We start from the raw sequence: 72,089 nt of genomic DNA, 5'->3' as shown, positions 1-72,089 counted from the left end.
AACATGACAGTCGTGGTCTTATCACAGCCTGCATCAGATAAAAATAGACAAAGTTGAGTTTGATTTTATATTCAAATGACCAAGAATGAAACGTGATATGTTTTCGAAGCCGTTTTGTTGAGTTTTCTTGAACGATGAAGACATTTTAACAATAAAAACATTTTACAGCCACACCATAAAGTTTTAGCTCAGGGCTATACAGTTATCATTAAACAGCATGATTCAACTGTGGACCGCTTTAACCAACAAATAACACATCATTCATTATTTGATCTCTTCTAAGGCAGGTTCTGATTTATTATAGATGCAGCGTTTAAAGTGAAATGTTTGATTTATGCATCCTAAAATTAAAAATTTCCTAACACCCTTTGATTTTCCAAAGTATGTGTACCTTGTTTCTTCATTCCTCAACGTCAACGTCATTGTTGGCAGAAGAGCTTGCTGTTTGGACCCTGATTGGCCCTCGCTCTCAAGGCATTGCTGTAATGATAGTTATTAAGCAGCCCCTGTCTTAAATAATCAACATTCTGACAAAGACTCCTGCACAAGTCAGGCATAACCACCTGCTATTAAGTGCGAGCTTGTCATGCTGAAAGACCTTTATTGAAAATATAAATATAAATTCTGGGTTACAGCTCTGAGAATCTCTGAGGAACCTAAGACGAGGAGCTCCAGGAACAGCTACCGAATGGAGGCAGGGGCAGAATGACAACCAGTTTAGAAAGGCAGTCATAAATCTCAGACGATCATAGTGCAGGTGTTCACAGGTGCACTGCACACAGCAAGACTGGCACCGGCAGACATAGACCCCTTTAACAAGCACAGGCATTAAATACCTGGAACCGTGGCAGTGACGTAACACTGTTTATAGGAACAACACCATGAAACAGTTCGTTAATGCTCCAGTGATCTGTGAGCTGCTCTTGGCTTGTAAAGGTTGAAACGGGCCGTCGTGCATTTTCTCTTTGAATATGCATCGTTTGATTTAAGGTTAGTTTCGAGATTATGTCACGTAAAGTGAAAACTGAAGCCAATAAACAGCATGAAATCATTTTTTATTGTGCATTTTGCTAATACACGCCATCTGCTATAGGTAAAAATCCCAAAATCCCATTATCCTGGCTGCAAAAAAGTTTGAAGCAAAAATAATAGAAAGGCAACACCTAACAGTTTGTAAATACTGCCATATGTAAGTATGGGCATATTTACAAGAGACAGTAGCATGCTATGCTATCAGCTGAGGCTAACAAGCTCAGTTAAAAAGTACATCCATAAACAGTAAGGCTACAGTGCACAGAGTTAATTAGAGCTAGCTGATAGAATGGACTAATAGAAAACTAGGAGAGATGACGGCTGCTAGACAGCTGCCAGTGTCAGCATCGTTGTCAATCAACACACTGCTAACTTTCAGCCTGCAGATGAAATTAATATGAGACTGTAGTCGGAACTGACTCACTCTTCAGGTGGTCACTTGAGGAACTTGGCTTCATGTTTGAACCCCAGAGATGCTACTTGGTTAAAATGTTTCCCAAAAATGTGAAAAACGGAGCTCAATGATGTGGACGTATTCTGCTTTTGTTTGATCATTTTTCACAAGCAAATCAGTTTAGAAATGATGTTAGTAATGACTAATAAGCAGTGTTTGTCAATAAACTTGAAAATAGTAATTAATTACTAATTACTGATTACTTCCTTAAGACAGTAATCATGTTACTTTACTGATTACATATTTTCAAAGGTAATTAGTTACTTAGTTACTTAGTTACTTTCTAAAAACTTGATACACAAACTGAATAAGTAATAAAGCAGCAGATCTTTCAGCCCAATTCTATTTTTTCTGCATAATCCATCATATAAAACTGAATCAAATGAAAAAGTCTGTTTTTAAAACTTGTTTTATTAGTTTTAATCTTTTAACTTCATGCACATTGCATCAAGCAAAAATTTAATTATATGCAGCAGTCTCTGACTGGAAGAAATGTGTTTAACATTTAAACCGTTTCTGCAGATTCCAGCTTATAAAATAAAATAAAGTTCTGTGTTTACACTCTTTCAAATAGATGCAAGTAAAACAGCAAAAAATAAATAAAAGATTCAGCAGCACTGAGTCCTGTCTCTTAAATCTGTTGTCACCTGTTTAGCAGGAGTGGGGCGGGTGGAGGTTTGCCCGGTGCCACAGTGGTCATGTCAGTGGGAGGATCCGGGGGTTTCTCAGTGAATGTCACATTCCCGTGGCAGCGTGCTCGGTGCTCGCTCAGATTTGAAGTTTAAGTTTTCACGGTAGAAAGATATTTTCTTCCCACACAGAGTGAACAGCAGACGCTAATGTTTTTGTAATTTTTTACAAAATCAAACTCAAAGTAATGTGAGTACTTCCAAGCTTTAAACGCTGCACGGTCGTACTCTCTCCCGCTCTCCATATTATTCATCGTTGATCTGCACACGTCTGTTGCTGCCACGGACGTCACACGCTCGTACGTCATTGTCATGAGACACTCTTGCAAACAAAATCACGGTTTAGTAATGTAGCGTGCTTATGGGAAAGTAACAGTAATCGAATTACTTTTTTGCAATAGACATTACTCGTTGCTTGAAAAAAGTAATGTGATCACAGCCCATCTCTGCTAATGAGTAATAACAAGTAGCTTTCAATAGTCTGTTGAGGAGGTGATTGTAAAATGCTTTGTGGGAATCTTCAATTCAAGCACGATACGGCTCAAAACTTCCAGTAGTAGCTCTTTATCTTCCATTTAGAGCTGAATTTGTTCATTTGCCACATAGTAAAGAGTAAAATCATCTCAACACCCAAAAGCTGTGCTGTGCTAGAAAAGCTGGCATTGCAACAGCTGACCTTAAAAACAAGTTCATGTTTTTGAAGTTGTAGATTTTTCTGTGATTTTTTTTCACAGAAAACTTACCTAACATACCATACAGCCACACGCAAACAATGCAGTCTGCTGAGCCTTTAAGCAAATTTTCTAGTTATAGAAGTTAATAAGTCCTCATATTTAACATTTTTCTCATTAGTTGACACCTCAAACCAGTAAAACTTTTATGCAGCACATTCAGCATGGGCATCTAGATGAGAGAAATGATGAGAAATTGTCATGTTGACGTGGATATTACAGAATGTGTGGTGTTGGAAACTCTAAATGGTCCATATTCCCTGTGATTTGAAGATCAAACCTTTTATAGTTTGCCCGTTTTGGCTTGGTGCTATTTATAGTAGAGTGACAATAAAAGTGTAGTTACTGGCTTCTTGCTAGTTGGTCAGGATACTACACGTTACCACAATAGTTAGCACAGTTCCTCATTTAAGACGTACCATGTCCTGAGACAAAGTATAAGTGGCATTAACAGAAGTGGAAACAAATATTTAAGGGATACACATAAAATCTGAAGGAAAGGGAGGAATAGTCAAACTCCTTCACAGATGCAAACACAATAACTATACTTAGGTTTCAGTTCCTCAACTCCTCTTTTGTGTCTGCTGTATGTTCACAGAATTAGATGGAAGTCATATTATTATCAAAACTGAAATTTGAACAAGGCTGTGCTGTGTGAGACACTTGGACAGTGTTGTTGAGCTCTTAGTGACAGAGCCTCTGTGTTACTCTAACCAAGGCTGTTTGGCCAGCTGCCTTTTGAAAGCGTCACACTATTGAGGCAATGTTTAGCTGAGGAATGTTTTGTGCCAATTATTCACGGAGTTAAGATCTTTTCTGTTGCTCAGATTGAAATCCTTCTTGACATCATCCTCTTGCCAATTGTAAAGCCCCCTCCCCACTTTCTTCCCCTTTTGCCATTTCCAGAAAATAAACAGCATGCAGATTTTATCTGGGATTTTCATGGTTACCATTTTGTTAATGGCAGCCTGGCCTCTCGATGAGAGGAGGAACATTTTTGTGGGGCACGGTTTGGTTGTTGTAGCAACGTTGTTGAGGGCTGAATGAAGCAGATGTCAGAGTGATCTATCAGCCAGCAGCTCCACACTCCCACTGCTCACTGAGGAACAACGCTGCTGTGACACCCTCTGCACGGCACCACGGCTGTCAGTAACACCCACTTTGCTCCAAACTATCCTCACAGTAACCGCAAAGCTTGAAATATGTGCATTAAACATAAAATGAATTCCTGCTGATAATTCTGAGACATTAATTTACCCAAATAAACCATGACAAGAGCTGAGAAGCACGGTTTTACATGAAGTCACCCATGAACTCTGATACAGATCATTTTAATAACATGCGATTTTTGTAACTGAATCAAATCTCATGTGATGAAACTTGAACAAATCTAATTACACAATTTCCAGAAGCCAAATTTTATTTTAAATTGTTTTGCAAGTGAAATGTAGTTTCTCATAAAAAGATGGGAGTATGACATATTGAGCTCAAGAGTGATTTTCCTCAAGTAAAAATTGATTATGGTTGCGTGTTGTAATTATGTTGTTACCATCCAAAGTAAACTTAATACAAGCTGTGACATTGTGAAACAATCGTATACGCAGAAGCCTTGTTTTAACAAAGACTTGTTTTATTGGCGATGCTTTGGAAAAGAACCATTTTATCTATAATCGTATATTCTAAACTCAATGTCTCTGATTGGTGGAGTTACTATTACCATAGATGTTTAAACTTGTCGCAATCTGGTTCAGAAACCGTGTACAGCCATGAGTGTAGCACTGCACTATACCAGTACATAGACTGCACTTCACTCTACACACATCACAAACTATAAATATTTAAAACTTATTAGTATAAAATATTGTTCTGCAACACTATAGTAGCTAAAAAAATTAAATTCAAGAAGGCTGATTTAGGAAGGCTGGAAGCTGTGGAATTTGGGACTGGCAGTAGTTGTAATTTCTTTACTTTGAAAAGGTTTTTTACCTTTGACCTTTTTCTTTTTCTTTTTCTTTTTGATGCAGATCAAAATTCTTTTTATGGTCATGATTCACCTGATAGTTGGCTGGATACGTTCAAAACGGATTTTACACGGAGTTTCTGAAACTTCAATGGAGAAAATGAATAGGAATTTATAATATAACTTATAATGAAGCTGAACGATAACACAAAACTAGAATCTGTGCCACAGGCATTTCATAGTTGATTGATGTTGCATGCTAACAAAATCTGTGTTTGATTTATTTAGCTAAAGGGTTAGCTAAACAAGCTACCTAGCTAGGTAACTAAGGCATCAGTCACACAGGTCTTGGGGCCAGTAACCCCCTGACAACTTCTAGCTGCAAGTGGAAAAAGTCTAAGTAACCAACTGAGTGGTGAATGGTTGCCCGAGGTTGCTTGATATCACCATGTGAAATTGGTTGCAAAGAAAGTGCTGCACCAAAAACTTCCTTGTGATTGCTTTGGTCACTAGTAGACTGCCATGGTCTCCCATAGTTTGCATGATTTGTCTGCAAGCACTTACAAAACTTTAAACAATTGAGAAGGTATAGCTAAAACTAGAAGTGGAAAAGGTTATGCTAATACAAAAACGTCGAGAGCTTTTACTTTTAAGGTGAATAGTCTCCATTGGAGGTCTGTGTCACACTTTTTCTAGAGTAAATGATGAGTGTTTGAAGACAACTTAGTCTTCCATGTGACTACTAGTGACCATAGCAACCTGCTAGCGACCAAAGCAATGGTGAGGAGGCTTTCAGTGCAACACTGTATACGTCTTTTTGATCACGTTCGCCTTAGTGACTGCCAGCAACCTCTAGCATCCATTCACAACTGGTTGCAGTGTACGCATTTTCCCCTAACGACCAGCCAGGGAATCAGCGACCCTTATCTAGGCCTGCTTAATTAAGGAATAAAGAAGCTTGTAAAGTTCAGATAAGATGAAACTGTAATGGTATTTTTTTTAATAATACAGACAAAAGAAACATTCATGGAACACCTATCCTGAAGGTAATATTAGCATTTTCCTGAACACACATTTCAGTGTAAAAGAATTATATTGTGCTAACAAGGATAAAGGCACATCTTTAAAACAGTGTTTCAGTGAATGATTTCATAGTTCAAAAAACCTCTGTACATTTGAATGGTTAACAGGTGCATCGAGGGAAAATTGCCACAACAATTTAAAGATAACTCATTCAACAACGATTAGCCATTGTACCATTTCCATCTGTGCGGATGTTTCTGTAGAGGAGAGTAGTTGTATATGTGTTATGATTAGCTTTGAAACATGTCAGACTAATGGTTTTTTATCTGAATAATGGCATATACACATGGGAAGTGTCATCCATTAAGTGATTATTATATGCAGTGGGGTGAAAAAAGTATTTGCCTCTTTCTTGACTTCTTAGTTTTCTGCATATTTGTCACATTTAAATGTTTCATACATTAAACAATATTAGACAAACAATTTTTAAGTTGTGTTTTAATTTATTGAGGGAAAGAAAAGGTTATCTAAACCTACCTTGCCTTGTGTGACAAGGTAATTGCCCCCTAAACCTAATAACTGGTTGTGCCACCCTTGGCTGTAAGAACTGCAATCAAGCATTTGCGATAACTGCCAATGAGTCTTTCGCATTACTGGGGAGGAATTTTGGCCCACTCTTTGTCATTGTCCTGCTTCATAACTCAAATGTGCTTGCAGTTCAGGGCATGAACTGATGGCCGGACATTATCCTTCAGGATTTTCTGGTAGAGAGCAGAATTCACACTGTTCCAGACCATCACACTACCACCACCCTGTCTGTCTGCTGGTATGATGCTACATTTATTTTTACACAAAAAGTAACAGAGCTCAAACAGAGTAATATTCCACAGGATATTTTCCCTACCCTAACCCAAGTCTTGGAGATCATCAGGGCATTTTTGGCAAATCTGAGACGTGCCTTGCCCAGTCTCTTTCTTATTGTTAAATCATTAACACTGACTTTACACACAGACTCAGATTTTTTTTTACCTATAATAAATCAAATCATAATTTTTCTTTGTTAGCTGACCCGAAACAAAATCTGAAAGTGGACAAATACTTTTTCACAGCAGTGTGTGTGTGTACCTGTTTAGATGTCTTTGTGGGGACCAAAAGTCGGAAGTTTACTTTACTTGTATACTTGGGGACCAAAATGCCCATCCCCAGAGGATTGAAGACTCAAAATGTGGTTTTAGTGTCAGGGTTACAGTATGGTTAGGTTTAGGGTAAAGGTTAGGGTTAGGCATTCATTTTTCATGGTTAGGGTAAGTGGTCAGGGAAAGCATTACGTCAATGAGATGTCCCCGCAAGGATATGTGTGTGTGTGTGTGTGTGTGTGAATATACAGACATACAATGTACCTCCTGAAGGTCAGTCAGACCAAAATGTTGTGACTAAATAAACGTGTTAGCAAGTGTGCAGGACTTATATTTAAATTGTAGTGGGTCATTTCCTGAAATCAGTAACACACACAGTTACTAACATAAAGGGAAAACACATCTTAAACAAAGATGGGAAATAAATAAAGAAATATTTATATAAAAATAAACTCTTACAAAATATTTTCTATTAACCAGCAACATGGGGATTTAGATCTGGAAGCTTGCATTTGCTCCTGGGGTTAACTACAAATGTGGCTGCTCGACCACACCTTTCCAGACAACTAGCAGCAAAGTGAAGAGGAAATGGGACAGAGAACAAGTAGAAAACAATACTATCATACTTGACCCATAATCAGTAGTTTAATGTTCTGCTGTAGTTTCCCAAATATTCACTATTGGTTAGTTCAGACTGTTTGAGTTTTTATATCCAGTGTTTAAGTCTTCAAAAAAAAGTAACAAAGAAAAACCTTAAGTGCCCGTTTCTTTTTTCTTTTCTAAAAACCGGAATCTACACCACCAAACCTTTACTAGATTTAGTTGCAGTGAATCTTCGAAATGATCAGTAGTTTTCTCATCAAATAAATTATTAGTCGATTAACAAAAGAAAAATAAAATAAAATAAAAACCTGTTAGGCCTACTGTTTAAGGTGAGTCATGCCAGTAGACCAGTACGGCCTGTGAAAACGTTAAGCATGCAGCACAAAATGTCAATCAATTTAAAACACAAAAAGAACATTTGTGAAGCTGATAGCTCAAGTCCAGTGTCGTGGCAGATGTCCATTGGCATCATTATAATCGACAAAGTTGAATGAAAAAGCTGTGATTGCTGTAACACAAGGGCAGCAAGGCAGTCTCTCCACAGATACTGAAACCCACGAACAACACAAAGGAATGTCCAGTAAACATATCTATTTACAGGTATACACTTCTGTCCTCTCACTGCACGTGTTGCACTTGACATAGCAGCACCACAGGAACTTGCAGTTGCACTGCCAAACACGCGAGTACTGATGTGTGTTGTATCCCCGACCACAGCACATCAGGTCACAGCTGTTGGGCTGCTGAGCTGTTTTGTTACACAGACGGCCCTGCGTCCCCATGCTTCCGGTCAGAGGGTCAGCCTCGCAGTAGTTGGGAGACCTCTCGATGTAGACTAGCTCCATGTCCTTGGGCTTGCGGTAGGAGTGTGGTTTCTTGATCTTCAGGAAGGCGGGGCGCTTGTTCCGCCTGGCGCGCACAGGCTCCACGTGAACAGCGTGGTTGTACTTGTCTTTGAGCATGTATCCCAGCTGACGGAATTTGGGGAGTGTCGTCCAACATGTCTTCGTGGTGCAGGATCCAGAAACCCCATGACACTTGCACTCTAGGTGCATGCTCTTCTCCAGGACCTATAGAGGAAAAGCTCAGATGAAGCAATCTTTTCAAACTTAAGCCATTGAAAAATTGTTATTTTATAACTAATGCATGCCTCCTGATAAAAGAAGTGTGCATAATTTTTGTCATCTTATACAATTTCGGTAGACTGTTTGTTGCTGTATTTCCATAATGAGTCGGTGGGGCGGGGGAGTCTAACGCTTCAACAGGTTGAGACAAACATTTTCTAGCATTCCAAATGAATACAAGCATTCCAGGGATCTCAGAGCTGCTACAGTATGTCAGTCTATAGCTACCAGCAATACATGTGCCATTTTTACGAGTCAGGATGAGCTTCAAAAGACAATCTTGAGTATCCGTAGTCGTTGAAATGAATTGAATTACAGTTTAGGAGTGGAACCTTTCAGTGTATTTGTTACTACAGCCAGGGGACTCTGTCTGTGCTTCTGGCTGAATGACATCAACTTACCCTTCTTCCTCCTCACTGAGTGGGAACCCTTGCATGCATTAGAGAAGCCTCACCCTGCTTTTTAATTATTCTACTCTGATGTGGCCTCAGACTTTCTGGAGTCTCGTGGGGTAATTGTCAAAAGCCTTGGATGCATACAGCTTAGTGTGGTCATGCCCCCGAGACCCGGCAAACATTTAATTCATGGAGTTCAGTGAAGTGAAATCCCAGTGAAGATGCCATTGTTTGTCTAACAGAAGCCCCGTAAGCCTCCTGTGGCACCTTTTACACTCTTGTTTATTCTTCTCAAGAAATTGGAAGGTTGGCACTCAAGTCACACAGACTGACATTATCTCCAATTAAACATGAAAGCTTTCCTACAATAATTACAGAGGTATCAGTTTAGTAAGTGTATATTAAGAGATCCACGCACTGTATCACATTGTGACTGATGTCAGGCCTAAAATATGAAGCCTCATCCCGAGAGACTTCGCACAGCCTTCTGCAAACAACATTTTAGATGCATTCCTCTAAAGTAAAGCTGTGCACACAGAGAAATTTTGACAAAGATTTGCTTAGATTTTTCATTTGATGCATGTAAGGTAAGGGTCTGCAGGAACTGCTATTTCTGTCTTTAATACATAGAAATTAGGTTTTCATCAACTCTATACACATCCTAAAATAATCTCATCTCATGGTCAGTTACATGATCTGATGCATGTCATTGAACAGAAACGAATATTTGATTCAGTTGAACTGCATAAAAGACTGAGCAGGATTTCCTTTTTATTTTTGTTTGACTACAATTAACTTTCTTCATATCTCTTCATCTATTAGCTTTTAATACTATTCTAGTACCAAAATGCCATTAAACTGCAAGAAAAAAAAATTGAAGCTAAATAGGTCCTGATACATTTTTAATTTGCCTGTGTGTCCAACCACAGGTCTAAAATCAACTACACTAGAGAAATCTCAAGAGCATCCTCCATAATGATGCATTTGCACAATGTTGTGGTCATTATAAAACCTTAGCTTGTTGAAAATGCAAATATTTCCTAAACATCTTGGAGTTCGTATTACCGGTTTCAGAAAAGTTAGAGATTAAATAAAGGAGCATATATTTTATCTTGACAAAATTTCAATGACCATCCATGTGTGGACATAGTCAGGGCATAACAAAATTCAGTAGGATTTATTCTGGCTGAACCATCAGCATTTATATAAAAAATTAATGCAGGCTATTCAACAGTTGAGATACCAGAGCAAGCAGCAACCTCTCAGGCTGAATAGTAAGGCCAGCGTTGAACTAATGTTCCTTGAAATTCTTCAAAGGTCAATCAGTCTCCAAAGACTTGAAATGCCCAAATTTTCAACAGAATAATTACATCCGCCAAACCATCAACCTGTCTATTAGATCCCATTACTACTGTTCAAAGAAGCTCTACCATTTATTAATGCTTCAGTCTTTATCTGTCTTAATGGACTATGTAGTGCAGGCTTTAATTAAACCACTACGTAAAAAGTCATCACTTTAAACAGCTGTCTTAGTTAATAGTATACTAATATCCACTCATTTCTATGGTTGACGTGTCAGCCTTCAATAACACTGACCACAATATTGTATTAGAGAGATTAGAGCATAAACATAGGTATCAAAAGTACTGTGATGCAGTGGTTTGAATAATGTCTAATAGACTACAATTTCTTCATATAAATATGGAGTCTTCTTCATACATTAACTTAATTATGGAGTTCCACAGGGTTCTGTGCTAGGACTCATTCAGTTTACATTATACATGCTTCCCTTAGGCAGTGTTATTAGAACAGCATAGCTACTTTTTCATTGTTATGCAGATGATGCCCAGCTTTATCTACCCATCTACAGACATGTCTTAAAAACATAAAGACCTGGATGACCTCTGATTTCTTGCATCTAAATATAAACGGAAGTTATTGTGCTTTGCATTAAAAATCTCAGAAACATATTGTCTAAACAGAGACATATTCTGATGGCATTACCCTGGGCTCCAGTAACACTGTGAGGAATCTCTGAGTCATTTTTGACCAGACTATGTCCTCCATTGTGCAACAAACAAATATTTAGGACTGCTTACAGCATGCTGTAGTGAGAATACTGACACTGATATTTCTCCAATATTAGGATCTGTTCACTAGCAAAACTGAATTTAAAATCGCCTTCCTCAAAAGAAAGGTCTTGAATAATCTGGCACTACCTATTCTATCAATAGAGCTCCTTGCTTCAGATCGCTGGTTTAATTGTGGTTTCTAGAGTTTTCCTAAATAGAGTGGGAGGCAGAGCCTCCAGCTTTCAGGCCCTTCTGTGAAACCAGCTCCCAATTTGCATTTTGGAGACAGGCACCCCCTCTACTTTTAAGATTAGGCTAAAACGTTCCTTTTGAATAAAGCTTATAGTTAGGGCTAGACCCTGAATCACCCCTTAGTTGCTGTTGCTTAGCTGTATAAACACTCTCAATGTGCTTCTACGCAACTATTGTGTTTAATCATTAGTTATCTGGCTCTCTTCCACAGTGTGTCTTTTGTCCTATCTTCTCCCCCAACACACCAGAAGGCTCGCCTCCCTTAGCCTGGTTCTACAGGAGATTTCTTTGTGTTGAAAGGAGTTTTTCTTTCCCGCTGTCTCCAAGTGCAGTGTCATAGGAGGTCATCTGAATGTGTAATCAATACAGTAAAATTGAATTAAATTGAAATAAGCATGCTCACAGCCTTAAACAAAAACATTTATCTTACTCTATAACTATTATTTACTAATTTACTTCATAAGCGCTGTACTGGAGACAATTTTAAGTATAAGTTTAATTCAAACAGGCACTCAGCAGGCACTGCCCTAATTTGTTCATCATTTATGGTGCTATAGAACAGTGCTTTTGATGCAGATGAACACAATTCATGGTATAGCGTCTAGCAAGTGCTACTGAATAGGTGTGAGCATAAAAGGAGAAACATTAACATCAAATACAATGTTTCCATCACCTCAACGAACACACTAAATGTTGTGTGCAGGTTGTCCCACAGTGCATCTGCTAGCTAAAAGTATGGCTGCTTTATTTCCAAGGAAAAGAATACAGTGCAAGATAACTTCACTCAGAGATGGAGGAAGAAACTAAGCTTATGTTTAAAGGTAAGGATTCTTCAGTGGCATTTGATAAAAATGGAAATATTAAGCTTACAAGTTCTCTTTTTTAAAATCAGATTTCAGGTCTGACATGATGTAATGGTTTTCTATATTTGTCTGGCCCAACAAGAAATAATCAAAGACCCTGATCTATAAAGTGTTCAACAAAGCCCAGCAGGATTCTCCCATTTCAGTGCAGCTAGCCAACAGTGAAGAAGCTTACTTACTTACTTTCCAATTAATAATTGTTTCTGTCACTAGTTAGCTAACATAAACTGGTGTAGCAGTATTAGTAGTAACCAACCAACCTACTGACAGCAATTTCTTGTTTTCTAGATACTTGTTGTTAAACTCTGTCTCTCTTCCACAGCATGTCTTTTATCCTGTCTTCCTTCTCTCTCCCTAACCGGTCGCAGCAGATGACTCTGCCCCTCCCTGAGCCTGGTTCTGCTGGAGGTTTCTTCCTGTTAAAGGGGGTTTTTCCTTCCCACTGTCGCCAAAGTGCTTGCTCATAGGGGGTCATATGATTGTTGGGTTTTCTCTGTATGGATTATTGTAGGGTCTACCTTACAATATAAAGCACCTTGAAGTGACTGTCGTTGTTATTTGCACTGTATAAATATTGAAAATTGAATTGAATTGTCCGTACTTGACAAGATGGCACTACACATGCTCTAAACACCATAAAAATTTTTAAATCTAGCTTCATGGACAGTGTTAAATCTGTGACATTGTTTTTAGAGTTGGACACCGTGGTGTAAATTAAGGTTAAAGCATGCAGACTTTCATGTCCACTTTAATAGTAGGAGCAGGATGTGCCTTTGATGCCTTCCAGTGCTTTTTCAATGGACTGTTTTCTTGTGGTTCAGTTTTGAGGACAGTCTTTTCTATTGATCAGTCGGTCGTCTGGCTCCTTACTGCTGTCTGCTGCTAATGATATCAGCATCGGGGTAATGCTCTTCCATATCAAAAAAGCAGTTCGAATCATCCACAGAGCAGGTTATAGGAACATACAAACTCACAATTTTGCAGTCTGAAATATTGAAAATTGCCGAACTAGTGAAATTCCAAACAGCACAAATTCTATTCAAAGCAAAAACTAAAGAACTGCCAGGTAATATTCAGAGTATGTTTTTTTTGAAAGAAGGAAGTTACAATTTAAGGGGTTTTTGTAACTTCAAAACAGGGAAGGTACGTACTACAAGAAAAAGCTTTTGTGTTTCTGTGCATGGAGTGAAACTGTGGAACAGTTTGAATACGGAATTAAAGCAACGTCCAAACATAAAACAGTTCAAAAAGAGTTAAAAAATATGATCTTCTCGAACTATAAAGAAAGGGAAAATATTGAAATTAAGTGAATGTCTCTATTTAAAAAATTTCATGATGTGATTTTATATCAGAAATCTGTTCACTGTTTTATTACAGATTATATCAGTAAGAAAGATGACAAAATATTAACTGCTAACTTCTGGCAAAGGGGTGGGATTAAATAAGTGTGTAATTCTTCCCACTCCCTTTCAACATGTAAATGAATCAGGACGGTAGCTATGTTGAAATGTATTGACTTTTGTATAGTATTTTTTTCTCTCTCTCTTATTTTCTTTACTAAATGTACCTGTATATTGTTTACATGTTTGAAATAAATTAACAATAATAATAATAATAATAATAATATGGTCGTCTTGGGTTTACCCTAATTTGTTTCTTTGAAAACACTATTACTTCATGAGTTCGTGTTCTCAAAATGATATTTGCACTAGTTTTGCAATGACCACACGATGCCCTCAGTGGCTCCTGATAATGAAATTTCTATGTAAAAAAAACAACCGTTTTTTACCTTCATGTTGATATGAGCCATTAAGATTTTAACAAAGACTAAACAGTAGGAACCAGTACTATATTTTACAGTGGGGCAGGTTGTCCATTCATTGAAATGTTGTGTTGTTATCCTCCACTTTGCATGTTAAAGTGTCCAAGATAGAAATAACCCTCGATGCAGATGTGTGTGACAGATAAATTTGTGTATGCATGGAAGGAAAGTACTGTATGGGTAAATAAGGGGATGAGGTTCACCATTTTTAATGCCAAACCGTTAATTCTATTTCTAAGATGAATGTGTTTGTAGAGCTCACTGAAGCTTACGACAGAAAACCAATAAAGATTAAAGAAATAATCATTAAAACCCTTGTTTCCATGAGAACATTCTGGTGTTTTGGACACAGTGTTAAAAACACAATAGATAACAACAGATTTCAGTTTTAAGCAGATGTCAAACTGCTTTCACAGTTTTGGGAGACCTCTGTGCGCCGCTTGCAGGTAACACAAATGAAGGTAATAGAACTCAAAATGTGGGCAAAACAGCATTTTCTCCATAGACATTATATTGGAAAAGACACATGAAGAATGTAGAACATGCAAAAAGAAGACAGGTATGTGCCTTGTTGAGCAATCATTATTAAACTGAGTGGGTGCTATCTTTGACTCAAGTATACTCAAACAACTAAAACTTGCTGCTCTCGCTGCTGTGGGTATAACAAATTCTAACATTTACCTCATCCACCACTCTGTGTGCAACTGTTGTTTGAGTTTCATCACTTTCAGATACTTTCTCTGATTTTTTTTCTCCAGTTTAATCAGAGAAAAAAGTCAAAAAAGTCTCGTTTACAGTTTCCCTAATAAAGCCCACATTGTTGTTTCTTCTTGCTATTCTTCTTGTTTAATTGGCAAAGTTACATTTTCTCTGTACACACTACAACACCATGTTAGCATTTTCAGATTTTTGTCTTTTTAACAAAGAACTACAAACTCTGAACTGCCTGTAGGTGCGGATATGGAAGCGTTTGCCTAATTACATGTGTTGGTTGTAAAGAGTGCTGGATCTGATATCAGTTATAGTGTGAGCAATCCACATTACAACTGTTAGTAGTTACATTACAATCAAGCCATGCTGCTGAATCAGGTTTCAGTGCTGCTGTCAACACTGATCTCAGGTTGCTTCGCTTAAAAGCTGAACCCCATGAGATCCATGCAGGGAGTGACACAAACTTTAAACTTAACATCAGTTGGCCTGAGGTATTAGGGGAGCAAATGTGGGCTGTTTGAAATCGGATTGCCTGCAGACTGCTGTCATGTCCAGGCTGTACCCCATTAACAGCATGTGAGACGGTGTGTATGTCATTTCTGATTTGCCTACATTGTCTTGCACATTGTGATATACCGTTTGCATGGCTTTATTACAACCGTGCATGAAGCTCTGTCAGAACGCTTGCCGTCAGGTGGTGACGATGTATAAACCTACCTTGCGTCCCACTTCATTGTTGTGTAAATTCATGAGTGTCCTGGCGCTCTGCTTGATCTCCCGCGCATCCACAAACACCTTGGAGAAACTCAGTCCATAGTGGATGTCCGCAGAACAGCCACCCCACTTCCAGCCCTCCTGCTGGTTGTAGAAACCCTGTTTCTCCTTGTCACAACCGCAGCCACTCAGGCTCCCCTGGGTGCAGGCCGCTGTGACTGCATGGGCGACCCCTGCGGCTATGATAGCGTAGGTGAAAGCAGCCTCCTTACTGCCTGCGATAAAGAGGAAAGACATTTCTAATCACTATCACAGACAACAGGATTCACTATTTCAGGCACTGTCAAACCTCCTTACATACCTTTCATAGTTGCCTCAAACCAAATCATGAAATACACAAGCCGAGCCAAGTCCCCTTCATTAATCAAGCTCTCTTTAAGCAGATAAACTTCAGCAGGAAGCGTACCTCTAACAGCTCTAATAGTGAACACCTTTAATAAAGGAAGGTATTTTCAAGCAACTTGTATTGAATGTGTAATGAAGTATGGTTAGGTGGGATACTACTGTAAGTGCAGGAGTAATTACACTAATTCACTGATCAGATGAGCATAATGAAACAGTAGAGGCAGATCAGAGATTAAAAGCTCGGGCATCGGCTTTGGCCCTTGTCCCAGCCGCCATCTCTCCAGGATCCACCCTGCGGAGGGGAATCTGAGAGGCATGCACAACCTCCCTACGTGGATGGATTTCCACTCCATAAATCCAAGTTCTTCAGCTGTAGTTTTTTAATTAAAGGCGGAGATCATTTCTGAGCACATGGGAAAGCATCCAGAAATGGCCAATAAAGTCATCATATTCAACTACTAACTTCTTAACCTCTGCCAGGTGACCCGTCCCAGGTTAGGGGTATTATTTAGAGGCATTTTGACCTATATGGGACAAGCAGATGAGATACCTTTAAAAGAAAATCACTATATGTAGTGATGTAATGTATGAGACTTTATTTGAAAGGTAACATTTTGTCCCAGAACAACCCAACAACCCAACTCTCATCAGGAGCTGGGTTTTGCTTCTGTCATATTGTAACACTTGTCTAACTGTAACCACTTCTCCTTCTGCGATACCTTTCTGCAGTTCTAATGCTTAATTCTAGCTCTAACAAGTCAGTTTCAGTGCCTCACCCTAACATGTAGTTTAACTTAAAGCTGATCCTCGTCGCCCTAACCCTAGTCACTTGTTTTATGTAAATAAAACTGTGTAGTAGATCTTGTCTGCCTCGTTCTGATGTTCATTTCAGGGTTCCTGTTTTGTTTTCTTTCCACTGAAGCCCTGAGTGACATTTGCCAGCACATTCGTTGTCATTGACTCTACTCCAGGTTTAACTTGGTTTATTTTCCTAACCACATACTTGTCCCCCTGGACCTGTCCCAAATGAGCTAGTGGATGTTAAGAGATTGAACTGCCACAGAGACTTTTCCGACATTGCACAGCTTGTCTTTATATGCACACACACACACACACACACTTCTGTGCAGCTGTTGAAGCTTGCTGGAGCACATGCACAATGAGTCCTGATTCTCACTATCAGTCTAGGACCATCTCAAAGTAGATGGGACATCACAGAAAGCAACATCCTGGCTTTACATTTGTGATCTAGAGATATTTTCTTCTGTCCAATCGCTTGCCCGTGCAGCCAAGAAAGGAGAAGCCCGTACTCACTCTCTACATCAAGCAGCCAACTTGGTGGGTGGGGAGGATGCTTGAATCTAATGCCAAACTACTGTACCCTCCTGCATTGCTGCCAACAATGATCCCAAATTGGTGTATTCTGTCAGTTATCAGCATTCCAGCTCACTGAAACAAAACAATAGATTCACATAGACAAGGTGTTGGGGAGCCGGACCCAAGCAGCCTTTTGCAGTTGTGCTTTTCTGAAAAGATCTGCACTCATCTTTACTCGCTGACTTTAATCTGATGATAAAGAGTGCTGCTCTGCCCTGAAGCACTGAACTAAAAATCATTCTACATACAGCGTCTTTTGCCAAAGCTGCAGAACCGGGAGGTAAATTTGTAAACCTAGAAGTAAGTACTTGTCTGAACTTGAAGCTTTGGGAGGTGTGGGTGGGGGAGAGGGGTGTATTTTATGAACATACATGAAGGCAGTCGCACTGACAGTGGATAAAAAAAGAAGAAGAGAGCATGTAGGTATGTGTATCTTGCAGCCGTCAAATGCATCACATTAAATAAGTGGTCAAAGAAAATGGGTTGGTGCACTCATTCAAACCAGTATGTCATGCACAACGCAGCAACCACAGCTCAGCGTGAGCTATAATTCACACAACATGAAAAACGACACCCTCAGCTCTCCGTCTGAGATGACAGGCTGAACTTAAAGGACAGGACAGCAGAATACCGGCCTTTAAAAACTCATTTATCCACAGTGCTGTCTCTGGAGCGAGCATCGCCTCCAGCTTTGTTCCACACACAGGATCAAATCAGGGGCTTATTTTCCCACTGAGAGCAGACGCAGTGCGCCTGGGCTTCAAACTTACAGACATCTGTCCAAGTGTCAGAGTTCGAGTTCCTCGGAGGAATGTCTCCTCCAAATGTTTTTGGAGAATTAAAAGCAATTTTGAACAATCAGTATCCAGCTTACTTCCCCTGTATCTGCTAGAATGATACTGGAAATGTACTAAAGATAACACACAAGCTAAAGAAAATATTGTGTAATAATTATTTTATTAGTTGACATTTATTCACATATCTGTTTTAAAGGGTTCTCACTATGTAAATGGACTGGTTCTTATATTGTGCCTTTCTACTTGAGCACTCTATAAATGACATTCGCACTCAGATGGAGACATCAGGAGCAACTTGTGGATACTTTAACACACAGACAGGAGGAGCCAGGGATCGAACCACCAACCTTCCAAACAGCAGATGACCTGCTCTACCTCCGGCGCTAAAGCCGACCACAAAAGAACAAAGCTTACAGACATGTAAACTTGTTGTTTAATTATCATGCTAAAATCTCTGGTGCAAGTTCACAACAGCAACAGCCTCCAGGCACTTTAAATGTTCAGGTAAGTCTCTACAATAATAGAGAGAGAACCTCAACATTCAAGCAATTCCCTGTGAGGAAGAACTCCAGTAGAACCAGGCTCACAATAGAACCAGGCTCACAATAGAACCAGGCTCACAATAGAACCAGGCTCACAGAGGGGGAGTCATCTGCCACCAGCAATTTTTTTTTTTTTTTTGGGGGGGGGGGGGATGAATAGAAAGAGAGAAAACCCCAACTTGATCGCCCTGTGAGAAGCACTTGGTGACAGGTGGGAGGAAGAACTCCCTTTTGACAGAAAGACACTTCTGGGCGAGAGGCAGCCACCTGTCTTGATCGACAGAGGGGAAAGAGAAGACAAAAGTGGGGCTCAGAGACACAAACATTTATTTCAATATCTGCAGAAAATCTTAACATTAATGTGATGTTAATAATAATAATAGTGACAAACTATTTCTACTAAAAGTCCACCTGAACCAGGTGACAAGAGAGATGGAACCCTTTAAAGCAGGCAAAGATCAATTATTTTTACAGAAGTGCTTTAGGAAATTAGAATATGAGTATTACTCAGATATAGATACAACATTCAGTAGTGTTATGATGGCATTATAATTATATTTAGTATTATTCTATTTATATGCCACTGAAAGACAAAAGCCAACCGCCCCCCTGAATCAGCCTCTACTCCTAAACTGAGCGCGTCACTGAGGTACAGCGTGTACAACTACATACCCACTCTGAGTTCTTTCCCGAACACGGTCCTCTCCCCCAGGGCTGAGCAGTTCCAGCGGCCGTGCCTGAACTGAAACTGACACTCATTGATTCCCATCTGAACTCCTTCCCCGATCACTATGATCGCGTCGGGTCGACTCTGACAGATAGTCCTCTGACGCGGGGCCAAGCCGGGGATCTTGTTACAGATGATGCTCGCTCCCAGCGCCACCACCGACGACAGCCCCCTGCGATGAAGGTGACAGGTTAGAAATGTGGCGTTTCCCTTCTGCGGCTCTTTCTGAGAACACCACGTGTGAGTGGATGCAGGGGGGGCAGGTGCGTGGGATTCTGTAACAACACATGTACAAACTGAAACCATAAAAGACCCCAGCACCCAGCAGACCCCGGTGTGTGTGTGTGTCTGGAGAATCTCCCTTTTGATCTGAGACACGAACAACAGAACAAATATACCTGAGCACTCACCCGATTTTCAGATACACTATCCCGAGGCACAGGAAAAAATGGAAAATCCAGCGCCGCGTATTCCTGTTCATGGTACTCAGCCCTGCCGGTGGATGAACGCTCCGCTGTTGCAACAACACCCAGCTTTACTCCTCCTGCTGAGTCCCGCAGGCTCTCCAGGTGTTCAGAGCCCCGCGCGTAAATATACGATAAGTCCAGAGTGTGTGGAAGTAAACGCGCCCTGCTCTCATCTGGTGACAGTGCGCTGGAGGTGGCAGCCTGCAGGGGAGCATTGGGGCTGTTGTGTACAGGTAAGGCAGCTCGGCTCCTCGGTGATCAGGCTCAGTGTGAGTGTGTTTGTGTGCGTCTCTCTCTCGCCGTGGGTGTGTGTGTCTACCTTTTCTACTAGGGCGTGTTCTGTGGAAGATCTGCCTCCGAGCCGCTCACACACGCTCTCACACAGCCTGCAGGTACACGCTGCGGCTCCCGCAGACCCGTGTGGTAAACACGCGGAGCCGTCACGTCCTTACACTCACACGCGGCGGCTCATCCTAAACCACAGGTCACCCGCGACACCGCAGACTGGCAGCCGGCCGGGCACCGTTACTTTTTATTTAGCAGTAAAGTAAAAGCCCCTCCCACCGACACACACACACACACACACACACACACACACACACACCTCAGCCCAAATGAACGGATTACGGGGCTCACTCTGTCAGACTTATATATATATATATATATATATATATATATATATATATATATATTCCTTTGTCATCTTTAGCTGTGCGTAATATGTGTGCGTGTCTTTGCGGTCATTTTGTGTTTTTGTAGTTGATTGTGTGTCTTGGTAGTCATTTTTTTGCACCTGCAGTTATTTAGTGTCACTGTGGACATTTTGAGTCTCTTTAAAGGTTTTTGTCTCTTGGCAGTAGTGTTTTTATTATTATTATTATTATTACGTTAGGGTTTTTGTTTATTTGTTTGTTTGTTTGTTTGTTTGTCTTGTTTTGGAGCTATTTGTAGTCATGTTGTGTGTTTTCCAAGATGCTGTATCTAGTTGTAGTTGTTTTATGTGTACAGTCATTTTAGACTTGTGATGTCATTTGTGTCTTTGTGCTCATTTTGAGTCATTTTGTAGGGTTTTTTGCGTCTTTATCTGAAGTCAAACGGCATCATCTTACAATCATAATATGAATATGAATGATTGAAAACGATATGAAATTATGTTTGTATTTTGTAGCCGTTTTGCATGTTTGAATTTCTTTTCATCTGTTGTGTTTTCGTTGTGTCTTTTTTTGCAGTTTCTCACTTTGTTCTTTGTCGTTGCTCACATTTTGTTGAGCTGGTTTTGCGTTTTTTAGACCCCAATTCTCAGTCAGTCAGCTGTCAGTGTCTTTATTACATTATGAACAGTTTTGCGGCAAATGTATTTACATTCAGGTCCGTGTGCAACTTTTAATTCATTAAAGCTGAAAGGTAAATATTTTGACTGAACATTATTTTAACATTGGTCATTAATAGAGACTGCTAAAGAGCAGTCAGTCCCCCTTGAGTCAGTGCTACACAGCCAAGGACCCCCGAATGAATTTCATTACTTTAGTTATTTACTTGAATTAAGTGCTTAGGCTCAGTATAACAGTGGTTTTAGGATGTTATTTTCCCCCCAGTTTTAAAATTTGTGGTACTATAAGTACTGGATTTCTTTGGGGGAAAAAAAATCCATACAAAGCCAGAAATTCATTAGATGGCACACATATCTGTTCATCAGTTAAACCTTCAATTATTTTCATTGCACAAGCGGATAAATAGTGGATACAATGTAAATATGAGTCTGAGGTGTTAAAGTGAGATTGTTAAACTGTGAGCATGTAACGTTCTGCACAGTAAGGTTCAAACATCAAGAACACTTTTCTGAGTACCGAGGAACTTTATATTTGAACGTTTGTCATTTTGGATGCTTGTAACAGCGCATTTATATTATGTGTTTTCGAGGCTGCTTTTACTTAGTAAATAAGCAGAGAATTTTACCCACCAGAGAATAATGGAGCATTTGAGTTGAAGTCTGATCGTCAAACTAAATATTTTGAAACAGTTAAAAAGCAAATTCAGTTGGAAATTCAAACTTCAAAACTGGAAAAAAAATATTTAAATAAAAAGTCTTTGGCTTGTCGTGCAGTTTCTGTGTCATGGGGGAAAAACAAGCCTAGAAACATAACTTAAGCCATAAAATGTTTTATTTGTTTAAAAACTGTCATTACAAGCACATCTGGTGTGGAGCCGTCAAAGCGCTCTAGCGCCATCTGCTGGCACACATGTGAACCTAACATTGAACAAAAAGCTGTTTTCGCACTTCTACCTCCAAGTAAACAACAGCACACACAATGGTGGGAAATGCTGCCTTCATCGTTAGTGTGCAGAGATTTCCTAACTACAAACACGTAACAAAGAAAAAACCCAAAACACTACCCTACACCCTCAAGAAACTTGAAGAGAAAACTTTGAGTAAAATTCAACTGAAATGTGCAAAATGATAAAATCAAATATTTATTTATTCAGATAATTAATCATTAAGGAAATGTGTTTGCTATAAACTGAATGTGCATCAACCAACTAAGTCTCATCTGACCAGATGAGATTTTTTATTGACTGTACAGTAAACAGAACCAGTGGCTGTGTTATGCTGTGTGTGAGATTATATTTTTAGGGCAGTAGTGCTCAGTAAATGGTTTGAACAGCACAACAGTCATTCTAATCAGATTGTTTGGGCTTCCAAGTCACCAGATCTTAACCCAGCTGAAGAATTATGGACATTTTGCACAGAATTCTCCATCATCACAACTCCAAATAGCAGAAATATTTTGGAATAATGATGCCAAGATGCACCCTATCCCCAAATCTAAAAGGGATCCTTGGATTTCCATTAAAAGAAGCTGGAGTCAGCACATCACTGCAAAACTGGGGAAAAGATAGGACGGGGGAAAACGCTTCAGCAGGAATTTGCACAAAGTGTAAAAGAAGCGTAGGTTAACTGGCGAATCTAAATTGCTCTTAGGTGTCAATGTGAGTGTGAATGGCTGCCTGCCTGTGTTAGCCCTGCGACAGACTGGCGACCTGTCCAAGGTGTAGGGCCTCTCGCCCTGTGGTAGGTGGGAGAGGCTCTAGGCCCTCCCTGTCACTGAAACTGCAGGTGAAGTGTTTTTTCCCCTTTTGTCTTTTAAATATTACCTTAAGGACCTTTAGATTAGTTCCTTCATGTACATTCATAGCACAGCACTCCACTTTGTTTTAATTACTGGGTCAGATTTTATTGGGAAGCTCAAGAAACACAAACAAAACAAAGTTACGAATTTATACATCAATCCACAGTCCAGCGTCCAACATATCAGAGCGTATTAAAAAGAAGCAACAGGAAAAAAAACGTATCCGGAAAACAGATCCCTTTTATAGGTGTGGAAATACAGTCCTAGTTCATCATTCTGCTGCTCAGGTCACAAACAATACAGATACACAACACTGTTCAACATTATTATCATTTTTTAAAGTCAGTTTTGTCAGCTCTGTAATACATTAAGGACATACACAGGACAGAACCCAAACTGCAGTCTGCAACAAGAAATGAACCAAGAATAAAAACAGAGTTATAAGAACATAAGGAATACGAGGTGTTAACATATAAATATGAGTATATATGTTAACACCTCATAAATACGATAACACAAAAACTCTTACATTATGAAAATTATTCCACAGATGAAGGAGAGCTTGAGAGAGTCCACTCTTCAGGGAAGGCAATAGATTGTATAGTTATCTCCTAAAGAGGGCAAAATCACTATCCTAAAACTACACAATCTACTACCTCACACTGGACGAGCAGCAGAATACAGAGCAACATCTGAATCCACGAACACACCGCTGAGGGAGAAGACCTCCGGAATCCACACAGGGACCATTGAGATGTATGCTTGGCACTTTGGGAAAGACAGTAGGTTGAATAGTTATCTCCCAGTGTGGGTATGACCCTAAAACTATACAACCTACTACCTCATCCCACTGTGCACATGCTGTTGGCTTTAACAAGGACCCGACTGATCCCAGAGATGTGAAGCAGTGAAGCCTGTGGAGACAGAGAGCACGGTGAGGAGACAAACACCAGAGGCTGCAGTGAAAGAAAGCCGAGTATACCATCTGCCCACTGAACTGCAAGTGTCCTGCGCAGCTGGACGGTGGCTCTACATCTGCCTGCCTGTTCATGGTGCCACATGTGACCACATCACAACGTTCAGATTGGATTCAAATGCACAGCTTAGTAACCTTTAACAGAAGGTAATGTTTCAGTACCTTCCCTCGAGCTGAGTGCTGAATTGGCATCAATGTGAACACTTGCAGGACATCCACCTGCAGACCAAGTCCACTGAGCCAACAAACAGACTCCAAAATGCAGAGTTTTGTGAACAATGACAGTCACCAACAGACTGATAAAGATAACAAAACACACAGAGTGAACCATTCCATCATTATACTGGACCAAAAACTGAGGTCACACTGTAGCCCAGGGGGGGGGCAATCTCAGTCCATGAGGGCCGGTGTCCTGCAGGCTTTAGATGTGTCCTTGATCCGACACAGCTGATTTAAATGGCTAAATGACCTCCTCCACATCTCTTGAAGTTCTCCAGAGGCCTGTTAATGAACTAATCACTGACCCAGGGTGAGATCTAAAACCTGCAGGACACCAGCCCTCGTGGACTGAGATTGCCCACCCCTGCTGTAGCCTATCCAGAACACTTCATGTAGATCAGGGGTGGGCAACTGCAGGCCTCAAGGGCCGGTGTCCTGCAGGTTTTAGATCTCACCCGGGGTCAGCACACCTGAATCACATGATTAGTTCATTAACAGGCCTCTGGAGAACTTCAAGAGATGTGGAGGAGGTCATTTAGCCATTTAAATCAGCTGTGTCAGATCAAGGACATCTAAAGCCTGCAGGACACCGGCCCTTGAGGCCTGGAGTTCCCCACCTCTGATGTAGATGGAGACTGCAAACTAACATGGTGGAGGTCAAGCTGTGCCAACACACCATTTGGTTAATTTCAGTCCCTGCTTGTTTATAATAACAATCAACTGTTCATTATGGGATGTTGCCACAACATTCCAGGGGGAGCCTGTACTCTGTGAGTAAACGGACAGGAGTTGTGAACTTGCTCGCACTGTACATTTCAACTGACCAGCCACCACACAGAGCTCACACTGAATGCAGGGCTGAGGATACACGAGTTAAAAATTTGAAAGAGAGACAAAAAGTTGATGAGGTATCTACGCCGACAGGCTGATCTGTTTAATTCATTTCTGTTTTTCTTCAGCAGCAGCAGACCAGTTGTTAGTGGAAGAGCTAACACAGAAAGCTAACAGCAAACGTTCATGTTACACCTGTGACAATAACCTTTCTGTGGACCTCTGCAAATAACATTCTGAGTCTCTGCTGCAGAGCGAGGACTGCAGCTTCACCAACACTGGTACTGGGTTAGAACTGGGTAATCAGTAGATACAAATGCCAGTGTGTTATCCCAATGCAAGACCCCAGTCAGCTTCTTTGATGACAATTCCAATAAAGTTAAACAGCGAGGTGAGTGTTGACAAAAAAGGAGACGAGCAGTTTTCCTCTGAGGAAATTTTTAATGCTGAAAATGCACCGCTGTCTTTAACTGTTTTTCCTAGTTTATTACACTTCTGGGATTTATTTAGTTTATACTGCCTCACAGTGAAACACTGCTGGTATTATACATTATTGCAGGTTCAGATTAACTAACAACTGTAAGAAAAATTAGTCACAATCTAATTACATTTTTCAAAGAGAGATTACAAATGTTCTTTACCGCGCTTTGTTTTCTCTTTCACCCTGAGCCACATGTCCTGTGCCAGCCTATCAAACTGTGTGTGCACAGCTGATTAAAGTGAAGGTTGTGGATATTATGACAGTGTTTTGGGGACATTGTATCTTAAACTGCAAAAACAACAACAAACCTTCAGCATTCTTTAGGGTCGAGTCTAACACGCGCATGATAAAATACTTAGAAACTGCTTGGGATTACAAACATCTTTACCAATGACTTGCATTGCTTTACTGTGCGTGTTGATCAACCTCATCACAAACAGGCAGCGCCTGTAAGGTGGAAGGTATTTTACAGCCCAAAGACACGTCGACAGTACACGAAAGTTGGATACCGGTACCATGACATCACCCAAGGAGAATGGGAGGGGACAGGATGATGGATATGACTAAGAAACTGAGGGACACTGTGTGTCCCTACAGTACAACGACTCTAACAGCAGAGTTCCCCAGAGGTTACAGTTTCTGTGTTCACAACTATCTGAGTGACATGCATGACGCACTGCATTTCAACACACTGACTAATCATGTGTCCTTTAGGCTACTCCAAACAGACTTGAACAAAGAGAAATGGGAAGGACTAATTCCAGGTATGCACAACTGAATGCATGCGTCTAAGCAAGCCATTATAGCTCCAGCCTTATAGTTTCCACGTCGACAAGTAGGCGAGAGTTTGCTCACAAGTCTTTAGCCAATGAATGAGCAGAGTCTGTGAGTTTCTCAATATTCTCAACCTCACAGTAGGACAAGATCGACACCCATCAGCAAAGTCAATGTCCTCTTCATGCCGGAGGTTTCTTCCTGTTGAAAAGGAGTTTTTCCTTACCACTGTCACCAAGTGCTTGCTCTTATAGGGGTCTTGTGATTGTCGGGATTTCTTTCTGATATCGTTACTTTCCAATATAAAGAATGTTGAGGTGACTGTTGTTATGAACTGGTGGTATATAATTAAAACTGGACTGAAGTGAATGTTTGCAACCAAACAAGTCAGGACTCCTGTTGGTCATGTAAGACATTCCAGGTTTAAGGCACCTCCGTATCGGTTTTGCTTTTCAGGGCCCTATTTCAGGAAGCCGGTTTAGAAAACTCAGAGTGAAAAACGATACTCAGGGTTGAGTAACCCCGAACTGTCCAACTCGGAATATTCGGTTTCAGAAAGGCTGATAATTAGTTCAATCAACGCGGAGTTGCTTTAACCCCAAGTTAAGCGCGCGCACGAGGATACATAAAGCCCTGATTAGTGGAGCACAGATTAAGCGAGTCACCATGGAGACGGAGGGAAAGAAGGCGCAGTCAATGTATTTTACAGCGCTTGAGGCCGAAATTCTGATGGCAGTATATGCCGATAACATGCAAATTTTGCGGAAAAAAAGTAACAGCCTCAGCTGCAAAAGAAAGGGAGCATGCATGGCAAAACAAAGCCGACAGAGTCAATGCGTGAGTGTTAATTTAAACATTGATCGAGGGATTTCCACCCATTTAACACGTTATTTTATTATATTTTATTTTTTATTTCATACATTTTATTTTGTGATGTGAGCGCAGGTGCAACCCAACAGGCCCCAAACGTGCCTGGCAGCAAGTAAAAATGAAATATAAAAATATAGTCCAAACAGGTAAGGTGTAATTGTATTATGAGCCATAGTGCTTGGTCTGTTTGTCCCATGTAAATCAATTGCAGTTAGAGGCTACATTAATTTTCCCTCTGTAAGCACTTATTGAAATTATCTGAGCACATTACAAGTACATATTTGCTTACTCTGTATGCTCAAATGTGACCCGTTATAGCCAACAGAAAAAAAAAAGCGGAGGCCCGAAAAACAGGTGGGGGTACTCCACCACCACCACTCACAGAGGCTGAGCAGTTGGCTTCCACATTTGTGATAATGTTGGCAGCATCACATATGATCTTCACAGTGCAGAGAACACAAATTAGCATCCATTACTATAATGAAATAATTTGTTAGTTTGAAATGCTACAGGGAACTATGTACCTGCACATTAATGCTGTGGAAAGACTTCCTGTTCACATAGTCTCCTTCATTTACTGAAGGAGCAATGATTGGAATGTGAGTGCCATCTATACAGCCAATCACGCCTGGGAACCGTGAGAATAAATGTAAAATTTAAGTAGTAGTTCAAGTATCACCACATCATGAATTAAGTTTCGTTCATCCTGATACCTGCAATTTTGTGGCATCCCTCTTTGATAAATCTTGTGCGTCTGTGACCGGGGAAGACCACAAACGAGTACAGGAGACGTTTCAGTGCAACTGTAACATTCCTGACTGCCCGACAGACAGTAGCCTTGGAAACGTGCTCAGCGTCACCAATATTATACAGAAAGCTCCCGTTTGCAAAAAACCGAAGTGCAATACAAATAATATGTACAGAACTGAGAGGATGTCCGCGATGTGTCACATGAGCAATATTAGGCCTGAGGATGTTATCCAAATAAATTATAGATTGTGCTGAAAAACGGTAACGTTCACACAGGAAATCATCAGGAAATGATAAAATGTCCAAACGCGCTCTAATCACTCTCTCCCGGCGGAGAGCTCTGCGGAGAATTTGGGCTTCAACATCTACTGGCTCTTCAAGGAAGGGGCACGCCATGTCTGACACTTCCTACAGTCAGGTTTCTGACAAAGAGGCGGAGAACGTCAGGGTTAGTTGAAGTAAACCTGCTAGGGGGCAGGTTAGCTTCACGGAGTGTGTCGTCATAGTAACTCACTCAGAATTAATCTAAACTCGCTTTGTGAAACCGAAAACCCAGAGTTTTCGTTAACTCAGGGTATACTTACTCAGAGTTTGCACTAAACCGGCTTCCTGAAACAGGGCCCAGAACAGGAATTTGTGTTTGTTTTATGACAAATTCTGACAGTTCTGTTAATATCGCTGAATCCAACAGCAGAGTAGTTGTAATGTGACCAACTCATCCACTGTCATTCATGGTATGCTGAAGTCAATCCAATCATATAATGTAAAGTAATGCAAACCCAAAACAATAGATTTACCACTTTTTAAACTCAGGAAGCTAAATGAAGTTTGTCTAAGAATAATATCAGTTAATAATAATCAGCTTCAATTCAAACTATTTAAATCCTGACAGACAGTTAGCATTTTAATAGGTGATTAGCAGCTATAAAGAGAAATCTCATCTTTCCCCAAACCTCACACCCAGTCAGAGCAGAGGGCTTCCCCTCTGAGACTGGTTCTGTCAGAGGTCTCTTCCTGTTCAAAGGGCGTTTTTCTTTCCTCTGTCATCAAGTTCTTGTTCATAGGGGATCTCCTGATCGATGAGGCTCTCTCCCATATTGTAGGCTAGATCTTAAAATATAAAACAATTTGAGATGGCTATTGTGAACGCGTGCTCCATAAATATGATGAATGAGGTTCTGGCCTTCAGAAATGAATACTTAAAATTGCTTCATCATCACAGACTCATTGCATTAACTACATTTAGGCTAACCCTGCTTACATCTGCCTCCCAAAGACTTGAGCCAGGGGAAAAGAAAAAAAAATTAGAAGTCAGATAAACAGCACTCATAATTTTCCAGACAGCAGGCAGACCAGACAGCTGTGTCTGTCCCACACACTGTTCAGGCCTTGGTGCAGCACCTCACCTCATCTGCAGCAGGTGGGTGGGGCAAGCACGTGCCTGAGATGACCATATTAGAGAGCTCCAAGCTCAGCGACATCATAAAGATCCAACGAGAAAACTGAACCTGAGCAGTTAGATCAGTCCAAAGCCCTAGCTTTTGTTTAGAGGGCTTACATGCACATATTACACTATGATGTAAACTGAAATACCCATATTAAATATGATTAAAGACAGCTAGGAAAACACAATAAGGGTCTTTTTTAAACTCTTGTTTGCTTGAAGAATGAATAGCCTCATAAATGAGGGCATTGACTACTACAGTCAAATGATTTTACACGCAAAGACCCTTTAACCCTGAAGAGCTTAACGTGTCCATTAGAAAGGAAGTACCTCTTCCCAACATGAAACTGCTCCCTGCCCAGTGTTTGCTCTTAAAATACAGTCAAAGCTGCCCAGTGTAGAGGCTTAATGTTTAGCAGAAACAGAAGAAGCACAAGATCCCATATGCCCATTTCCCTCGCTGGTAAAGTCCCGCTCAGTGCTTAATAAGAAGAGACGCGTGAAGCGCTCCAGTCGCCCCCGTACTCTTCATTCTGCGCCCGATAATAACCACTCCTTACTAATGGCTAGCTAACCCTGTCGGGCTAGCAGCTAGCAGCACGTTCCAGCATGGAAGTCCCAAAAGGCAAACGCCAGGCTAAAGTGCGGCAGCGGCCTCTGCAGCACTACCGAGTCTTTACATGTATGCTTGAAAGAATACTACCCCAACTACTAAGAAATGTGTATCCAAAATGTATAATTAACAAATTATACCCACCTACCTGCCATGTCGAAAGAATCCGCCACCCTCTGACTGCTTCTTCTTCGTGGTTCGTGAAGCTGCTACGTCTTCTTCGAGGGTTTAACAGTAGAATCCTTAATGTTACATTACTGCCATCTTTAGGAGTTACTTAACTCCTACAACGTCTCACCCTCCCAGATGCTCCGACACTTGCTTTAAGTCAAAGCTGACTGATCTTCTGCTTGCCACTAACAAATTTAATTTTGAGGGGTTTTTTTCTGATTTATAGTATAGTTTTTTAAAATGTTGTACATGTTTAGCCTCAACATTAAACTATTTATTGGTGTAGCGAAAAACAGTGAAACTTCTTGCTAGAAAACCAAGCTCACTTGCCATTGTAAAAGTACTCCCCACAGGCAGCAGCCTCTTCCAGTAAGTCAAAAACCAGCCCAGGAGCAATTTGGGGAACACAACACCCACCCCCAGTAAAAAACAAACAAACACTCAAACAAGACTCAGTCAGTTATCTTTATTTCTCCAAGTAACCCGTTGGAACAATGAAAAAATAGTGCTTGTTGAAAATCCTCCACAGCCCAACGTGTCATGTTCTTCGTATTACTACAGTACCATTAGTATATCACCCTCAGCTTGCATCTACACTGAATTTTGTCCGTATATAAGCGATGAGGTGGAAGATTTTTGTCAATAGCCACACACACACACACGCGCGAGTCAAAATTACACAAAATGAGTCCAAACAGAGGCCATGTGAGTCGAGGCAGAGTGCTAAATGCAGGAGTTGAGGCAGATTGATGTTTTACAAATGAATGAATGACACAACAATACACGGAGGATTTTTTTGGTAAACAGTATTAAGTACATAAAATTGATTGAAAAAGAAAACGCACTGTGGCCTGGTGAGTTTGCACTGCTGTAACAGCCACAGTTTAACACTAAGAGAACGCCTTACATTCTACAGCAACAAAGCAACTTATCAGGTTATAGCAATTCTATCGACTTGTGCATTTCAAAAAAGAACATCTGAATAAATAAGACACATTGCAGCATGTGCACAGTGTAAAACATATTTTGGTTTAAATAACCCCTCCCCACCAAGAACCCAGAGAGCTGAGTCACACATTTAAATAACATTACATTCATGTAATGAAATGTTTCTTCATCATGTCCCTAACAGCTATGAGTTAGATAATAAAGCAAGATCTAGTCTCAGACAAAGAACAGGTAACCAACAAAACGTTCAGAGTGAGCACAGTGGCACATTAACACAGAGTAGCAGTACTCAGAGTCAATTACAAGCTTCAAAGGAAACAGAATGAAAAAACACTTAGCTTCAAACACTACATGACTGGCAGATCTCAGCAGCGTCGGGTGCAAGAGGTGGCTTCTAATGCAGTAATGCCCACAAATAAAAGTGGAACCTCGTTTGGGAGTCTTCTTCTCGGCAGGCTGATTGGGGCAATGCCAATCAGGAGGCTTCATTCTCCTGAACAGCTTTGTCATGCAGCTCGTGAAGAATGAGAGTCAGGATTGCTTTCAGTGTTGCATACAGAGACTTGTTCTCCTCTGAGCCAGGGTCCATCTGCAAAGCAAACTGCACTGCATCATGCCCAGTAAACACTTAAGTAAACATGTTCAATACATGCTGTTTGTTAAAGCTCACCTTAGTAAACACTTTAATGGTTTGGTTAAGAAAACTGGTCTCCAATTCTTTAGGCACTGGCAGGAGATGAGCAGCACAGTCGAGGATGCACAGCAAAGTGAGCCGGTGACCCTATCAAAAGGAAGGAGACCATACTGTGTCACATTACAGGATCACATAGTGCTGGGTGAGACACTGGGTGTGTCAGGATAGCAGTTAAATTGTCGCTAATCTGCGAGGGATGAATCTGAATCTTAGCAAGATTGGTTAGCAAGCTACATCCAAAAACCAAGTGCAATGTACAGACACACATATCTGCTAATACCCAATTATTCCCTGCAATGACCTTACCAGTCCGTTTATTCCATTAGAGACTATAATATAGTGGAGCGGCCCTGTTCAGTAACTGAACTAGCTGAGATGAAGCATCCTATGAATGGTGAGTTATAAAAAACCCACCATCTTGTTACTAAGGTGGAAACTATCCATAGATGTCAACACTGGTTTTTTAAAACGGCCTCTAAATTTGCTATTTAATGGCATTTTAACATCCTTTTTATTTGGCCTCTTTCTGGCTTTATTAGACAGATAAAGTGAAGACTGACAGGAAAGAGATAGTGGAAGACATGCGGCAAAGGGCCACGGGTCAGACTCAAACCCAGATCGGCCGCTCTCATCCATGCGGCATATGGTCACCTGCTCATCCAACTGAGCTAAACCGGCGCCAGTCTACATGTATTTTGTGGACTTCGAGGTGTTCAACTATGTCCCTCAGAGTATTCTGTGGAGTATTCTTCTTCAGGAGTATGGGGTGTCTGGCCCGTTGTCACAGGCCTTCGGTCGTTAAACAACCATGGCAAGATCTTGGTTCACACAGCCGGTGTTCTGGAAATCCATCAACCTGGCAAACCATCCTACCCGTTGTTTCAGCGCATGCGCACAACATGAAATTAAGTGGCGAACCGTCCTACCTTTGTGAATATCAGCTAGAAAAATACTCTGACGGGTAAAATTAAGTGCCAAACCATGCTACCTTTGTGAATGTCACCTACAAGCATACTTTAACGGGTAAAATGAAGTGGCAAACCATCCTGGCTGTATGAAAATGAGCTACAAGCATAATCTGATGAGCAAAGTTAAGTGGCAAACCGTCATACCTACTTAAACTGGTGCTGGAATTACTCTGTGACAGCACAAATGTGCATAAACTACTTACGGTAGGACATTTTGCCAAAGTAGGATGGTTTGTCAGAACACTGGTAATAAGTTGGACTGGCTGGGGGTTAGACTCTGCCAGGGCTGCCCTTTGTCACTGATTCCGTTACTAATTTTTATGGACAGAATTTCTATGCATAGCCTCGTGGCAGAATGTTTCCACTTAGGTGGTCTCAGAAATTTGTCTCTGCTTTTCGCAGACGATGTGGTTCTTGAAGGATGACCTCCTACTCACACTGGAGTGGTTCACAGCCGGGTGTGAAGTGGCAGGAATGAGAATCAGCACCTCCAAGCTTGAGGCAATGGTCCTCAGATGGAAAAGTGGGGAGTGCTCACTCTGGGTCAGGGACAAGTTAATGCCCCAAGTCGAGGAGTTTAAGTTTCCTCAGGGTCTTGTTCACGAGTGAGAGGGAAGGGAAGAGGAGATCGATAGAAGAACTGGTGCTGCGGCTGCAGTGGTGCGGACGCTGTCGTGGTGAAAAGAGAGTCTAAAAGTGAAGCTCTCGATTTACTTGATGATCTGCGCCCCATACTTCACGACTCGGGGAAGTGACCGACTCAGCAAACAGGGAGACACAACTTTGTTTGTGTTGTTGGTGCCTCGTGGAGCACGTCCAATGCAGTTATCTGAAAAATACTATGATCAGATTAGTTTGTGCTTCACTTTTGTGAGTGAAATTCCAGTAGCTTCAACCGTGTTTGTAGTTAAGTAGTTTTATGAATGCAAGTTAAGATGAACTAATTTGGCACTGTTTTTGTAGGTGTCGCCATTTGAGAGCAACAACTTAACGATTGCTTACATGTGATGGGTTTAGGGGACATCTGTAAATTGTAGCTATAATTGTAGCTATAACAAAATAACTTGAGTTACACTTGTTCCAAACAGCCTCACAATTTAAACAAGTTAGACAAACAATACATTTTCATTGTCCTCCTCACTTACTGACTTATTGACATACACCACCCAGTGGAAGTCAAATACTACTCCTGAGCCTTACTGCAGACTTTTTTGAATATCTAGTATTGATGTTAAGCAAAATTACATTATCAGCTTAATTAAAGGCATCATGGGACTAATTCTTCAAGCCCATTACTGAGTCAAAGGGTCTTGAACAGAAGGACAATAGTTCCATTAACAGACTGGGCCATTTTTTTTACAAACTTTTTTAAAACCAATTCAGAACTTTCTTTGTTGGGATTTCAAGACATTAAAAAAACTAATTAAGCCAATTTCATGCTCCATGTTTTCTTGTGTACATTTCACTACAGTAGCTTTGATTTTTCAAAGTTAAAAGAAATATTTTCTTTTAATATGCAGTGCAACCTTTCACGTCATTCAGCTGTTTAACAAAGTCTGCTATCCCTGTTTGGTTTAGACAGCAATGCTTGGAAGATATTTGACACAGTCTACCTTTTCCAGTGAATCGAGGGCGTTCTGTGGGTTTACATTCCTTTCAGTGAGGGCTTTTATATCCTCACTGCTGATGACTGGATCCTTAAGCTGCTCCACCCATGACCACATCAGACTAGATAGGACCAGAGGGTCTCTCTCCTTGCACAGCCTCTCCCATGTTCCCTCTCTGGAGTTCAGCTCCATCTGCACAACACAAAACAGACTGACAATGAAATGACTGAAATGAAGTGCCAGTAAGAACACAGTTCCAGGTTCAAGTTAAACTATGTACAACAGTTTTTTTATAAAAAAAAATGAGAACTAGATTAACTCAACACGCATCTCCTATGGTAACGACAGTGTGATTCTAAATACACTGCAAGACAATCTATGATACATGAGACCCAGAGCTGTCTTTTTTTGGCAAATGTAAGCTAAAACTGGTAGGTCTGCTAACACACTAAAACTACACATGGAGCAAATACCACTGTGATCTTAATCTGATTATTTAACTGAGCTGCCCATTTTTAATTTAGTTTATTAGCTAGATTCTGGGAGCACAGCTAAGCTATACCTAGCTAGCTACCTTTATCTTGCTTGCTAACATTATTACTGACAAAAATCACATGAATGGAAGTTCCTGTTTGCTAGCATGACAAAATTAGAGCAGCACAGTACAATGGTTAGCACTGGTGCCTCGAGGTCCTGGAATCTAGTCGGTCACATGTATGTATTATCACTGTTTTGGCTAATCCTAGCATGACCTCTGTTCAAACACAAAGCAACAAGCTGTGGATGTCATTAAAAACAATTATGGTTTGAGGTCACACAGTAGACCTAGCAGTCAACACAAAGATGGGTAAGCCCAAAGCTGTAAAGACAGAGCACTCTTTTCAAAACCCTATTGGTCAAAGGTACTCTCTTCCTCCCGCTGCTAAAAATAACAGGCTAATCCTGGAAGGTTGCTAATCTATCATCCTTCCCTTATGAAGAGTCATAGATAGCTTTTCTAGCAATTGCATGAAAAGTAAGAATTTAGCCGGAGAGCGTATCGACTATGAGACAGTCCAAAGTTGCACTTAAGGTGGTGCAATTTACAATTTGAGATTGTAATGTTTAGAAAATCTGGTTAAGCAGGTTGGAAATCTGGCTGGAAAGTAAGTGTAATAGTCCCTGCACAAGTTAGGTGGGGCTCACCTGCCACACTGACACCTTGGAGGTGAGATCCTTGTCTGTCAGTTCCAGGGCCAGAGCTTTTGCCACCACGAGGCACCTGCTCTCTGGTGAGAACTCAGACTGGAGGGTGATGAAAGGAACCTCTGAGAAGTCATCTGCACTTCCACCCATTGACACATTCTCCTTACCAGCTACCAGTTTGCTCTTGACTGCTAAGGCAGGCAGTGTGGCATTGCAGTGGGATCTTCTACTGTCCTCAGAGAAATCTAAAGGCAAACTCTGATGGCCTTCACGGAGCGGTCTTTTTAAAATGGGAGATCCAAGGTCTTCCTTTGTTTCTATACTGGAGTTCTGATTGTTCTTAAAAATGTTCTGAGTAGAGAGGTTGCAAAATCTGGAAGGGTTACAGGCAGTAAGGCTGCTGTGAGACAAGGAATGTTTGATCAGGCAGTTGATTGGTTGGTTGTTCTTCAGATTTCCTAAAGGATGCTGGCATTGCCCCAGCTTGTGAAGAACAGAATCGCTGTAGCTCCTGTTTTCGCACAGAGAAGATCGCTGGGGGCTCTCTCCATTCTGCTGCCTCCACAAGGGGTCAAGCTCATTGTCACTAATTAGAGGCTGATCGTTAGCAAGTCTAGGCTGTATCAGTGCTGGACTAAGAGGATGGGATGAACTACATAGAAGGGGAATCCCTTTCCCTTTCATTTCCTTCCCAAGCTGTTGAAGGGCCTGCTGGGACACCGTCTTCTCTACCTCAGCCGTGAGGTCGGGAATCTCCAACCATTCCTCCTCAATCACCACCTGTCTGTTGGCTGCGATGTCAATTAGCAGCCTGCACACCAGCTGGACAATCTTTGGCACGTTCTTCATCTGCCGAGCCTCGTAGCCATGTAGCAGGTGTCGTTGACGGGTGAGATACTGGGACAAAGTAACAGCACCTGCTTTGGGTTCAGCGCAGGAGAAGACACTTCGAAGAGGAACAAGGAACTGGGCAAACTCCCTGACACAGAGAAGCTGGCCTCTGGTTTGGATGGAGTTGGGTCTTTTGGCTCGCACAAACAGGATGGCTTGGTCAGCGTTCATACGAGTTGTAAAGACCAAATAACAAGCCAACAACACACCTGAATGATGCAAAATACAAATTAAAAACTGATATATTTATAAAGTACAAATGCAGATTTGAGCGATTCCAGACTGCTTGTGTTGCAAACCTGTTCTTCCAAGGCCAGCATGGCAGTGGACAGCCATCTTCCCTTCTTGGACAGCAAATGACATGACTTTTACCATGTCAAGGATTGTAGTCAGAGATGCCACACCATAATCTTTCCATCCAAAATTGTAATAATATACTGAAAGATAAAAAGCCAGAGATTAGAATCAAAAGGAGTTTTTAATTGTTTGTGCAGTACATGGTCACAAACATCCATCCATCTTCTTCTGCTTATCCGGAGCCAGGTCACGGGGGCACCAGCCTAAGCAGAGAAGCCCAGACCTCCCTCTCCCCACTCACCTCCTCTAGCTTGTCCGGAGCAACACCAAGGTGTTCCCAGACCAGCCGAGAGATGCAAACATTGCACCCTAAATCAGTTAAGATAATCTAATAAACAAGAGCAGCAATGACAAGTTGGTGGTAGTTTTACTTGTTTTTTCTTTCCCTCCAAAACTAGCTTGCTAATTAAACAAGGTCTCAGTCCCACAGGCCTAGAGATTAGCCAGCAATCCCCTGGCAATTTCTGGTCTCCAGGAAGAAATAAGCTGTAGTGCCTCTTCACCTCACTGTGCAATACCTTTTGTGCAATACTTTTGTAAATAGTCAACGGTGCAATAGACTCAATACTTGAAATGTGCAATTCACTTGTATTTTTATTCCTATTTATTCTATTTATCCCCTTCGTATATTTTATTTATATTGTCTCTGTATATATATATATATATATATATATATATATATATATATATATATATATATGGTCGCCAACTACCAGGCTATACAGCAATGACATTGGAATGTCGTTCGGACTGGAGAAGTGTAGTCGGATGGTAACAAAGAGAGGGAAGGTAGTCAGAACTGAGGGGATTGAACTACCAGAAGGCAACATTGCAGACATAGAGGACAGTTACAAGTACCTGGGGATCCCGCAGGCGAATGGGAACCATGAAGAGGCCGCTAGAAAAGCTGCAACCACCAAGTACCTGCAGAGGGTCAGGCAAGTCCTGAGGAGTCAGCTGAATGGTAAGAACAAGATCCGGGCCATCAACACGTACGCCCTGCCCGTGATCAGGTACCCTGCTGGGGTAATAGGCTGGCCAAAGGAGGAGATAGAAGCCACTGACATAAAGACAAGAAAGCTCCTTACCATGCATGGAGGGTTTCACCCCAAATCCAGCACCCTGAGGCTGTACGCTAAGCGGAAGGAAGGGGGCCGGGGACTGGTGAGTGTCAGCACCACAGTCCAGGATGAGACAACGAACATCCAAGAATACATTGGGAAGATGGCCCCAACTGACCGAGTGCTCAGTGAATACCTCAGGCAGCAGAAACCCAAGAAAGAGGAGGGAGACGAGGAACCATCATGGAAGGACAGGCCCCTGCACGGTATGTACCACCGGCAGATAGAGGAGGTGGCTGATATCCAGAAATCCTACCAGTGGCTGGACAAAGCTGGACTGAAAGACAGCACAGAAGCACTAATCATGGCAGCACAAGAACAAGCTCTGAGCACAAGATCCATAGAGGCTGGGGTCTATCACACCAGGCAAGACCCCAGGTGCAGGCTGTGTAAAGATGCCCCAGAGACAATCCAGCACATAACAGCAGGGTGCAAGATGCTAGCAGGCAAGGCATACATGGAACGCCATAACCAAGTGGCCGGCATAGTGTACAGGAACATCTGCGCCGAGTATAACCTGGAAGTCCCGAGGTCAAAATGGGAGATGCCCCCAAGGGTGGTGGAGAATGACCGAGCTAAGATCCTGTGGGACTTCCAGATACAGACGGACAAAATGGTGGTGGCTAACCAACCGGACATAGTGGTGGTAGACAAACAGAAGAAGACGGCCGTAGTGATCGATGTAGCGGTTCCGAATGACAGCAATATCAGGAAGAAGGAACACGAGAAGCTGGAGAAATACCAAGGGCTCAGAGAAGAGCTCGAGAGGATGTGGAGGGTGAAGGTAACGGTGGTCCCCGTGGTAATCGGAGCACTAGGTGCGGTGACTCCCAAGCTAGGCGAGTGGCTCCAGCAGATCCCAGGAACAACATCGGAGATCTCTGTCCAGAAGAGCGCAGTCCTGGGAACAGCTAAGATACTGCGCAGGACCCTCAAGCTCCCAGGCCTCTGGTAGAGGACCCGAGCTTGAAGGATAAACCGCCCGCAGGGGCGTGCTGGGTGTTTTTTTGTGTGTGTGTGTGTGTGTGTGTGTGTGTGTGTGTGTGTGTGTGTGTGTGTGTGTGTGTGTGTGTGTGTGTGTGTGTGTGTGTGTGTGTGTGTATATATATATATATATATATATAATATATCCAGAGGAACCCACCCGAGGGATTAATAAAGTTCTATCTAATCTAATCTAATCTAAATGTGAATTCTCTGACTGGTTCTTAAGTGGTTGCTGGAGGTTTCCTGGACTTCCTAGTAGGTACTGCACCAAAAACCTTGTGATTGCTTTGGTTGCTAGCAGACTACTGTCGTCACCATGAGTCGCAACAAAGCCACTGACTTGTCTGCAAACGCAATTTTCTCTCCGAGCAGTAGTGAAACAGTATGACAAACAAAAAACAGAGAATGTTCACCTTCAAAGTAAAGTATTGCACCACTGCAACAAATACATTTTAAAAGGTGCATATTTTACTTTGAAGTTGAATGGTCGCCATTTCCAGTTTGTGCTACACTCACACTACCACTTGGTAGTTTGTGAGTGTTTGCAAGGTAGTAGGCATCTTCCATTCAAATTATCGGAAAACAAGATCCAGCACTGTAAACCTCTTCCAGCAACCTCCAGGCACCATTCACAGAATACACACCCTAGCAACTGTTGGTTATCAGAGGGGTCACTGCCTGGTCTTCAGGTTTGTGTGAATGGGACTTCAACAATCCATTTCCCAGCAACTGCCAGCAACTGTCAACTGCTCGAGAAACAGAAATTTTTCTCTTACAACTAGTGGTTCCCAAGTATTTACCAACTGGTCTCCAGTCTAGTGTGACTGGCGCAGTCAGCCAGGTTCAATAATAGAGTTGTAAAACATACAACTTGAAGTAACTTGGAATAAATCAATCTTGTGCATGAATAAGATTGTAAGTGTTATAAACAGCAATGTATTATAGAAATTATTTTTTAGATGAATAAATTCTTTTGTTACTTGTGTTTAGGATGAATATAATTAGTTCTGAATAACTTCCTCAGTCATTGTTGCATTTTCTGCACCAAAGCAGAGCGTGATTTTCCCCTAACATTCCTCCAGAGCTACCTGGGTTGAAGCGTAAACTCTAAAAGCGGAATGCTGTAATAGTTTTGACACCTTTTTCAGGAAATGTCTTGAGTGGACATGTTTGACCATAAACATGTTTGGCACAAACTTCAATCACTTGAGCTGATTTTGCAACCACAAGACATGGGCATCTTGAAGGCATTGAACCAATTATGAACTGCTCTGTATATCAGCGTTTTAGACTGTGTCCTGAGAATTCAAGTGTTGCAATGGCCCAGTCAAAGTCCACACCAGAACCCAATTGAGACGCTGCAATAAGACATGAAGAAAGCCACATATAAAGCAATGCCTGCAAACCACAATGAACTGAAGCAATGTTGTAAAGAAAAGTGAGCTAAAAAAAAAAAAAGACATGAAAGACTAATGAAGCCCTACACGAAACTATTACTGTTGGTAAAGGTGTTTCTAAGCTACTGATTCATGGTGTACTCAAGTTTGTCAACCACTGCTTCAGCTTTTGTGCTTGGGTTTTGTTAGATAAATATTGACAGTGTAATACAGTTTTGTAATACATTAAGCACATTTTATTACCCCAAGATAAAACTGTGTTTCCTCGAAAATATACTTACTGATACCATTTAAATTCAACTCCCAGAATAATGTGTTGTTAGAGGATCAATCCATTCTATGGAAAGGCTCTCCTTCCATTATTATTTGGTTAAATATAAACCACTGATTAAAGCTTGGTGGATTTTTAATAACTTGTTGAACTTGAACTAGTTGTTGCTGAAAAGCGATTCAAAACACATAAAGGAGCCTTAGTCTTACACTGAATGATGCATATTTTCTATACAAAATACAGGAACTATCAATCATTTTAGAAACACACCTCAAAGACTAGTTTACAGCCGCCACTTCCAACATCTCTGTAAAGATCTTTGACACAAAGGGAAAATGTTAACATGATACGTGATCAGGTGATTAACAGACTCACACGATTGTTGCTTTGGCACTTTTCATAAGATTTGCTTCTCAAGGAGTGAAAAACGTTGCACGACAAAGACCAATATTAAGATTAAAGCCAAGTGTTTAGACTTGAGACTTTTTACAGACTGTCAAATAAAACATTGGGGTACGCAAAATGCACGTTTTGATGAGGTGACATTGTCAGAATCCCAGGAGAGCCTATTAGGAAGAAGGAGGAATGAAATCAATCCCCTTGCAATTACTTGGTTACTAGGGACTGCATGTAGGCAAAACACAACACAGATGGTACTGAGGGAAATGTTAAATCTACCTTAGCCTGTCACCTGCTCCACTAACTGCATACCTTGTACCATAACTCAGGCTCAAGAAAACTAAATGTATACTTTTTCCATTATTACTATCTGGTCACATGATCTTCTATGTTAAGAATGGTCTCCCCTCTTAAGAATCTACAAATCTACCTAATCAGGGCCGAACCATTGATTCATTAAGAAAAACCCCACATCTGTCACTTTTCATTCTACATCCTCACAACGTTTTCAATAGCTGTTGGTGCCAAGTACATCTGCTGTTAGGGCCACTTCCAGAAGGATCCAATCAAAAAGCTACTGATACACACGTCAGTGGTGTATGAGAAACAGCTCTTTAAAAGACGGACAGTTTAAACAGAACCAGGAGTATATTAAGCTGTCAGTGACACAATAACAGTGTAATGTTGCAATAGTCTATCTGAACACTGCAGCTCAGGAGGCAGGACAGGTCACCTACTAATCAGAAGGTTGGTGGTTCAATTCCTTTCTGCTCCAGTCTGCATGCCAAATATCCTTGGGCTAGACACTAACGCCAAGCTGCTCTTCGATGCATCCGTTGGACTGTGAATGTTAGACTGAAAGCACTTATACAGAAAAAAGTGCAAATGGGCGATAAAAGCTCTAATTAAGAACCAGTCCATTTACCACGTCTTGAGCCACCCCTTGAAGGTGCAGCAACTTATTAAAATGAGAACAAACAGTATTAGTATCATATTGAAATACAGTATATATTTATTTATTAGGGCTGCAGCTAACAATAATTTTAGTTATCGAGTAATCTATAAATTAATCAGATAAGAAATACTTTTGTCTTATTAATAAAAAGGTCTTCCAGAATTAACTTCTCTTTGGCTTCCATTCTAGAAATTGTTTGACTGCGTACAACATCATAAAAAAAACAAACCGTCTCAGTAACCGCTCCGCCTCTTCACTCTTGTGTAAACTGTGCCAGCGTCATCGTCACTGCTGCCTTTGTGTCTTTGTTTCAAACTGGGCCCTGAGTGGGCTTAACGTGGGGGGGGGGGGATATGGCCTAAAATCCATATCGCAGTATAATCTGAAACATGTGCGGTAACAATATATATCTCGATATATTCTTTTCTTGTGTATACCATATTTTCCGCACTATAAGGCGCAGTTAAAATCCTTTAATTTTCTCAAAAATCGACAGTGCGCCTTATTTATGAATTCTGGTTGTGCTTACTGACCTTCAAACTCATTTTATGTGGTACACGACGCTCAAAATACGATTTTGGTAAGCTACAAAGCCACACCGCTTGATGGATTGTCGGAGCATTATGGCTACCATAGTCAGGAGCCTTGCGGAGGAATCTGGGTCCAAAACTCCGTACGCTTCAGGTCCCAAAGTCAAACGAACACTGTGGCATCACTGAGATTTAAAAACTGTCTAAATTCACTAGCTACACAGCTATGTTAGCATAATATAACCACAGTGAAGCTGGAGGATGAACACTAACTTTTTTCCACTCGATGAAAGTTAACGTGAGGGTTCCCGATGGGACAAATGCAATCGCATGGCAGGATGCTGTAAATGGATCAAACTTCAGTCAGGAGAACAACTGAGAAATCCAGTTAGTCATTAATATACTGCAACAACGTGGGAATAGAGAAGCTGCGAGAGAAGAGGAAGTGCAGTTTTTGGCTTTTCTCATATTCCAAAACGTGTTTCGTCTCATCGCTATTACTGTCGCACGGCATAATTTGCAGATGATATTGTTTGCAGCTGCTGCTGCGATGCTTTTGACCGAAAAAGGCGAAGCTTGATGTCACCATCAACATGCGCTATCGTGATAGTGTCAAAATCTCTACCATTGGCCAAATTCATATCGTTTCTACCGTATACCGTTTATACCGCCCACCCCTAACTTCATGTCAGACTTCTTGCCCACACGCTGCTCCTAAATACGTTTGTATTGCAGGTCTGTTTTTAGCTAATAAAACACTGGCGTTTACACCGTCTAACACATCAACACGCTACAGAGCCGTGCACTAAACAACACATGAAAGCACAGACCTTGTGTCGAGGTTTTTTTATAATGGAATCATTCAAATTACTCGAAGAATCGTTGCAGCCCAAAGGCAAAAACAAAGTCTGAACAATTCTGAGCTTGAAAGGCCTTTAACACATCGGGCCAATCCACCACTGATAGTAATCCGCTGTGTGTTTTTCTATCCAGTTACGCTTTTACTGCATTGGCAGGTCTTTGGAATCACTGTCATGTTGAAAAATAAAGCTGTTGCCAATCAGACACTTTTGCATGGTGGATCAAAATATGACTGTAGTCTTCTACATTCATTTTGATCCCCAACACCACAGGCTAAATTGCAGCCCCAAAACCATGACTGAGCCTCCACCGTGCTTTAGATGGCTGTAGATAATCATTGTTATACCTTCGTCCTGACCTCCTCTGTCTGGTGACAATCATTTCAAACAAAGATTTCCATTTTTGGCATGTTTTAACCTCAACTTGTGCCATTCCATAAAATTACTTCTTGAAAAAAAAAAAAACGTGGCTACCATTCCACTGAGGTCAGTTCTTTTGGGTCTTTTGCGAACAGACCAATCTCTCAGGTTTCTAGATTTTTTCCTATTGTTTAAAGGCATGACTCTCACACACTGTTCATCTGCTGTATTTCTTTTCATATTTCATATTTCTTTTAGGCCTGACATGTTCTCTTTTGTCCTCCACTTATCCAGTTTCTTAAATAAAATGTAAGGACACACTGCACACTATGCTGAGATATGCCAAGTTTTCAGCCAGTCACTCTTTGGGAAGCAATTTGTTGGTTGTAAAATCCTATCTGATGACGTCAAACATAATACCTTTGAAATTTTTCAGACTAGTAACAATGTACCTAAACATTAAAGTTTAAAAAAATATTATTTCTTTGCCAAGTTGTCTTATATGTGTAGACACAACACACATCCCTTGAGTTTGGGGGCTTTTTATGCTTGAAAAATTGATTCAACTCAATTCAATTTTATTTATATAATGTAGCACCAAATCACAACAACAGTTGCCTTAAGGTGCTTTATATTGTAAGGTAAAGCCCGTACAATAATACAAAGTTAACGTTCATAAGTCAGTGTTGAGTGGCTTAACAAATAAATGATGAAGTACAAGTAGAGCAGGGCGATATGGCCAAAAATATTTATCACGATATATATTTGAAAATTTGTGATAACGATATAACTGACGATATAATTGATGCGAGACAAAATACAACTCCACAACATTACTAGCGCAAAAAGACAACCTTCCATTTATTTTCACTTAGGAAGCTGGTTTTTATGTACATTAAAGCTTTATAAAAATGTAACAGTGCAAATGCTAATTCCTTGCTGAAAGTTTAACCAAAAGGCATTTCCAGTAGAAATGGGCTGACATATCCTGAGCATAACCATGTATAATATCCACTGAAGTTAAAAAGAGGTGCTTTGCAACATTAAACTGCAGTGTGCAGCACGTATTTTTCGGACAATAAGGTGCACAGGATTATAAGGCACATTAAGCGAAACAAAGCAGTCAGATAAATCAAACTTTATTAAACTCATTCTTCTTGCTTCCTCCACTTCTGTACCATTGATTCATTAATGTTGAATTCTCTGGCAGCTGCTCTATTCCCATGTTGTTGCAGTATATTAATGACTAACCTCGTATTGTGGATGGATTATCTCAGTTGTTCTCCTGACTGAAGTTTGGTCCGTTTACAGCATCCTGCCATGCGATTGCATTTGTCTCTAACTATCAGGAACCTTCACGTTAACTTTTATAAGTGGAAAAGTGTTAGTGTTCGTCCTCCAGCTTCACTGTTTATGTTATGCTAACATAGCTGTGTCGCTAGCGATCACGTAGCACATCATTATATACCAACTAGCCCAACTTCAGTAACCCTACAAACGTCACTGCTGTTTAGTTTCTTGTCTTCATTTATGTTGGAAGTGATAGCAGAGCTGTACGTTTGAATTTTTTCAGAAATCTCTCAGTCAGAACATGCTATATCATGCTTAGGTAACTAGCGAAACTAGCGAGCTAACTTCCGCTAGCTTCCTGCTAACTTCTAACTCCGTTAAATGTAATAAATTATGTTTTCATGGATGCCTGGAAGTTAAACTTCATAGTTACCCCTGGTAAAGCAGCAATGCTGATCGTTTTATTAAAGATGAAAGAATTTAGACAGTTTTTAACTCTAAGTGATGCTGCAGTGTTGCATACGGAGTTTAGGACCCAGATTACTCCCAGATTTAAGAGCATCTTAGTCCGACAAATACGACAATAACGACGGCCGCTTGCATGTTCTGCAAAAAAATGTGCTTTGTTGTGTATCTGACGGACAAACACCAAACCAGTTCCACATCACTGAAGTTGCACCATTTTTACAAACCAATTCTGGTTCATCTGTTTCACTCAACAATCGGCCATGTGCGTATGAAAACAAAGGCACTGCGCATGCGCGTTTTACTCATATTCTATCGCGATATTTCATTTTCCTATCGTTGCCTAACATTATCAGAATCAGAAACTTTATTGTCATTGTCATGAGAACAACGAAATTAAGAATGGTCCCCGATCATTGCATCATCCCTAGCAATATCAAAATATAAATAAAACAATAAAATTCAATAAATAAAATAGATAGAATACTTAAAATACTAATAAGATATAACAGTAAAACATTCACATACATTCCCACACACATGCTTCAGACCGTGCATAGATTAACACAAGAGTGGCGTGATGGACATTTTTTTTGTAGTATTCAGATGTGTTATTGCAGTTGGATAACAGCTGTGTTTGAGTCTATTAGTCCTTGCTCTGATTGCCCTGTACCGTCTGCCTGAGGGCAACAGTTCGAACAGGGAGTGGCCAGGATGTGAGGTGTCTTTTATGATGTTTTGGGCCTTTTTAAAACAGTGGGCATTGTGTAGAACTTCCAGTGTGGGGAGAGGGCAGCCAGTGATCTTTTGGGCGGTGTTAATGATCCCTTGGAGTGCTTTCCTCTGAGCCCCTGTGCAGCTAGTGTACCAGATGCATATGCAGTAAGTTAGAACACTCTCAATGGTGGCTCTGTAGAAGGACACCAGCAGTCTCTGTGTGATGTTATTCCTCCTGAGAATTCTCAGGAAGTACAGTCTCTGTTGGGCCTTTTTCAGCAGCTCGGAGGTGTTCACACTCCAGGAAAGGTTCTCCTCTATATTGACTCCCAGGAAGCGGAAGCTTGCCACCCTTTCTACACAGTCCCCATTTATGAATAGTGGTTGGATCTCTGCCTTTTTCCTTCTGAAGTCTATTATGAGTTCTTTGGTTTTTGAAGTGTTGAGGAGGAGGTTATTGGCCTTACACCATGACGTCAGCTGCTCCACCTCGTCTCTGTACGTAGACTCGTCTCCCTTGGAAATGAGCCCCACCACTGTGGTGTCATCTGCAAATTTCACAAAGATGTTGCTGTGGTGGCGAGGAGTGCAGTCGTGTGTGTAGAGAGAGTAGAGCAGTGGACTGAGCACACAGCCCTGGGGTGAGCCAGTGCTGAGACTCAGGGCTGAGGATGTGTGATGGCCAACTCTGACTCTCTGTCTACGGCCCGAGAGGAAGCTATTGATCCACATGCAGGTGCTGTATGGAAGCCCCAGGTCTTGTAGCTTGGCCACCAGTTTGTGTGGAAGGATGGTGTTAAAAGCTGAGCAGTAATCCACGAAGAGCATCCGCACATAGCTACCATGCTCTTCCAGGTGAGTTAATGCAGCAGGAGTGCTGTGGCTACAGCGTCTTCCGTGGACCGGTTTGCTCTGTAGGCAAACTGGTGTGGATCCAGGCTGCGGGGCAGGGCTGCTGTGATGTGTCTGCGGACCAGCTTCTCAAAGCATTTCATTACCACTGGGGTGAGTGCCACCGGTCTGTAGTCATTCAAGCCGGTGATGTGGGGCTTCTTAGGCAAGGGGACTATGGTGGAGGACTTCAGGCAGAGTGGGACAGTCGCCTGAAACTTTATTGTCATTGTCATGAGAACAACGAAATTAAGAATGGTCCCCGATCATTTTTTTTTTTTTTTTTTTTTTTTTTTTTCCAGAATCAGAAACTTTATTGTCATTTATTGTGAACGGTATAATATGGCCCAGCCCTAGGTACAAGCACTGGACGGAAATTGAAAAGTCTTTAAAAGACCTTCAGTAGGTCTGGTCGACTACTGAATTGAATTGAACTGAACTGAAAGCCTTCATTGTCATTATACACAGTATAACAAGATTACAACAGCTCTATAAAGGTGCACATGTGCTTAGCACATTAAAAAAAAAAAAACTATACAATAATTGCTCAAGACTGCTTAAAAAAACTTGACAAAGAATGTCTGGTTACGTGGAAGCAGAGCACAGAGGAATGAGGGGTGGCATAAGAATTTTTCACAGTGTTGTATGATAACAGTGAATAACTGTAATTGTTCTTTTTTTGTGCTTTTGTACAGTTTTTTTGCACATGTTTTAACTGAACTATACATTATCTGCTGAAGGAATGGAATTTATATTTGCAACTTGTTTAGCCAAACCTTGCTAACCTCATGAATGAAGCCCAGCTGCAAAGTTAAGTGTGGTGGACATTAAGAGTTTTAGAAATGAGGCCGTCAAACAAGCTATTCCACCATGATTATAAAAGGGTATTACCTAGTCACACAACTACTCGTGCACACCGTTTTTGGCCATGTTTGGGGCAGTTCAGTGTATAAGCAATAAGTAGATATGAGAACTTACTGCCTGCCTCCATGAAAGTTTCAGGTCGGTAAGTGAAGCCGCTCTCTTGCTCCAGTGGGTTTCCACAGCTGGCATGTTCTCCAGGTCGCTGCAGGTTAATAACGGTTTTCAAACCACACCTGAGCACAGCAGTCCACAAAACAAGTCAACACAGACACACAGAGCTGTTCTATGTCTCACAGTTCTTCTGTTTATAACGATGTTCATTTTAAATGAGATGTGAAAGAAATAGAATGGACCTTTGAAATTGTTCAATTATGTTATATTTCTCTATGATCTCAGTGGAAGGCCTTGCCATAGCTAGCAAGTTGTCAGTAATCCTGTAATAAGAGAAGATGAAAGGTTGAACAAGTAAAAACAGCAAGATGGTCAATATCAATACTAAAAACTATTCAGTATCTAATACTGAACGTTTGGTGCAGTCCCTCACTTTATTCTATGCCTGACACAAGTTGTTTTAGCTTCTTCTCCCTTTAACTCTACTTCCTTTTGATTGGTTGCCCTGCTAAGAGTCAGAGCTGTGTGGCTGAGATGACAACCCTCACAGGGTTTACTTAAACATACACTGCCCTCATTATTTGAAATTGTGGCCATGTTAATGGCCATTTAATATGGCTATTAAATGCAGTACAGTACATCTGTACATCTGCCCACTTTAAACTACATGGACACTCTAAGATATCGACATACCAGGATGAGTAGAGTCCCTTGATGGCTTGCTCCTCATCACTCCAGCGAGAGGGGTTCTCATATTTGCAGGCTTTCCCTCCACAGGCCATGGAGCACTGCATGTGACCGGGGATGACATGCCTCAGGGTCTCACCCATCTTGGTGTACTTTGCAGTAGGGACCCTTGTATTGGCTAATGGTACAAAAAGAAACATAAGGAAATTCTTCATTTGCAGAAGAAGATATCATAGAAATTGCAACATTTCTCATTTTCTTCAGTGTGGTTACATCTGCTGGTCTTGCACTGGGTGACGGACTGAGGCTGGTTCATGCTGACAGCCACCATGACCGTGTGGGAGGAGGAGGAGGAGAGGAACTCCAGGGCAGATCTGCACTGCCGCTGCAGAACCCTCAGCAGGATGTCCGAGGCAGAGCGCCTGCGGTCATGCCACTTCACTCTGGCCAACATCTCACCGGCGAAGGAGCGGCGTGCTTGATGCTGCTGCATCCTATAGTGCTGCTGCCTGCACACCACAGCCAGCGCCTCTGTGCTAACAAAGGCTCCTGGCTCAGCACTTCTGTGCCCATGATGAATCATGGCTCAACAATCGCCCATTGCTGATCAGTTCATCAGTAGCATTTGAAGTGTCACCATGACAACCATCTCCAAAGTCGTCAGTGGGAGGTGGGACAGGGGCTTATGTTGTTCTCACACAGTGCGCACACACACCATGTCACAGATCTGAGGCAGGCAGGCTGCTTGTAAAATGTCACACTTGTTTGGTTTTTAAAGCTGTACATCTACAGTAGCCACGAACACACGGCACTGGTCAGCAGGTACAATGGCACACCTTTTTCTGCTTTTGATTGGATCATTATTAACCAAGTGCACTGGATCCAAATATATTCAGCAGAAAACTGTACTGGAGAGCCAGGTGAGTTCCTATTCATATTAACGTAATGTAATCGTCAATTATACACAGGATAGCTTAAATGAAATCCTTGTTATTGGCCCGAATCATATTTCCCACATTATATTAATCTAAAGCAATGCAAGAGACATATACATGCATGTCTCTTGTATATATAACACACATGTAACACACATACAAGAGCAATTATGTCTTTGCATCAACAAATCAAACACAAACTCAACTGCTGTAACAACGTGAATGCACTGGTTAAAATGAAGACAACAAGCTGTGGTTGAAGGCTGCGCTACAGTTCATCAGCTAGTCTACCACTAAACTGCATCCAAAAGGTGAAGTGATACTGTGGGCTCTGTGAGTGTATGGGAGCAGCAGGACGGCTGGCTGACAAAAAAGTGAGAGCTGCTTTCACTAGCTGCAAGGGACAGAGCCTCAACAACACCGGCTGAAAATCTGCCACCTTCATACTTCCTACTGTAATATTTCACAGATCAGTCTGTCTTACAGTCTTTCAGTCAGTGCAACCAGGCAGACATCTGACAGTACTAAAACTATCACAGAAAGCCAAAAACATTCAGACAAACATTCATATTAATCAATATATAAATTGCATTTATATTTCTTGGTACTATCATATGGATACTGGAGAATTAGACTTTAACTTGAGTGATTGAGTTAGTGATTCACTATTAGGAACCTCTGTTTTTTCAGCCTGCGCATCACTTTTTAGATATTTATTAAACGGTTGTCACAGCAGTGGAATCGCTTTGGAAAGCTGTCTGTCTTGTGCCTTCTCACTCGGACCCTATATAACTTTCTTCTTCTTTCTTGGCTCAGTGAAAACGTACCTCTCCAGGTAACACGTGTTATAAATCTGATGATGATTTGGGGTCTGCACATCTGCAGCCCTGACATTACTAACACTGCCTCCTTACTCACTGAGTTTAGAAATCACACACCACAAACTTACATGACATGGACAAGAGTTTGGCCCACAGTCCCAGTACCACAGGTGTGTGAAATCAAACACCTAGGCATGCAGTCTGTCTTTACAAACATCTGTGGAAGAATAGTGAGCTCTTTAGAATAAACCAAATTCAAACACAGTAGCATAAAAAGGATGTCACAGTTGGAACAAGTCAGTCTGTGAAATGTCTTCTCTTCTAGGGGTTCCAAGTGGTTTTATTGCAGGATTTAATTGTTTACGACCCACAGCTGCTCAACTTTGCAGGGAAAAATCCCGTAAAGTTTAAAGAGTAGTCTCACCAAGTGCTGAGGTGCATAGTGCATGAAAGTTGCCAACACTCAGTAAATGCAAAGTTCCAAACCTCCTCTGGCATTAACATCAGCATGTTGGGAGCTTCATGGCGTGGGTTTCCACGGCAGAGCAGCTCCTGTAGATGTAACCTGTTGCTTGTCCAGTACTTTACTTCACATAGTGTATATTGGTACACACTGTGAAAATCCCCAGGCTTGTAAACTCACAATTTGACACACAATGAGACAGGAACGTAACTTCACTTCCCAATATATTTGCCTCTACATACTCCCAACCCATTATCAACAGTGACAGTATTAAAAAGATGGAACCAGCCACCATTACATCAGCCTCTGATTTTGGACTCCAACATAGGTTTTCGACCACCATATTTGTTTTTTGAAACTCAAAGTGACCTTTGAATCGACAATTATGAATTGAGTGGCTCTCTAATCATTCAACAAGTTTTGGAATAGTCAGACAACACACTCTCATTTCATCCACCTGTTACATACAGTACACCACACACATTTTCATTCATCTGTTTTGCGTATAAGAGCTGAGAATAAAATAAGGATTATCTTGATGCTCCGTAAACCTACATTAAAGAAAACCCAACCAGACGTGAAATTCACTCCTAACTCAGTCCTGTGCCATCTCCTTGCCAAATAAAAAGCAGGTGTTGTTCCTGTGTTGTTTGTGTGGTGCAGAGCTCTCCTACCTGCCTCCATCTCTGTGCTGGTCTCTCCACTGCGGGCTCCACCGATGGAGTTAGGCAGGTCACTCAGTATGCTGACACCTGCTGCCATGGCACGGGCTGAAAGGTGGGAATAAACATTGTGTCAAACGCAGGTGGGAGGAGAAAAAAACATAGCAGGAGCTTTTCTCGTGCCGATAACACAAACAGTGACAAGGTGTGCACACGGATGAGATATAAGAGCGTTGCCTGGCAGGAGAGCCCAGGGGAGAGAGGGAAATGTGCAAACTGAGCCACCGTGTCAGCAGATTGTGTGTTGGTCTGACCACTGCACCTCTGGGAGCAGGTGCATACAGCCTGGGGACAACAGCAGCAGCTGCTGCATTACAAAGTATGAGAATCACAAAGACTACAAGATGAGCACGCAGTAAAATTGCTGCATGATAATTTGTTCCAAATCCACTTCAATAAGTTCCGATTTCTCCTGTTTTACAAGACTGATGACACATTTATCAATTATTCAGGTGACCACATCCTCTTTCAGAGCACCAATACCTTACTTGAACATGTAGCCTGATATAACAGTTGTGCCACACCAATCTTCCAGAGTGTCGATTTAACTTTGGGGACCAACCATCTCTCACGTTACACCCAGAGCTCTAATAGGCCTTCAACATCGTGTGCTAACTACTGCTGGAGGAGTGAAACTCTGCACCTTTCAGGCTGTCTGCCTCAGTGAGACCCATCAAAAATTGAGCAGGGTCACTGTATCGCACATGCTGACTTTTTGATGGGCAAATGATTCCCTGACCTTTGACTTTTCCTTCCTCCCTGAAGTTAATGCAGAGAGCTTAATCAAAGAGCAACGAGGCTGCAGGCCAGATTTACTAATGGCCTTAATGGCCTGCTTTTTTGCCACACAAACACACACACCTATCTATCTATCTATCTATCTATATAAAAGAAGAGTGAATAGCTCAACAAGTGTGTACTAATGATGGCTGCACGATAACAACCAAGTCTGTGCTAAGCTGTAAAACACAAGCTCAGCTTTGAACACATAATAAAAAATAGCAAGCAATCTCGTGAACATAATGTGCACCAACAAAATGTTCAAATCATTCTAACCTGTCTGTTTTTTCAGAATGCTGAAAATTTTGCTCTTATTTTTCCAGCAAAATAAATCACAAGGTACTGAGGAGTGATCTAACCAGTCTTACAGTTCTATCAGTCACTGAGCGCAAGACTCATGCATCCACCAATTCTTTGTGAACACGTCAACTCATGTCTAGTACCAAATACACATGCACCCTACAGGCAGACTGAAAGTGTAAAAACTCTGGTGCATCCAGCAGTCTGTGTTTGTGAGGCCTAAAAATAAGTATTTGACTAGTACTGCAAACAGGAAGAGTAAACATTCAGGCAGCCGCTTCTGTCATTTAAGAGATTTCAATCCCTTCAGGGTTTTTTTTTTTTTTTTTTTTTTTTTTTTAAACACATTTGAAAGCATTCCACGTTTAGGACACTATTGTTGAGACTCCTAACGTCTCTGAATAATTGACAGTGTAAAGTTATAGCCTGTCTTTTCAGTATGACACAGGCTGAAGTGCTTCCACCTTCAGCCTGTGTTTTGGATAGGTAGCCTATCCAATCAGTTCAAGACTCTGCTGGGATGGAGCCTGACACTGCTTGGCTTTGTTTATAGGAAGCTCTCGATAACAAGCTGGTGAGTGAGAAGCTGTTCTTCATGACCAACGTGACGCATGTGTATCAAATATTAACAGTTATGTGAAACTGATCTAACGAAGCCACTGTGAATAAATCTCTTCACTCAACAGAGTATTAGACACAAATCAGCCAAAACGCCTCACGCATTTGTGCCGTATCCATAAGCTCCTCTGGGAAGCTGGTGTGTTGGTGGACATGACCCAGTGTGTGAAAGCTGAGCGTTACCAGCTAATGAGTGTGGGATGTGACAGTCGCTTCCACTGAGTGCTAATAAAGAAATATGGCCCATTAAATGGTTTTCCTCACACCATGTTTCAGTTACGGTAATGTGACTAATCTGGAAACAAGTCAGCCAGCAGAGTAAACAGCCTCCATAAGAATATAGCACAACTCTGTGTCTCCGTTCATATATTCGTCTTTTCTAGTGCGCTGGCTAACAACTGGTGATTAACAAATTCGGTTGCATAGCCTGGCCCCCTCTCTCTCGTCGCTGTGCTGAGATCCTAGTTTAAATGTGAAGTTTGAGTGTGCTCTCCATGCATGTTGGGTTGTCTCCTGCTTCCTCTCACAGTCCAAGGACAAGCATGCTACACTATATTGTGAAATGTATTCACTCAACCTAAATCACCTAAATTTAGGTGTTCCAATCACTTCCATGTCCACAGGCGCATAAAACCAAGCATCTATGCATGCAGGCTGCTTCTACAAACATCTGTGAAAGAATATGTCACTCTCATGAGCTCAGTGAACTTCAGCACGGTACTGTGACAGGATGAACCAGCTTTGAAATTTCCTCACTACTAAATAGTCTACAGTCAGCTGTTATTGGCATTATGGAAGTGACTGGGAATGACAACAACTCAGCCACAAAGTAGTAGGCCATGTAAAATCACAGCGTGGGGTTAGCAGATGCTGAGTCACATAGTGTGCACAGGTCCACAGCCTTCTGCTGAGTCAATACACCTAAGACCTCCAAACTTTATGTGGCCTTCAGATTAGCTCGAGAACAGTGCTTAGAGCGCTTCATGGAATAGGCTTCCATGGCTGAGCAGCTGCATCCATGCTTTACATCACCAACCAATGCAAAGCATCAGATGCTGTGGTGTACACCAAGCCACCACTGGACTCTAGAAGAGTGGAGATGCTTTCTCTGGAGTAACAAATTCAATGGATGAATCTGGATTTGATGGTTGCCAGGAGAACAGTACTTGTCTGACAGCATTGTGCCAAGTGTTAAGTTAGGAAGGGGGATTACGGTGTGGGGTTGTTTTTCAGAAGTTGAGCTCAGCTTCGTTCTAGTGAAAATAATCTATTAATGCTATAGCAAGAAATTTTGGATGATATTTGTGAGAACAGTTTGGGAATGGCTCCTTCTTGTTCCAACATTACTGTGCACCAGTGAACAAAACAAGGGCCATAAAGACATGATAAGTTAGTTTGGTGTGGAACAACTGAACTGGCCTGCACAGAGCCCTACTTCAACCCGACAGGACACCTTTGGCATGAACTACAGAGGTGACTTTCTCATCCAAAATCACTGTCAGACCTCACAAATGTGCTTCGGGAAGAATGGTTACAAATTCCCACACGTAAACACAGCTTCAACTCTTCTGGTAAGGATTGCCTTACCAGCTGTTATAGCTGCAATGGGCGGACCAACATCATATTAAACCCTATGGATTAAGAGTGGGATGGCAGTCAAGCTCATATCTGTGTGAAGGCAGACAAGCGAATACTTTTGGCATTATAATGTAGGCTAACTGGTGATTTGAAACTGTCTGTAGGTGTGAGTGTGAATGGCTGCCCATCTGTTAGCCACGCGACTGACTGGCAAGGGTGTAACCTGCATTTTACCCTGTCAGCTGTGATAGGATGGACCATATCGTGCATGAAATTACAGCTCAATACCACGCTGCTGAAATACAATGTGCTTGTTAGAAAGTTGTTCACAGGAATGAACCATTATGTGGCACAGATTTAGAAAAAGATCTTCAATAAAGTATATGAGCAGAGCAAATCGATGGTTTGCTATTATCCAGTTTGCAATTTTTGTAGCCTCAACTTAAGTGCTGCTGTACTATCTGTTTTAAGGATTATTATGAATCATTATTATTATCATTTATTAATTTTAGTCACAGACGTTACTTTAGAGCACAGGCCAACTCTAGAGTAGGCAGACATTGTTCCAGATCTGGACCAGATGTCATTCTTTAGCGACCCAGACCTATCGCTAGATTTTGAATGACCATTTATATTTTAACATGTGAAACTTTTCCTTTTCCTCCTGCTGAGATGGTTTATATGTAAAATGTAGGTAAGGAAAAAGAAGAAACCGGGAAACCTTTTCAAAAGCTCTATTTTTTTTATTATTATTTATGAATGCAAACACTCCTAAAGTAACAGTTAACTTAAAACAACTTAAGTGCTTTCTAGCTAACATTCACATACATTCATACTCCGATAGATGCATCACAGAGCAACTTGGGGTTAGTATCTTGCCCAAGGATATTTGGCATGCAGACTGGGGGAGCCAAGGACTGAACCACCACCTACTCCACCTCCTGAGCTACAGCCACCCAATTATTAGAGTTCCTCCAGTTCATTTAAAAAAAAAAAATAATTATAAGCATTGTTGAAATACTGTTAAATTGTACTTTCTGTTATTTGACAGCCATTATTTACAGACGATGATATTTCAGACCTTTGTTTAATGAAATCATCTCTCATCTCTCTCCAACAGGAAGAGAACATACGAGTAAACAGAGTGCACAACTAACCTCAGGATGACAAACATCTCAATTCACTTTGTATACATTCCTTTAAGAAAATACAACCTGATAAGTGAGATTTTTCTTTAAATAGGCTGCATGAAAAACACACTAAGAACATAGCATGACACTTAAGTACCTAAGTTAAGCTTTTCGTAATCCACCTTCAGGACATTAGTTTCAACAGAGCAGATCTATGTCAACAACATCCACTGTCACATTATTAGGTAGACTAGTTATAATCTTTTCCTTCACCTCATAAAATTTTCCATCAAAGTAAAGAAAAGTGATTAGGGAAAAACAAGAGACCAATGTTTTTGGACTGTCTGATCACAAACCTGGATGATGTGCCAAAGAGCACAATGCTCAATTTACTGTCAGGCTAAGAGCTGGTGTTCATCCTTTTTCACCTGTCACTCATTAACGAGCTAAACCAGAGAGCAACAAAACCCCAGTGGGACATTTTACTAATCACTTCACACACTCAGTCTCTTCTGTCTGGCAGAATCACACAACACAGGGAAAAGTCTGACAGGAGAATTATGAATGACCCCTAACCACCGACAACCCTTATGAGTGAGAGTCATAAATAACACAATTAGAGGCATGGAATGATCTTTCATGGGGAACGATGCGATTGGCTTAAACATCACAAGCACTATCTTACATGTATCAGAATTTGTGTGAGACACACTGTTGTTTTGGCCAGGACGGACTCCGGAGAGTTGGGTAACGCTGGCCCGGTGGTGCTGATGCTGCAAGATGAGGACTTACCGCTAGCTGATTAGCTTACTCTGCTGTATTAGCTGAAGCCAGCACAGTGACTAGAAAAGGCCCAGCTTACCGTTGTTTGCCTGTCGTCCGAGTACGTAGCTGTCGTTACAATTTTTGACATAGTCGATTCATCTCTTCCAGCTAACAGTCTTATCGCTGGCACGTCGCAAAGCGGCATCTTCTTCTTCGAGCCACATCATTTGGTCAGCTAAGTGCAGCTAGCTTACTAGCTAACTTAGCAACCTGACACGTTGGTCATGGGGAACGGTCCAATTGCGTCACGTGACCACGAGCACCCCTCAATTTGCATTTTGTAGTCTGGTAGTTTGTTTATCCAGAAGCTACAGAGCCACTGTCCCCAAAGTAAAAACAAAGGCATTTGGGCTCTATTGCGATAGAATTTAAAAAACAAAACAAAACAATGGAACTGTACAACCGATGTAAAGCTGTAAAGAATTTCACCTGTGATGTAATTTCACAATTATTCATCTAAATTTAAGATATCATTTTCAGTATATAAAGCAAGGGCGTAGATTTGGCATGGACGGAAGGGACATGTCCCCACCAATAATTTGATCGATAAAAAGAAAAAGAAAAAAACGATCTGTCAGCGTCTCATTCACCCAGCGGTGCAGAAAGCGTTAAATTACTGGAGTTCTACCTCATGTGACAAATATGGGCAATGTGATTGGCTGTGCCTCTCAGGGAGCTCTGTTTAGTTTTAGCAGCGGCAAGCCTGCGCTGCGAGGACCTGCAAGGAGGAGAGGAGGATGGCAGCAAAAAGGAAGAACCTGGATATAAGAAAGTGTTTTTCAAAGAAACCTGTAAGTCACTTAAAGCCAAGTTAACTCATAAAATGTGTCCGTCACAATAACGTTACAGGCTATGCTAGGCTTTGGCCCACATCAGTCTAAAACTGTATGTAACCACGAATAACGTTTTTTGGAAACTAACTGCACAACATGCAGCACTATTAGTTATCTCGGTCTCAGAGCAGCATTTCTATTTTTGATTGAAGGTGTCAGAGAAAACAGCAGCCTCGAGCAAGCCAGTATATTAGTTTACAGAGGCTGTTAGAATTATATGTCTAACGTTAAAATGTTGGAGACACAATAATTTCATCCTAATGGTAATGATAATTTCATAGGGTTAATTTTTGAGACAAAATATCACAAAGTAGTCATGATTTTGCAAATATTCCACCTCGTAGTGCAGTTTGCACAAATTGTTTTTAAAATGCACTCACACTACAAACATTACTGATGAGTCTAGATCTGCACAAACTGACAGAAACACTGAAGCAGCTACTCATTTTAGTCTTATTGTCATGTATGTCCTATTTGTCAGGTGACAGGCGAACCAACACAAAGCTCAGAGATCAATGGTGATACAAGATCACAGGTGAAATTGATAATTTTGTGGTAATCTTAGACGAGTAGTTTTATGGACAAAACCCACCAGGCCATTCAGTGTTCCCTTAGTGCTAATGTATAACGATGTTGGTGTACTATAACTGAACCAATGTTGTGAAGTCCTTAAAGTCATATTCTTTTATTGTCTTAACTGTATTTGAAGCTATTTTTATTTTTGTATGATACTTGATTTATATGGAATATGGCTGTAACATGGTAGACTAATGTGCCTGTGTTAATTCAGCTCCATATTATTGTGTGAAGTTGCACTGGGTTGGGAGTGGTTTTGTGTGTGTGTGTGTGTGTGTGTGTCACATTTTTGGTGAGCCAATGGCTGGAATGGGGTTGGACTAATTAGAGGCAGATGTACTTGATTGCACTGATACACTGGTCTACTTATAGCCCATACTACAAACACTGCTGTGTCGTTTTGTCTCTGTGCAGGTATGTAATGTGATGAAATCAGATGTTTGGGTTTTGTGCTATGAATTCTATAGTGAAAGTGTCGTTTTGTCTCTCTGTGCAGGCCAGGGCCTATTATATGCCACAGCCTAAGGGTAGCAGAGTTGCAGAGGCTGGAGTGACCACTGGCTATTTGCTTGCAGGGTGGTGGGTCTCCAAGGACAACTTCTAACCCTGTTAAAGGCAACACGTGGAGTGCAACTGGCCGTGTGGCATAGCTGGCTCTGGCCTTGGGACTGTGTGTTTTTATACGATTCATAAATGGGACACTGGACTGTTATCTTTTATCTCTTGATATTTTTTTTGTCAATAAATTATCTTTTAGAATTTTATTGACTGTCATCTTTTTGCTCACGACTGAGACGGTTGGTCAGACCTAGAGTCTTTCTTTTGGTGTGTTACAACTGGCGTTGTCGACAGGGTCTGGCTACCATAATCTGTAGTGGGCAAAAGCAAGATGACTGATCAGAGTGAATCACAGTCTGGCCCAAATAGAGAAGCACCAGTTTCTAGTGCAGGGTTTAGGCCCTTTGGTATGATCCCTATGTTTAATATGGTCACAACTAAATTTAGAGGGAAGCATTCAGATATTAGTCTAGGTGAATGGAAAAGTAATTTGCAGACAACATTTGCTTTGCAAGGAGTTCCTGTAGATTTTAGAGCAGAATTAACACTCTGTTACTTAGAAGGCAAGGCTAAAAGAGAGATTTTAATTCTAGCACCAGAGAAGTGTAATTGACCTGAGCTAATTTTTAATGAGTTAGATAAGTTGTATGGGGATAAAACAACTGCTTCGGTCCTGCGCTCTCAGTTCTTCAACGCTCGCCAAGAAACACATGAAGACATCAGTTCATTTGCACTGAGATTACAAGAACATTTTCTCAGGTTAAAGAGGAAGGACCCTAGAGGTATGAATGACGAAGATATTCTTCTCAGAGATCATCTGGTTGAAGGCTTGAGAGACACTGCCCTTAGAGGTGAATTCAGAACAAAAATTCTAATGAATGATCAGTTGACATTTGCAGAAATTAAAGCAGAACTAATCCTGAGGGAACACGTTTATGGTGAAATGGTTGATCCAGTCCAGTGTTTTGCTGCCAAAGGTGAAAGATACAAGACCTGTAATGCTAAGGATATGGAACAGATCAAATCAGAGTTGTGGGAGGACATGAACAAGCAAATGACTACACAATTCAATGATTTATCACAGACTTTGATCAAAGAAATCCGATCAGAACTTCATCAAGCTACACAAGGGACTTTGGACTGGAAACAGACTGACCAGTCCAGATCAAGAAAGAAAGGAGGGAGCAGACCCAGAGTCTACTCAAACAGCTATGATGAACAAGGTAGCCCCATCTGTAACACTTGTTCCCAGCCAGGCCACATAGCTCGGTTCTGTAAAAGCACGCCTAGATCTGGATCGTTAAACTAGACGACACCACTGTGGCGGCCCAGACAGTGGGTTGTGTCGATGCCAATGGGCCTCAAACTGATGTGAAAAAACTGATTGGAAAAGTTCCTAAAGTCAGCTTGTGTCTTGATGATGTCCCAATACAGTGTATTCTGGATACTGGATCAAATGTGTCACTGATAAAGAACAGCTACTTCTCTAAACACTTCGGCAGTAATGGTATGAAATTGAAGGATGCAAGCAGCTGGCTGGTGCCCGAGGCTGCTAATGGACTAGATATTCCATACCTGGGTTATGTATTGCTACATGTGAAGATTGGACAGGTGGAACTCCCTGAATGTGGTTTTTTGGTGATTAAGGACCAATGTTTAACCGACAGTGAAGGTGTCCTGGCTATGAATGTTATTTCAGTGTTACGAAAAAATGGATCAGGAGAAGCCCTTAGCCTACCTCTCCTCTAGTGGAGCCGAACAGAGAGCTTGGACTACTGCTTTTCAGATTTGTGCCAGTCAGGCACGGTTTGCAGCTTTAGATGGGTCCATTGGGTATGTACGTACCATAAATCGCCATCCTATACAGATTCCCCCTCGGAGTGAGATGTTGGTTTGGGGTCGTACGAAGACTGGAGTGGATGGCAGGGATTATCAATGCCTGGTGGAACCTGTCGAGGTGGGTGAAGTCTTAATTGCTAGAACATTATCTACAGTCCATGATGGGAGGCTTTTGATTAGGGTCCAAAACCTTAATGACTCACCAATGTACCTTTACAGACATCAGAAGTTGGTAAGACTTTTATTATTGACCCAGCAGATATCATACAAGAGAATAGTGTGAACATGACTCGTGTTGGTGTAAACAGAGTATGGACAAGCCCTGCCCAAGGAGAAATGCATGTTCCCTGATTTAACTGGTCTTCATTTGTCCACAGAGGAATTGGAGAAACTGCAGGCTTTATTGCATAAGCACAGAGCAGTGTTTGCTGTGCATGAGGAAGATTATGGATTGACAAGCACCATGCAGCATTCGATTCCTACAGGCAATGCTGCACCAGTCCGTGAGCGCTATAGACAAATTCCACCAAAGTTATATCAGGAGGTGAAGAGTTTGATTCAAGGTATGTTGGATGCTAACATCATTGTGCCTAGTTGCAGTCCATGGGCTTCTCCGATTGTGTTAGTCCGTAAGAAGGATGGGACACTTAGATTTTGTGTGGATTATCGTAAACTTAATGCTGTGACCCATAAAGATGCTTACCCTCTTCCAAGAATAGAAGAGTCACTTGCCAGTTTGGGTAACGCAAAGTATTTTTCCACACTTGATCTTGCCAGTGGATATTGGCAGGTTGGGGTGTCCCCACCAGACAGAGAAAAAACTGCCTTCACTACACCCATGGGTTTATTTGAATTCACCAGAATGCCCTTTGGCTTGTCAAATGCACCAGCCACCTTCCAAACTTGTGCGGGTAACTCCACGTGTAGCACCAAAGTTAATGATGACTCTTGGGTGGAGGATGAGGAGGAAATGGAGAAGGTGTGAGGAGAAAATTGTTAGAAGGCAAAGAAACTCAGACTTGGATATCTTTTTAGATGCTTCTTATTATTAATATTATCATCTTTTTCTTTCTACATAATAACAATAGTATATTACAATATTTTATTAGTGTATACTACTACTGAGCCAATTTAATAGTTAGGATCATCTTACTCAGCAAACAGATAATTTAGAATTCATCCAATCTGTACAAATTTGCTTTTTCTCTGAACAGGTTTGTGCCTACTTCTTAGACTGGTCTTCTGTTTGCCTCATCTCAGATCCAACCTTCGGTCACATTCATTCTCTCTGTTGCATGGCGAACCAAGCAGTTTATTATAATATATATTATTTATATTTTATTTTGTATCCATCAAGGGCTTCGGGTGATCTGCAGTTTCACCCTTTACCAAGCTGGAGACATTTACCTTTTCACACACTTTCCTTGGCCGAACAATGACACAGCCTTAATGTACCTTATGCATCTCTCTATTTTATTTAATAGGTTTTTGTGCGAATTATTTCCTTTTATTCATTTTATACATTCTGGGCATGGTCGTCATGCCAACTATGTTTCATTGTTAATATCAGTTTACAGGTTGTTATCCTTCCTATTATTAGTTTCAATACGTTAAAAATAAGTTCTAATGTAATTTTGTCTTTATTTTATTTTTGTACTTCTTATATTTATATCTATTCGGTGGGGTCTGTTTCCAACCTTTTTAAACTACTTTGATCTCTAGTTTTCACTTAATAAGGGTTTTGTCAGTCACTGCACTGTAGTGTGACCTGATGCTGATTTTACTATTCAATTCTCAGAAGACACTTTAATAGTAAAATCAACAAACTTGGGTACTCAGCGAGGTGAATTATTAATCTGAACCTATGACAACGACACCTAATAAAGTTACTGAACGTTCTTATTACTTGAGTTTCTCCACACCTAAACATCACTTAAACAGCACTGCATTTGCGCAGATCTCTGACTAAACACTATCAACATTCAACACTATAATACTGGTTACAGTGTTAGATTCAGGAACAACAAACATGTTACACGCAGCATAACCTTTAACTGGTCACTCAGATATTCAAGTCTTAGATCTGATGTAATCAGACAGATGCATAGGTACGCGTCTGTTTGATCTGACTGGGTATCTGGGCTTGTCTGTTAAGGCGGGGTCGACATGCCGTCCAGGTGGGGCATCTTCAAGTCCATGTCTGATTTTCTTGAAGAATGAGGCATTCCTGACAATGACAATTGAGTGTCCATCCCTTGTAGCTGTAATTTCAGAACCCTTAACCTTAGTCACTTTGTAGGGTTTTGCATTGTATGGTGTGGATAATTTGTTGTGTTTGGGTTGGCGATGCAGCACTGTGTCACCCGGACTTAGTGAGTGTGGTCTGGCGCGACGAGTTGCATCTGCAATCACCTTCATCTTGATCTTTGCGCTATCATCCCTTGCTCTCACTTCAGCATCTGAACACTTCCGTGGAGTGGTGTTAACGAAAGGGAGCTTGGTGTATAGCTGGCGTTGAAACAGTATTTCAGCTGGTGAGCTCGCTGTTGTGCTATGAGATGTAGATCTGTACTCATGAAGAAAGATGTTTAGTTGCTGTTTCCATGGTGTGCCCTGCGTCTCGGCAACTCTCAGTGCTTTACCTAGGGTTCTCATAAATCTCTCAGCAATGGCATTCGCCTGAGGCCAACAAGGTGTGATTTTGCGATGATGGAATCCTAGGTAGTCTGCAAACTGTGAGAAAGCCTCACTGATAAAAGGAGGACCATTGTCAGTTTTTACTGTCCTTGGGATCCCAAACATGGAGAACACTTTGTCAATGACTGGGATAACAGAAGATGCTGATGTTGAGTGTATACTTTCAACGACTGGATAGCGAGAATACTAGTCTGTGATAACGAGCAGGTATTCCCCCGTAGGGAGTGGTGCATAAAAGTCTGCACTGACACTGTGCCAGGGCGTTTCCGGTAATGGTGACATCTGCAGAGGGTCAGTGTGTGTGACAGGTGTGCTAGCTTGGCACGGCAGACAGTTTTGAACTGCAGATTCTGCTTTCCGATCGATCTCTGGGAACCATACTTTGGTACGTAGCAGCGCTTTGGTCTTGACGATACCCTGGTGCCCTTCGTGTGCCAGTTGTATTGCTCTTTCTTGTAGGACAGTTGGAATGACTATCCTCGTGCCTCTGAGAATGAAGTCAGATGAGTCGGCTACTGTTAGTTCACTTTGAACATGTTTGAATGATTTCAAAATGTCAGCATGCTGGGATTTATCTGTTAGATGCCACGTGTTGTTCCTGATGTGACCGATGACTTCCTGCAGAACCTGGTCTTTCAGAGTCTCTGTTTTTATCTCGTGAAGTGTCATGGCTTTTGGGGTGGAGTGATAAGAGAAGAAATTGACATACTCTTCTGCAACCTTACATGCACGAGCACTTTCAGTCTCCTGTGTTGGCACTGGATGACGTGACATAAAGTCAGCTGGATTATCAGCACCTTTTCTGTATTCCACTCTGAAGTTATATGGCTGAAGTCTCAGTCCCCATCTTTCTATTCTGGCAGGTGGTTTTGATCTTGGGTTATTCCAGATGATTTCGAGTGCCTTGTGATCGGTCACCAGTGTGAATGGATGTCCATAAACATACAAATGGAAATGTTCGCAACTCCACACAATGGCGAGTGCTTCTTTCTCAGTCTGCGAGTATCCCGTTTCCACATCACTCAGTGCTCTGCTTGCATATGCAATAATGTGCTTCATCCCCTTTTCATCTTTTTGACAGAGAATGGCGCCCAGTCCTACTGAACTAGCATCAACTATCAGTTCAGTCTGTCTGCTGGGATAGAAGTAGGACATCGTCGTGTCGCTTGTGAGACTGACCTTGAGTGCCTGCAACGCAGTTTCTTGGTCTTGACCCCATGTCCAAGGGGTGTCCTTGTGCGTGAGCCTGCGCAGTGGCTCAGAGATCGATGAGAAGTCTCTGATGAACCTTGAGCAGTAATTGGCCATGCCAAGGAGACTTTTGATGTCATCAGATGTTTTTGGGTTGGGAGCGTGTTGAACTGCTGCAACCTTTTTTTAGGATCTGCTGAAACGCCACCTGCAGAGAAGATGAAACCAAAAAACTCAAGTTTCGTTTTATTAAATTCACACTTCTCTCGATTCAGAGTAAGACCTGACTCTGATAGTCGCTTTAAGATTGCTGTCATGATCAGCCTGGTCCCTGCCAAAGACTATGTCATCACTGAGATTTTTGACTCCGTTCAGTCCTTGCAGCGTCTGATAAATAGCATTTTGGAACACTTCAGCTGCAGAAGAGACTCCAAGTCCCAGATGAGTAGTGAATGTCGTAATGTAGCGGCTGTCAGGGTGTAATTCAAGTTGGTGGTATCCTGCCCTGAGATCAAGTTTTGAGAACACCGTAGATCCATTCAGCTCATGGATTACATCATCAATCGTGGGCGTGACGTGTGGTTCTCGTTCGATTGCAGTGTTCGCTTGTCTCATGTCCACACATATCCGTACGTCATCCGGATTCTTTGGTTTCGGCAGTGTTACAATGGGTGAAACCCACGGTGTTGGTCATGTAACCTTTTCAATAATGTCATCAGCTTCTAATTTCTGAAGTTCGTCCTCCACTTTTTGACGTAAATGAAAAGGAACACGTCTGTGTGGTTGACAGGTTGATTTTACATCTGTGTTTATGTGCAGTTTCACTTGAAAATCTTTGAGTTTTCCAATTCCCTGGAAAAGTTCTGGGTGTTGTTCTACTAGCTTGTCTGCAACAGAACGTTGAGACTGAGAAGAGACCGCAGTGACAATATGGAGGAGTCCCAAGGCTTTTGAGGTTTCAAAACTCAAAATATTGAAACCTCCTCCTTTAATGACAAAGAAGGAACACCTAACTGTTTTGTCTTGTTTTTCCACACTGCACCTGAACGCACCACACATAGGGAGAGACGTAGATGAGTGGTATGGGTAAATCTTGATGTCTGTAGAAGTCAATGTAGGACGTGGTGTCAGTTTGTTGTAGGTAGCTTCAGTTAAGCAGTTAGCAGTGGCCCCAGAATCGATTAGCACCGGTATCTGGGTGCCCCTTACTCTGATTTCAGTATGTGGGAGTTTAGGATGTTTAGCTGTGTTCACCACATATACATAGGCGTCATCACTGCTGGATGTGTGTCCTGTCTCCACATGTGCAGCGCTATCTGTTACTTGATGAACAGTTTGCGGTGGCAGATTTTTCTTATACTTCTTTCCACAATGTGTCTCTTTTCTCTTTGAGCGACATTGCTTTGCAAAATGATTGTATTTGCCACAAGAATTACAGATTTTGTCTTTGGCTGGGAAGCCTTGCTCATGAGGATATCTGCCTCCACAGTTTCGACAGCGGTTATTCGGCTGCCATGAGGGTGTCCATTTGTTTCTAGCCGTGGTGTCACGTCCTGTTTTGTGCTGTACTTTATTAACTGCAGCTGTCTTGTCAGCTTCCATCCCTGTAGCTTGCAATTCAGACAACTCACATGCATGCCCATGATTTAATAGATCATCCAAAGTTAAATCAGGTTCTCTGAGTGCTTTTCTACGCAGCTATGATGATGTACAGCTTTGGATAATTTGTTTTGATTTCTGCAGTAATGTCTGCAAACTCAGTTTTTGGCTAGAATCCTAAGCCTGGTGTGATAGTTGTCCAACGTTTCACCTGACTCCTGCACCGCTTTCCTGAACAGATAAATCTGATACTGCACGTTTTTCTTAGGCGCAAAGTACGCTGACAATTTCTGTTTTGTATCTGCGTACTTGTCGTCATCCGTTGCTAACGTGTCGTAAACGTCATGCACTTTTTCACCAGCCACATGCAGCAATAATGCTCTTAATCTCGCATCCCCAGTAATATTCATTGCGGTGGTGTAGTTTTCAAACCTCTGAAGCCATTTTGTCCAGCGAGGTCCGACAGAACCGAGGTCGGTCTCCGTGTCGAAGGGTGGAAGTGGAGTAGCGTGTGCAGCCATGTTCTTGTCTCCTAAGCTCCGGGTAGGGCAACTTCCTTCGTCTTGCTTTGGTTGTAACCTTTACTCTCATCGCCAATGTAATGTTTGCATGCCTCAAACATTAATGATGACACCTTCAGTATTTCTCAGTTCTATTCTTTAATTCTCAGGCTTGCAGCGGCAACCCAGTCTGCAGCGCTAACTTGTTCATCTACAGTTTTCTGTTGTCTTTTTTTTTTTTTTTTTATATCTCCTCCTTCCGCCTTACATTCGACCTTTCAAAATAAGTTCTGTAAACATCACAGGTGTAGTGAAGGCAGTTTTTTCTCTGTCTGGTGGGGACACCCCAACCTGCCAATATCCACTGGCAAGATCAAGTGTGGAAAAATACTTTGCGTTACCCAAACTGGCAAGTGACTCTTCTATTCTTGGAAGAGGGTAAGCATCTTTATGGGTCACAGCATTAAGTTTACGATAATCCACACAAAATCTAAGTGTCCCATCCTTCTTACGGACTAACACAATCGGAGAAGCCCATGGACTGCAACTAGGCACAATGATGTTAGCATCCAACATACCTTGAATCAAACTCTTCACCTCCTGATATAACTTTGGTGGAATTTGTCTATAGCGCTCACGGACTGGTGCAGCATTGCCTGTAGGAATCGAATGCTGCATGGTGCTTGTCAATCCATAATCTTCCTCATGCACAGGAAGATTATGCATGAGCACACTGCTCTGTGCTTATGCAATAAAGCCTGCAGTTTCTCCAATTCCTCTGTGGACAAATGAAGACCAGTTAAATCAGGGAACATGCATTTCTCCTTGGGCAGGGCTTGTCCATACTCTGTTTACACCAACACGAGTCATGTTCACACTATTCTCTTGTATGATATCTGCTGGGTCAATAATAAAAGTCTTACCAACTTCTGATGTCTGTAAAGGTACATTGGTGAGTCATTAAGGTTTTGGACCCTAATCAAAAGCCTCCCATCATGGACTGTAGATAATGTTCTAGCAATTAAGACTTCACCCACCTCGACAGGTTCTACCAGGCATTGATAATCCCTGCCATCCACTCCAGTCTTCGTACGACCCCAAACCAACATCTCACTCCGAGGGGGAATCTGTATAGGATGGCGATTTATGGTACGTACATACCCAATGGACCCATCTAAAGCTGCAAACCGTGCCTGACTGGCACAAATCTGAAAAGCAGTAGTCCAAGCTCTCTGTTCGGCTCCACTAGAGGAGAGGTAGGCTAAGGGCTTCTCCTGATCCATTTTTTCGTAACACTGTGAAATAACATTCATAGCCAGGACGCCTTCACTGTCGGTTAAACATTGGTCCTTAATCACCAAAAAACCACATTCAGGGAGTTCCACCTGTCCAATCTTCACATGTAGCAATACATAACCCAGGTATGGAATATCTAGTCCATTAGCAGCCTCGAGCACCAGCCAGCTGCTTGCATCCTTCAATTTCATACCATTACTGCCGAAGTGTTTAGAGAAGTAGCTGTTCTTTATCAGTGACACATTTGATCCAGTATCCAGAATACACTGTATTGGGACATCATCAAGACACAAGCTGACTTTAGGAACTTTTCCAATCAGTTTTTTCACATCAGTTTGAGGCCCATTGGCATCGACACAACCCACTGTCTGGGCCGCCACAGTGGTGTCGTCTAGTTTAACGATCCAGATCTAGGCGTGCTTTTACAGAACCGAGCTATGTGGCCTGGCTGGGAACAAGTGTTACAGATGGGGCTACCTTGTTCATCATAGCTGTTTGAGTAGACTCTGGGTCTGCTCCCTCCTTTCTTGATCTGGACTGGTCAGTCTGTTTCCAGTCCAAAGTCCCTTGTGTAGCTTGATGAAGTTCTGATCGGATTTCTTTGATCAAAGTCTGTGATAAATCATTGAATTGTGTAGTCATTTGCTTGTTCATGTCCTCCCACAACTCTGATTTGATCTGTTCCATATCCTTAGCATTACAGGTCTTGTATCTTTCACCTTTGGCAGCAAAACACTGGACTGGATCAACCATTTCACCATAAACGTGTTCCCTCAGGATTAGTTCTGCTTTAATTTCTGCAAATGTCAACTGATCATTCATTAGAATTTTTGTTCTGAATTCACCTCTAAGGGCAGTGTCTCTCAAGCCTTCAACCAGATGATCTCTGAGAAGAATATCTTCGTCATTCATACCTCTAGGGTCCTTCCTCTTTAACCTGAGAAAATGTTCTTGTAATCTCAGTGCAAATGAACTGATGTCTTCATGTGTTTCTTGGCGAGCGTTGAAGAACTGAGAGCGCAGGACCGAAGCAGTTGTTTTATCCCCATACAACTTATCTAACTCATTAAAAATTAGCTCAGGTCAATTACACTTCTCTGGTGCTAGAATTAAAATCTCTCTTTTAGCCTTGCCTTCTAAGTAACAGAGTGTTAATTCTGCTCTAAAATCTACAGGAACTCCTTGCAAAGCAAATGTTGTCTGCAAATTACTTTTCCATTCACCTAGACTAATATCTGAATCCTTCCCTCTAAATTTAGTTGTGACCATATTAAACATAGGGATCATACCAAAGGGCCTAAACCCTGCACTAGAAACTGGTGCTTCTCTATTTGGGCCAGACTGTGATTCACTCTGATCAGTCATCTTGCTTTTGCCCACTACAGATTATGGTAGCCAGACCCTGTGTTACATGGCTGAAGTAAACTAAAGCCTAAAATACTTAGTCCGTCATTTGCTTAATAGTAATTTAACTTTATATAATTCACATATAAAACTATGAATTGTAATTTTAAATGGTTTAAAAGCATGTAGAATGGCATATGTAGGCAAGTATATTTCTGCTTTTATCAAGAAGCAAAGACAAAAAGGAAAAAAAAAAAGAAACAGGGCAGCATTCGGTGGTTGAATCATCTGTCTCCACCAATGCCTAAACCAAATCTGCGCCCTTGATATAAAGAACTTAGCAACTAATGGTGCTTAAAATGTAGGCAAAAGAGAAGAAGAGGAAAAACACAAAACAATATTTAGCTGTAGTGCTAAACTGCTTTTGTCTATTTTTTTTTTTTTTTTTTTTTTTTTTTACTCCCCTGTTCCACTATACCTACAATGTAAGCACCACTGGGTACCAGCAATTATTTTTAGCTGTTGAAATGACCCCCTGAATTCAGAAAAATGATATGGTAAAGGTTAGGAGAGCAGAAGTCAGATTTCTTTTCTTTGTACAGAGCTCATTCGGCAGGCCACACTGCTGCTTCTGCGGGATAACAGAAAGATGATCCTTGAGAAACAGAGCTCGTTCCTGTAGTCCACTGGTGCATCCTAGTGGCTGTTTATTATAGTGATGCAGGTAGGCTGCATGGTAAAGGAAGATCAGAACAGCAAATACAAGCATACAAACCAGCAAAAAGTTGTCATGAGTGATATTTGACAGTGACTATGAGCTACCACACACATCAATCTGAACATTGCTGTAGCTGAACTCACTTATACCCTGTAAGACGTTGAGTTTTGTATCAGTGTCAGCAAATGAAAAATTTGAAAAAGATGATGCTCTTTCTATATTTGGAAAATAAATGGACATTGTTTTGGTACAATACATAGGACAAGGTGTGTATACTGAATAGCGACTGTATTCTGATGTTCTTTTAAGTTTTGTGTATAGAAAATCAAGGTCAGTGTGATCAACTGAAGAAACTGCTTCATTGTCTGAAATGAGTGACATTATTAAATGTTTTTGTCTCAAAAAATGGTAATGTTTCTTCTCATTTAGTGGTAGCATATTGTTTGTTGGAACTCGCCTTGTTTTTCCTAAATACAATTTATTAGTTTGACTATGTAAAGATTCAAGAAACACTCATATCTTCACATTGTAAATAATGAGCCAGACCAATATGGTTTAGATTACTTTGTGCACTGTAACTATAATATTGTTCAGAAAACATAATCTGTATTCAGTTTTTGCTTTAATAAATGACCGTTGAGTGTGTCGTTCTCTGAAAATGAAAAACAGTGAAAACTATCCATAAGAAAAGAACAAAATATTCACATTCGGGGGGGTTTTTTTTGTTTTGTTTTGTTATTTTTGGTGAGAAATATGTATGTTAAGAAAACGTACAAGGTGAGGAAAGCAAAACCTGTGTACGTGATTATGGAGGGCAGCAGTAGAAGCATCTAAAGGCAGTATATGTATTTTTTCTTGATTTTTTACTGCAGAAACGTTATCAAGGAGCATAATCTGCAATCTCCGAAATGCCCACCAGGGGGAGGTTGTTACCCAACAACCTGCAGTGTGCAGAGCTGAATCATTATCATACTTTACCAAATAGCATCAGCTCTCATCTGTACGCTGCCACACAGAGTCTATTTGACAGGTACAAGGATCTGTGAGGACACAGAGCACTATTCTTCTGACCCGGTGTCTTCTTGCACATCGAGCAGAGCTCTCAGGAATTATCATTCACAGCCATGTGGCTGCACAAAGTGCTTAATAGAGTCCCAGAGACTGTGGATTTAAGAATGCGAACTGAAACCAACAAGTGGTTAAAACCTTTTGCAGATTATTGGATATTCAACATGCCCTTATTGTTACTTCCTGGTCATTTCTTTTGTTGTGGTGGTGTATAGATGGTGTTTAGATTTTCTGTTTAGACCTGTTTAGGTATTTATTTAAAGAGAGAGAGAAATAAAATCTGTAAAAATAATTTTCATAGCTGTTTCACTTAAAAACTTTCCAGATATAAAAATCATCCTTTTGTTCTCCTCATCTTTAGGCATCAGAGTAAATAGAATTATATAATGTTAAAATATATAATAAATATAAATGAATTATTAATAATAATAATGATAATAATAATAAAAACACATGTTTACGTTTTGGAAAACTCCCCTTCCTATGCCTCACAGTGGTATGATCCATTAGCTACTATCCACTGCTCTTTAACTTAAAACAAATATTGTGTGAATCACTGTCCTTTACTTCTACCGCTCTATAGATTAAAACACAGTGCGACCAAGCGGCTTTCAAAGCCGCTGAAGCTGTCCTGTGGGAGGGTTTTCACAATTTCAGAGAAAAAATAGTGAAAAATGAAGATGCCGGAGATGTTTCACCTAAAGCAGGGAACTACCTCAGCGGTGAGACAGCAATGATTTTGAATCATATCTGCGGTAATATTTTTTTTACATTCATTGCACCATATAAAGGAACACAGCAGTAGAGAAAAGGGGATGGGCTTCATTTATTGATTATTTATTGGCAACAGCGTTACAGGCGAAATGAATGCATTTTAATGCAATGGCCTAATATGGGTAATAACCAACAACAGATTGCTTATGAATAAAAAAGTATATCACATTCTGAAAAAGCATCACATATCAAACATTTGTTCCCTGTGTTCCATTT

At 41.3% G+C, this 72,089-nt stretch overlaps 2 protein-coding genes across 6 annotated transcripts; both read right to left on the bottom strand.

Annotated features, from left to right (window-relative positions):
- Window positions 1-4,305: 4,305 nt before the first annotated feature.
- wnt7aa (wingless-type MMTV integration site family, member 7Aa) lies at window positions 4,306-20,446 on the bottom strand. Of its 2 annotated transcripts, XM_085272887.1 has the most exons (4): window positions 19,840-20,446; window positions 19,375-19,601; window positions 15,585-15,856; window positions 4,307-8,698 (listed from the first exon to the last, which is right to left on the bottom strand). In XM_085272887.1, exons 1-4 carry the CDS (start codon window positions 19,908-19,910, stop codon window positions 8,219-8,221), a joined length of 1,050 nt encoding a protein of 349 aa, XP_085129013.1. In that variant the 5' UTR covers window positions 19,911-20,446; the 3' UTR covers window positions 4,307-8,218. The 2 variants fall into 2 exon arrangements, with proteins under 2 accessions (XP_085129012.1, XP_085129013.1); XM_085272886.1 differs by having other exon boundaries at window positions 4,306-8,698; window positions 19,375-20,446.
- A 10,158-nt stretch (window positions 20,447-30,604) lies between these two features.
- Window positions 30,605-57,112, bottom strand: ptpdc1a (protein tyrosine phosphatase domain containing 1a). 4 transcript variants are annotated; one of them, XM_085272882.1, is made up of 10 exons: window positions 56,918-57,112; window positions 51,602-51,697; window positions 48,715-48,886; window positions 48,264-48,344; window positions 48,025-48,143; window positions 36,746-36,883; window positions 35,556-36,655; window positions 34,377-34,562; window positions 31,772-31,882; window positions 30,605-31,690 (listed from the first exon to the last, which is right to left on the bottom strand). In XM_085272882.1, the coding sequence occupies exons 2-10, from the start codon at window positions 51,687-51,689 to the stop codon at window positions 31,577-31,579; spliced, it is 2,109 nt and encodes a 702-aa protein (XP_085129008.1). In that variant the 5' UTR covers window positions 51,690-51,697; window positions 56,918-57,112; the 3' UTR covers window positions 30,605-31,576. The 4 variants fall into 4 exon arrangements, with proteins under 4 accessions (XP_085129008.1, XP_085129009.1, XP_085129011.1 ...); XM_085272883.1 differs by lacking the exon at window positions 48,264-48,344; XM_085272885.1 differs by lacking the exon at window positions 56,918-57,112 and having other exon boundaries at window positions 51,606-51,697.
- Between the last annotated feature and the right edge of the window lie 14,977 nt (window positions 57,113-72,089).

The sequence above is a fragment of the Mchenga conophoros genome, linkage group LG5, assembly GCF_057382185.1.
Source record: "Mchenga conophoros isolate Kocher_MC1m ecotype Shallow Benthic linkage group LG5, M_conophoros_male_GT1.1, whole genome shotgun sequence".
Taxonomy (NCBI): domain Eukaryota; kingdom Metazoa; phylum Chordata; class Actinopteri; order Cichliformes; family Cichlidae; genus Mchenga; species Mchenga conophoros.
This window is presented reverse-complemented; position numbering and strand designations above follow the sequence as displayed.

Bases quoted from the DNA above. Each gene is read 5' to 3' on its own strand.
- ptpdc1a (XM_085272882.1), bottom strand. From the start codon at position 51,689: ATGGCAGCAGGTGTCAGCATACTGAGTGACCTGCCTAACTCCATCGGT. The intron at 48,887-51,601 runs GTAGGAGAGCTC...TTGTACCATTAG, and splicing joins CAGCACAGAGATGGAGGCAG to CCAATACAAGGGTCCCTACT. The intron at 31,691-31,771 runs GTGAGCTTTAAC...TTTGCTTTGCAG, and splicing joins CCATTAAAGTGTTTACTAAG to ATGGACCCTGGCTCAGAGGA.
- wnt7aa (XM_085272886.1), bottom strand. From the start codon at position 19,735: ATGGTTTCAGTTTGTACATGTGTTGTTACAGAATCCCACGCACCTGCC. The intron at 15,857-19,374 runs GTATGTAGTTGT...TCTTTATCGCAG, and splicing joins CGGGAAAGAACTCAGAGTGG to GCAGTAAGGAGGCTGCTTTC. The intron at 8,699-15,584 runs GTAGGTTTATAC...TTTCCTCTATAG, and splicing joins ACAATGAAGTGGGACGCAAG to GTCCTGGAGAAGAGCATGCA.